Source organism: Coturnix japonica, chromosome 5 (assembly GCF_001577835.2).
Source record: "Coturnix japonica isolate 7356 chromosome 5, Coturnix japonica 2.1, whole genome shotgun sequence".
In the NCBI taxonomy this organism is placed as follows: Eukaryota; Metazoa; Chordata; class Aves; order Galliformes; family Phasianidae; genus Coturnix; species Coturnix japonica.
The window spans coordinates 4,407,171-4,477,798 of NC_029520.1; the positions used below are offsets into that span (position 1 = coordinate 4,407,171).

Sequence of the window (70,628 nt, forward strand, 5' to 3'; positions counted from 1 at the left end):
TCTAAGGCAAGCTGAACACACGAGCTCCCTCTCTCTCCTTTCTTCCTGCACCTCTTCCCACAAGCTTCATCTCCAACTGTCTATCACATGCAGCAGTGTTAGCACATAACAGAGGGCCTGGCCATAAATCTTTGGCCTCAAACAAAAGAATACATTGGGAAGCTTCAGAGTAAAGAACTGGGAAAGTTCCCATTTTGATCAGAGCTACACTTTCACTGACTGTTGCTTCTAGCTGACTGGATGAGGAAAATAATGAGCTTATTTGCTTTTTGTGTACTGCTGCAATCCAGACATATCAGTACATTCAGTCCAGAGAGAGAGAAGAGAGGTGTGCCTTCATAGGACTGCAGTTAAGTGCAGGACGAGGTGTGCTCAGTTCCTAATGAAGCTGCAGGGCTGCACCTTGTCTCCTGGGCATCTGTAATCAAAGAGACTCTGCCTGCTTCCCCCCCTGCATGCAGCAAGGTGTTACGTCCTTATAGACTGAAATCCTCCAGCACTGATTTCAGTGGAACAGCTCTTGCCCTAAAGCACCCTTAGTCAGGTGCTTGTGTGCACGTATTCCTCTGAGTCCTGTGAAAAGTACTGAGATCTCAGCTCAAGTCAGAGCAACCTCCCCAAAACATCATTTGCTTCCCCTGAGGAGGGCTGGTGGAAGGAGTATCTTCATGCAGGGTTACTGCAAAAAGGGGCTTTGAAAGAACAAAGTGAGATATGGACTTTGTGCTGTTGCAGTGTGCTTGTTTCACAGTGATGCTGTAACGTGAAAGCAGGCACAGATAGTATTAAGAAAAACATGGTTGGTTCAGATCTGCTGGAGAAACCAGGACGGAGCAATTCTTGTTCTGTGCCCCTTCCATAACACCCTACAGGCAGCGAGACCTGAGGCTGCTGGTGCTATCAGCTGCCGCTGCTTACCCACTGGTGACCACAAAGACTGCAGTGTGGCAATGAGCACAGCAGGTTTACTCTGAATGTTTCCTATCACTTCTGAATCTATAAATGTTTCTTTTACATTTCAGGTGTGTATCTGTGTTCAAATGCAACATCCCAGGGAGCTCCAAGAATTCTTAGGATCTCTGTGTGTAACAGGTACCGTTTCTGATTTCCTTCTGTACTATTGCATTTAGAGTGAAATATACTTATGTAGTGAAATCTGCATTCTACAACAGGAAAAATGAATCCCTTAGATCGTGGTTTCCATGTATCCATTTTTATGATGTGCTGCGTTCTACAGTATATTCTTATTTTCTCCTCCAAAAATAATAATTTTAATTACTTCAGAACCACTGGGGATAATGTAAAGACCTGGGCATTTCTATCTATCTATATACCTAAGGGCTTTTTTTTCACCCAGTTTCTTTTCTAAGTACCAAAATCCTGTGAGAATTCTATTTCATAATTTTAGCCGCTCCATGAATATTTCCCCTTGTATAACTGAGACTTTCAATACGCCACATATACCGGATCCGAAAGTTGTGGCCGACTGCTGGCACAGCCTGAGCATCCCCAGCACCTCGGCCAGGGCAGGGAGCGCAAAGACACCCTGCGTTGCGCCGGCTCCCAGCATCACATCGGCAGTTCGGCACAGTTCGGCTCTTGTGCCCTTCGCGGGGGCTTTAGGCGCTACAGCGCAGCGTCCCGGGCTCCGATCGCAGCTCCGGGTGGCCGCGGGGTCCCGCAGGTGCGGGAGGCGGAGCGCGGAGCCCGTCCCGTCCCTCCCCGCTCCGCTCTCCGGGTTGAGCGCGGGGTCAGGGCCGTAGAGCCGGCGGGATGCCCGGGGCTCGGCTCATCAATTTCCCGTGCTTGGTGCCCGCGGTCCGGCGCGGCGCTAATGCGGAACAAATTGAAACACATCCCCTCCGTAATTAGTTCCAGCGTTCGGAAGATTTACGGTAGAAAAGCGGTTTGAGTCCCGGCTCCCGGCCGAGATCGGCACCGAGGCCTCGGGCCGAGCGGGAGCTGCCGCCCGCGGGGGGCGCTGCGAGGAGGAGCGGGCGGCCCGGGGGTCTCCCCCGCCCGAATCTGTTCCTGCGGGGAGAGCGAGGTCGGGCCGCGGTGTGAGCCCGCGGTGTGAGCAGAAATTCGGCCCCTCTTCGCCTCTCCGCGCTCCTGTAGAGCTGTTCGCAGCTCTGTTTCTGCTGCTCTTGGCGCTTAAGTAATCAAACTCTGATCGGCTCCCCGAGTGAAAGGACACAGATCCCCCTGCGTGCCGTGAGCGGCTCCGACAGCGCTGGGGATTTATCTCTGTTTAAGCCAGTCTCCCCCCGCTTCGAGCCGCGAGGGGATCGTTTATGGAGCTTAGTAAAGCGTGGTGAGGATGGCTGGGCCGTTAACTGGTTGGCCCAGCAGCGGAGAGCGGAACGCTGCCTGGGAGGTGCTTCACGGCTCGGGAGCAGCGCCCTGAGCCCATTTTTCCCAGGATCGAGCGGAGCTTTCTGTAGAACAACCCCTGTCCCAGAAATACTCGTTGGTTGGTCTCGTACCGTTAGCCCGTGAGCAGCATCGGACGTGGATGGTTTCCCGGGAATTATAGGTTAAAACTATTCACCCATCTTTCTGCCCGTCCGAGATTTGGCTCGGACCGACTTTGGAGGGCAGAGGGTGGGAAGGTCCCGGCCGTGTGGGTCGGTACCCGGCAGAGCAGCCGGCGGCTCTGCGCTCTGAGCCTCGCCGAGCCCGGGATGGGCTGCGGGGCGCGGCGTGATCCCGCCGGAGGGGCCCGGGCGCAGGTTCCGGGCACCCGGGAAGGATGCGAGCGGTGTCCCCTGTGCCCGCCGCACTGCTTCGAAGGGGACATGCGGCCCCGGAGCGCTTCCGACCCCGCAAAGGAGGAGGGAGCTTTTATCTCTCGCTTGTGCTGACTGTAAAGAAACGGCTGCGGGAGCTGACTCCGGCTGTTTCCCTAAAGACTCCAGCCCTCCCCTCTTCTCGGGTTGCCCCTGTCGGCTGAAGCCGTGTCCCGGCTCAGCTTTGAGGAGCGTCCTCCCGTTCCGTCCCGCACTGCCCGGTGTCCCTGCGGGCTGCCGTGTGTCGGGAGGCGCAGGTGCCAGGCGCGGTGCCTTCCGCAGGGTCTCTGCGGGCCGAGCCGGGGGCCGCCGGGAGGGAGATGAGCTGATGGCCGAGGGCGCTGTTTGCTTCAGCTCTCGGCTGTGTCTGCTGGGAATGCGAGGGCGAAGATTTGGAAGGGCTTCGGTATTCTTCCCGGGCGGAATAATGCAGAACTAAGCGATCGAGAAAACGTTGCTCCTTTTCCAGAATATTTCTCAAGTTAGGCTAATAAAAAAAAAGAAAGATAGATAGATAAAAGCATGCAAACTAAGGAACCGTTCCGCTGCGGGAAGGGCTTTCTGTTTGTACTAAGAGAAGTCTGGTTTTCACGGGGAATCAAATGCTCTGCTTAAGCTACACAAGGGTTTGTATTTAAGTACGTACGTTGTAGATTTTTGGAGCCTGCGGTTAACGGGACCGACTCCACATGTTGGTCCATCTCTGAAAGTCCAGGTCCAGCAGCAGCCCCGACCTTCTCGCACCGTTCCACGCCTCGGGACCCCTCGGGTGCGGGAGCGGCGGGTTGCGAGCACACAGCGGGGGCGGGCGGGGGCAGAGGGGAGCGGTCTCCTCTCTCCGCGGGAGCGGGCTGAACTCGCTCATCTCCCGAGACCAAATTCGTTTTGTGCGTCCTCACAGAGAGCAGCAGCTCCTTCAAAGTTACGCAGCCCTTAGTATTGGCTAAGAAACCTTTCGCACTTATCGTGCGCGCGGATTTGTGTAACAAACGCACTTATGTACACATCTAAGAGGGCGATTTAAAAGCGATTTGTCTGAAGACTGCGTGTGAAAATGAACGCCGTTTCACTAGTAGCAGAACCCTACGGGTGTTGTTAATCAATGTAAGGACAACATGAAATTACACTCGACTTCGCCAGTAACGGGCCGTTTCGATTTATTTTGTTGCAGCAATTTTAAAACATCGTTTGGAGGTCGGCGATGGAAGCAGCGCTAACCTTTAATGCCGCGGGGAACGTGAACGCCGCAGCGCGAGTTGCCACCGGAGGACATCGGGGCCCACCCTTCCAGCGGCAGGTAACCGCTTTTATCACTACAGCTTCGGGGGAGCGACTTCTGACCGGGGCGCGGGGGTGCGAGTGTTGCCGGCCGAGCTCGGGGCGCAACGGGAGCGCACCCACAAGCGGCCCGGCGGAGCTGTCATACGCGTGCCCCAGGGGCTCAGCCTTCCCCCCGCCGGGTCGATAGCGATGAGTACTTCGGGAGGAGGGGGGCAGGATCCCGCTCTTGGTACGCGTCTACGGGGGGAGGCGGCGGGCTCGTATCTGCGCCGGATGCCGTGGTGCGCCTGGCCGCGGCAGGCACGGCCGAGTCCCGGGGGCCTCGCCGTCCGCCCTGCCGGTAGGGGCGGGGAAAAGGTCGCGGCCCCCTGGCTGCCGGGGCTAGCCCCCAACCCGCCGAGCTGACCGGGAGGGCTGTCCGAGATAACGCGTGAAGTGCCGCCGGGTTCGTGCTGCGGAGCCGCCGTCCGGGCTGGGTAGGGAAGGGAGAGTGCGGGTCCTCCCCGGAGCTGCGCCGGGTGAGTCCCCGATGCGGGCGCTCGTTGTGCTGCGGTCCTTCCGCGGCAGCCCAGCCACCTCCTCCCCTCTAGGCACGGGCGGCTCGGGGGACGCGGACGTCTCCCGCACGGGGAGAGCACCTGGAAGGACACATTTTTCCCTCGCCGGGTCGGCTCGCCTGCAGGGGTGGCGGCTTCTCCGCTCGGTGCCCGGGGTCCCGCGGGACGTGCGCGGGGCTGCGGGAAGCGGTGCGGCACGTACTTACGGGGCCGCCCGCATCCCTCTGGCGGTCTCGCCAGGTCTCTCAAAAGCGAAGGGATGTTAGGGTGAGATTTAGTGGCGCTTGCACCGGAGGAAGGGTGGGAGGGATGCGTAAGGGAGATATATTCTCCCACAGTAACCTCTCCCCCTCCGTCCTCGCGTCCCCACCCCCCGACCCCCCGCGCTCCCCACCCCCGGCTGGCCCGGGTCGGTTCAGCAGAGCGGGCTGTGGGCAGCCCCTTGACGAAGGTTGTGTGAATGGAGGATCTTCGCGGCTGACTCCTCCTCCCCTGCGAGCGCCTCTATTTGAGCTTTGCAAAGTTGAGGGCGAGCAGGCAGCCGAGGTGCGGCGTGCGAGGCGGCTGTGCCATCCCCCCCCCCACGGCACGCGCGGACAGACACACAGACACGGCCGCGGCCGCACGGACACGCGCGCACCCCGCCCTGCGCTACGAGCGGGCGCGGCCCCGGAGGCGATCCTGGAGAACAACCTTTCCCTGTCGCTGCTGCCCGCTCCCGCAGGGCTGGACCCGGGGAGCTGCGTCGCGGAGCAAACCTCCCCCAAGGGGCTGAGCTCTCCGGCCTGGTGCCTGCAGCCGGAGCCGGCCTCCGGCCTGGCGGGCAGAGGCCAGGTGTCCTGGAATAAGTGCGGCCCGGGGGGAGACTGGCTGCCCGGCGGCAGGCAGAAGGTCTGCGAGCAGATGGGGTCCGACGTCCGGGACCTGAACGCGCTGCTGCCCTCCGTGCCCTCCCTACCGGGCAACAGCAACTGCGCCATGCCGGTGAGCAGCGCGGCGCAGTGGGCTCCCGTCCTGGACTTCCCCCCGGGGGCCTCCTACGGCTCGCTGGGGCCGCACTCCTTCATCAAGCAGGAACCCAGCTGGAACGGGTCGGACCCGCACGAGGAGCAGTACCTGAGCGCTTTCACCGTCCACTTCTCCGGGCAGTTCACGGGCACGGCCGGGGCCTGCCGCTACGGGCCCTTCGGCGCCCCGCCGCCCAGCCAGCCGCCCTCCGGCCAGGCCAGGATGTTCCCCAACGGGCCCTACCTGCCTAACTGCCTGGAGAGCCAGCAAGCCATTCGCAACCAGGGTAAGGGCGGCGCCGAGCACCCGGCCTCGGGCTCAGCCCCGCGGGCACAGCCGTGGGCTCTCCGACCCGCGTTTGCCGAACGTACGGAGCCCCTGCCGCGCCCCTCCGGGCAGCTCCGGGAGCCGCTCTCGGCTCTCCCAAGGGCGCAGCGGGCTACCCCGGCCTCGGCCCTGGCTACGGCAGCCTCCTCTCTTCTCGGGACTGTATTCGGGCTGAGGACGGTCCCGACGTGGAGATGGGGTGGCTGCCCTCAGACCATTCCCTCTGCAAGCCGTGCAGTGTAGGGGCGGGGGTAGAGTTGTTTACCTCCTCCTGAATATGCGGGCTGCTGTCCGCCCGGTGCTGTTCTCCGGGCGTTTGTCGGACCTACCTCGGGAGCGCTGGCTCCTCGGGCCGGGCCGCACGCACCGGGCGGCTTCTGGTTCCCTCTCGGCGGCTCCGCGGCAGGGACACGGCGGGCTGCAAGCGTCGTGGCCCCGCTGTTCGCGCTGCCCCCAGAAATTGGCGTGGGTGCGCGGTTAACGATCGGTCAGCCCCCGCCTACGGAACGGGGTTATCGCTTAATGGTTTTTCTTCCAGCGGCGGCAATGTAAACATCTGCTGGAGCTAACGCGAACAAGAAGGGAGAGAGAGCGGAGCTCTCGCTGGGGATCCCCGGGCTGCGCCTCCCGCCGCGTTCCGTCCCCGCTCTGCCCGGCCCGGGGGAAGGTGCCCACGCACGGCGAGGCGGCTGGAGGAGCGGGCCCGGAGCAGCGCTGTCGCAGCCGACCGGAGGGTCTCGGGGCAGGCTCTGCGCTGCCGGCGGGTGTTCCGCTCTTCCGCGGCCCAGCAGCCAGCCTCGGGCCGTAGATTGGGTGCTGCGGGTGGCCGGCCTCCAGCTCCCGGCTGTTGCGGGGTGCCTTTGCTCCCAGGCGGGCCGGGGTAAAGGAGAGGGGGCCCGGACCAGGCGTTTGCCGGTCTGCCGATATCGAAAAACTGGGAGCGGAGCGCAGGGCCCAGCTCGGTTGGGGAAGTTACGCGGCATCCCCAGAGGCGGCCGTCGCAGCACGGGGCCGCTGGTGTTGTTCGGACACCTGAAAGCATTTCAGATATCTGAGACGGTTTTAATGGCCGAGCAGAAGTAGTGACGAGAAGGACAAGGTGGTTAAGTGGGTGCCCTCTGATTTCTAAGCCCCCAAAGCGAAAGGGAGCCTTTAACGCTCAGAAACACAGCACCCGTCTTGGCTGCGGCCTTAAGCCGGGCAGGGTTCCGTGCGGGCGGCTCCGCAGCTCGCGGGCACACCGCTGTACCCCGAGACGGCGGCAGCTCCCGCACTTGGCAGCGAGTCGTGCAGGTGTGTGCGTGGCCGTGCCCTGCTGCGGGGGGCAGAGCTCGGGCAGCACGGCTGCGGCGCAGCCCCTCCCTCCCTCCCGCTCCGGCCCGTCCGGGTAGCGTTCCTTCCTTCGCCGAGGAGGAATTCGGCAAAGGGTGCTCGCTTTTCTATTGATTGATTTATTTATTCTCGGCAGCGGATAAAAAGTTCTTGTTTTCGCTCTCCTCAAGGTTGAACTCCCGGGCTTATAGCCTGTTCTTCCGACCGTGGGAAAGACGTTACCTTGGCTCTGCGATGACACTTCAGCCAAGTCTAGGCTGGGGCGTGGGGGTAGGGAGCGAGGCTTTGGAAGCTCTGCCCAGCTTTCCCCTTCTGGTCCGCCCGTCTCCTTCATCCAAGCTGGGCTCCTCCACAACTGGAGTCCTCCCGCGGGCCCCGTGCTGCAGCAGCTGTATAGCTTTCAATTATTTTCAGCACATTTTAATCAGGCCCGACTCTGATAAAGCCCTAATTAAAGAGACCTCGCTATCGGCAGCTCGGTTCAGAACTCGGCTTTCTTATCACATTCCTGAAGCTTTGGGTCAGGCAACACCGGAAAATGCGGCCAAAACATCGTTCTGCACCGAGCTGCGTTGTGAAGGTCGCCAAAAATCTGCGCCGGGCCAAATGTACCGTAGAAAGTGTCAATGTTTTCGGAACGTAAAAAAAGAAAGAAAGAAGAAAAGGGGGAAAGGGAGTTGAAGGCTGAGCCTCTGCCCTGAGGGCCAAGGGAGGAGATAAGGAGCGAGAGGCGCAGCTGTGGGCCGGCATCCCGCACGGTACCGCGCTGTCAGCGCCGCTCGCACCGCCGTGAGCGGCTCCGGGCGGGGGCAGGCGATGGGCCGGGGCGAGTGAGCCCCGCCGTGCCGGGTCGGCTCCAACCAGTCCCGAAGGTGAGGGCTATAAAGCCTTCGGGATTTTTCTGTTGGGGACATTTTTTCTGATGGGGACACCAGCAGGTTGGTCAACCCCCGTATCGCGGCTCGATCCACTTTATTGTCTGCAGAGACAATCAACTGCGGAAACGGCACCCGGATCCTTGCGTTACTCCCATCGTAACGCCTCGGAAAAGCGCCTGTGATTATCAGCCGGGCACCAGGGTCCGAAGGGGGCTGGCAGAGGAGTCCGGCGAGTGCCCGAGAAGAGGGAGCGGGCTGAGGGACGGGACGGTGTGAGAGCGGGCGCTCGGGGCCGGCCTCGTTTGTTTTCCCAGCCCTCTCCGGGCTTTCTGTTTTGTTTTGCTGGAAGAGTGACTTCGGAGGAGCTCGGTTCTGGGGGCAACTGCTGACGAGCCGAGAAGCCGCCGAGATAATATTACTTTGTAATTACTTTCTTAGCCGAAGTTGTTTAGCCAGCTCCAAGTCATTAATGAAAGTCGGTGTCCGAGCACCTGATTTACGGGCTCGCAGCGGCCCGGGGTCAGCAGAGGTGCTCGCGTTCCATCTGAATCTGCCCAGCGTAGGAAACCAAATCGGCTGTTTGTTATTTTGGAGAGCAATTTTCGCTGAAAGGAGGAGTTTTAGTTTTGCGTGAAACATTCTTTATTGCAGACTCTTCAGAAAGCTGCTCTTAAAAAAAAAAGAGAGAGAGATTAAAGGGTAACTTCTAAATTGGAAACGGCAGAGGAGTACACAGAGCAGATGGGAATCTTCCTCTTTAATATGAGCAACAATTAATGAAAACATCCTTTTTATTACCGAAGCCGATCTGTTCTCTTGAAACGTGAACGAGACTTCCGACTTTCCTCCCCAAGGAGCGGGCTGCCCGCCTCGGCCCTCCCGGGAGCTGCCCCCCTGTACCCCGCCAGCCCCACACCCCGGTACCCCCGCACCCCTCGGGGTCACACAGGCATTTCCCTGCGCCCCCAGCCCCCCAGGTGCCCGTGGGTGTGCTGGGGGAGCGGAGATGGGGGCGCCCCTGGCTGCGCCTCTCCCCGCTGTGCCCGCGGCGCTGGGTCTGCCCTGGGGGCTTCTCTCACTCGACGGCCGCGTGGAGCCGCCCTGCGGGGGGCAGGTGCGGGCCGGGCAGCCCCCTGACCCCACGGTGCTTTCTCCGGCAGGTTACGGCACCGTGGCCTTTGACGGGACTCCGAGCTACGGCCACACGCCGTCTCACCACGCCGCGCAGTTTACGAACCACTCTTTCAAACACGAGGACCCCATGAGCCAGCAGCCGTCTCTAGGTAATGGCTCCCGGGCGGCCCGGCCGGCACGGCGCGGGGCTGGACGGCGGCCGCGGCACGGGCTAACCCTGTCCCTTTCTCCGCAGGGGACCAGCAGTACTCGGTGCCCCCTCCGGTGTACGGCTGTCACACCCCCACGGACAGCTGCACGGGCAGCCAGGCCCTGCTCCTGCGGACCCCCTACAACAGGTACCTCCGCCTCGCCCCGTTCTCACTCCCCTCGTTTCGCTTCGGTTGCTGCTCGGGATGCTCTGCTGCCGGGCGTGTTGCGCCAACGGCTTTCTTTTGCAGCGGGAAAAGAAGGTCGGGTCTGCTTTCCTCTTGAAACAAACAAACTAAAGCAAAACAACGACAACAACAAAAAGGAAAATAGGATGCACGCGTTTAAGTAAAAACCTGGCGCTGGCCCCATAGCCCAGACCCGCCGCGCCTCGGGCTTTCCCCTGCCGAGCCGGGCACCCGGCAGGTGCCGTCCCCGTTCCCGGGCCGCAGGGCTCCGCCGGCCGAGCCCGGTCCAAGCGTGTCCCAGAACATCCCTCGCTGCCCGAGGCGGGGCCCGGTGCCCGCAGCCCCACGCGCGGCTGCCCCGCTCCGGCCCCACGGCGCAGCGACCCGGCTGGGCAGAGGAGGGCAGGGCAGGGCAGGGCCAGCGGTGCGCGACGAGAGTGTGCGGGGTCGGGCGGTTGTATGTCAGTTCCCTGTAAGGTTTGGGCTCCACTCCTTTGAGCGGAGGGGACCGGACCGCAGAGAGGTGATTTTTGGAGCACGGGGCGATACAGCCCTCAGATTTCCTTGCTGGGAAGAAAGTACTTGTGGAGTTTTGCTCCCGCAAACAGAAGGCCCGCTGCGATCGCGGCTTCTCTTCCTTTTTGGTGTGGCGTGGGGGCTGGGCGTGCCTCTCGCAGTTTTACAACGTGTTTAGTGAGAAGTTCCCCAAAATTTATTCTTCAACTTTTTGTGAACTTGGAGCCGGTCCCGTATCTCGGAGTTGCTAAGTAACTGCAGCACACAAAACAATGTCCCTGCGCGAAGGAAGCCGCGGCGGCTCCTCTCGTAGGCCGGGTCTATCGCCTCTGATTAATCAGAACTGGAAGTGGGACAACACAATTCTGTCACTTCCAGAAGCCGCTTCGCTAACGAACGTGAGTTGACGTCAAGGGAAGGAGGGAATGAGGTAATGAAGGAAGGAAAGAAGCCTATCCAGAGAGATTAGCGTGTGGAATAATTGGCGGGGAGAGCTCCTGGCCGAGTGGACCGAAGCGGCTCCCCTTGCGGGGCCGTCTATAATTAGGTTACGCTGGGAGCCTTACGAAGGCAGCGCACCCCGCGGGCTTTCTCTGCCCTCGGCGGGGCGGCTTCTTCGCCGCTCTGCTCTGCGCTTTGGCCACCGGCTCCGAGCTCAGTGAGGGCTGCAGCCCTTCCCTCGAGTGGAGACCCTCCTCGGTGCGAAACCAGCCCAACTCCTGCCGTTTCCCCGGCGAGCAGCGCCGGTTCTTCCGAAGGGTCTGCAAAGCGTGATCCGAGGGGTTCTTTTTCTCATGTTCCACTGAAGCAGCCAGAACAGGTGGCTGAGCTCGAGCACCCCTTGTCCTCAGCTCCACGGGCGCAGAGGCATGCGGAGAAAAACGACTTGCCCTGCACATAAGCGTTTTGTTAGGTGGTGCCGTCAAGGCAAGCGGGTGGCCAGGTACCGTGCAGAGATGAGCCTGTCTCGCTGTCCGCTTTTCCGGCGGCCTGGGAATCAACCGCCCTCTTTTTGTCCGAAGCTGATTTGACAGAGTCTGTATGACCATTTGTAAGCGTGTTTTCACCTCGTGCCTGTCTGCGCAGCTTCAGGTTCAGCCCCGTAGAGCTCCTTGCGGCCCGTGCCCATAGAGCGGGAGCTTCCGGCCACCTTTAGCAGTGGAACGGGGCGGTGTGGCCGGGAGCAGGAGCTCGGCATAGTGGGGCTTTGCCTTTTTCCTCAACTGGTGTCGGCGAGGTTTGTCCCGCACCGCCCGCCCTATTCGCACCCGTGGTGCACGGCACGAGGCGCCCTGCGGCGGGGCTGCCGAGCCTGCCACGGAGGGTTCATCGACCCCCGCCCCATCCGAGCTTTCGGCACTGCTCGGCCTTACACCCTCCCTCTGGGTCCCTTCGGGCTTCATCCGAGCAGGCGGGTGACCGCGGGGCGGCTTTTGCCCGGGACGCAGCCGGGCACGGGCGGCGGGCTGCCGTGGGGCGGTGACGTGGGGATGTGAACTTTTCTACCTCGCGCTGCTTGATGTAGTAAACATGCCCGATGTTGAAAATTTACTGTGAGTCACACTTACAAAGACTTTAAAAGTGGAGGAGTCTCGGTTCAGATTATAGCTCTCTCTGTGCAGAGGTCAAGAACTCGGTAATACCGTGGTGCAGGCCAAAACAAACTCTATATGATCTACTACTGGTTTCCTTTTAAGTTCCCTTTTTGCTCCGCGTGGACTTCCTTTTATTCCACTCCAACTTACATTAATCCCGTTGTGGAAACGTTCCCCCCTTCCTCTCCTTTCTCTTTAAAAGCATCTCCGTAATGAAAATAAGTTATTTTTAGCGTCTCCTTTGTGGCCGTTTGGAGGGCCAACGATTCCGATTGGAATCAATGCAGGCACGTCCCCAGGGACCCGCTTCCCTTCTCCTAACCCAAGCCTCATTCGAAGCAGAGATGTTGACTAGAGCTACTAATTCCACGAGCTCATCTCTCGGTCCCGTCATTGAGAAGCCGCGCAGACGCGTCACGCGTCGGATGCGACGCTCTCCATCCTTCGGTGATGTCCCCTGTGTCCCCCCGCAACCCAAGGCGTGCCCTAAGGCCAGCGCGGCCCCGGCCCCAACTCTCAGCCTGCCCAAGTTGGGCCGTCTATGTCCGGCACCGGCTACCGAGCGGGTCCTTGCCCCTCTCCTCCCGAAGCCCATCCCTCCGGTTAAGCGCTGCGCCGCCGGGCTGCCGTCGGGGCTGCGAGGAGAGGAGCGGAGCGCGGTCGGGAACCGGGTGGCAGGAGGGGGCTTGAGGGAGGCTGGAGGTGGAACGGCGGGCTGCGGCTTAGTCCGGGGCTCTCGGTTTGGACGCTGTCACCCGACGGCGGAGTGCGGTACGGTGGCTGCTGGCGAGTGACAAGATGAATAAGTGTATTACTTTATGAAAAAGCAAAGGAGGGGAAAAAGTGGATATCGTGGGGGAGGCTCTTATAAATGAACTGTCAAGGGAGAGAAAGTTAAAGGGAAATCTCCTGCTGTAAATGCATCGGGCGGGCACTTCTAATAAAAATCAGGGTCCTGGAGGAATTAATTACGGCAGCATTACAGGAAGAATTCGTGGAATTGCAAAACGTAGTTGGCACAGACCAGCACGAGCGTCTATTGCAAATGGGGAAACTGCAGGAGAGTTTAACAATCCCCGAGCTGATATGCGGGACATTGTAGTAGCATAATAGCGGTTCAGACACACTAATGAATAATAGCGTCCGGTGATACTGACAAATGGTACCGCGCATACTTCGAGATTGAAGTCACTTAATTTGTTTTTATATGCAAAAGCTTCCCACTGGAATCTGACTTTTTTAGGTCGCTTCTACCTGCCACGCACAAAAAGAAGAAGAAGAAGAAAGAAAAATGCCCTCTTTAGTAACAGGATGAGAGAAACTCACTGCCCGAGCGCGGTGAATCCCGGCGCAATTAATCAGCCCTGACGCGCCTTATTGCGAATGCCCGTTCCCCACCCGGCATCGATCGCGGCGCCCGGCGCAGGGGCCGCTCCCTCCCGCAGCCCTTCCCGGGAGCTTCGGGCCCGGCTCCGCCTCCCGTGGGCTCCGCTCAGCCCCGCTCCGCGCTGGGAGCCGAGCCGTGCCCGCTCCGAAGAAGCTGCGGATGCCGCCGTCGCTGCCGGTTCCCAGAGCGCCGCAGCGAGCGGGCAGACATCCCAGCGCGTTCCCGTCGCGAGCTTAGTTTATCGCTCAGCCACTCCATTTTTCTTCTGCCTGTCAAGCCTCTAGATGTAGTGCCATCCATCACGAGTCACGATAGCTGTTTCACTCCATTAACCACGTGATCTTTTACACTCCCGGTTAAAACAGTTAACAGATTTGCCTTTTTAAAACAAATAATCTGCTTTGTTAGCCCGCGGGTCCCTTTTCATTAATTTCAATGTGCCAATATCGGATGTGACTTTTCTGCAAGGGAAAAAGCTTCATGTCTCAGCTTGTAGGTTACAAGGGTGTCCCTTCCCTTCCCTTCCCTTCCCTTCCCTTCCCTTCCCTTCCCTTCCCGATGAACAAATGATTACATCGATAAGATGCATTGCATAAATAAATATGTTGCTGTTTTTAGATCTAAAGGCGATAACGAAATGTTGCTATTTAGACGAGTCGATGCTAAATGGGCGGCGGTGCGTTTGGTTCTAATTTTGGCTATTTCCACCACAGTGACAATTTATACCAAATGACGTCCCAGCTGGAATGCATGACATGGAACCAAATGAACTTGGGATCCACGCTGAAAGGGTAAGGCGCTGCACTCTTGTCTAACCTTTCTCCCAAAGTGATCACATTAGGCATCCAACGTCCCGTTTGATTTTACGGCCGGACTCCGATGCCCAGCACGATCAGCGGAGCCGTGCACTGCTGCAGAGCGGCTGCAAGTTGTCGGCACCCCTCGAACCGAGCTCCCTGGGGCCGCCCGCCCTCCCGAAGGGCCGCCCCGGCTGCCCCTTCCTACCGCCCCTCTTCCCTTTCCCTCCCTTCGCCGGGCCCTGCGTCCTGTGTCCCGGCCCGCCGCCTCCCGGCTTCCTTCCTCCCGTCCATTGTCGCCCTCCCACCTGCGGGGAAGAGGCTCCGGCCCGCCTCCCCCGCGGGGCTTCCTGCCGCCGGCCGCTCAGGAAGGCCCCGAGGCGCCGCGGGGCCCCGCCGGGGTGGCGGCCACCGCAGGGACTGCGCTCCCCGACTAGTGGCCCGGCCGGGGGCTGCACGGCGATCCTCCCCGGGAGGGTGCCGCGGGAGCGAAGGGGCACGGGGCGAGCCCGGCGGGGCGGAGCCGTACAGCAGCCCGTGCCCAGTGCCCCGACGGCGCTCCCGTGGGCTGGTTGTCCCACGAGGGAGCTTCAGGCGAGGGGAGGGCCGCTCAGCTGGTGCTCCTCTGTACGTTCACCTCACTTCAGACCAATGCTGCCGTGAGTGAAAGAGCCACCTTTAGATCCTACTCGAGGTAGAGCCAAAGACTGCCTGCCATGCCCTGAATAGATGGAAACTTCCCTCCCGAAGGTTGGTATCACCGACATGCTTTGAGACGTTGCCATTGCCTAAGCACACGCTGGCAGTCTCACTTGAGCAGCAAAAGAAATCTAGAAAATAGCACACACATCTGTGCTTTCACAGTTGTCCATGAGTGCGGAAGCCTTGGTTGATACTGGGTTTGTCCATACAATACAGTGCTGCAGCGTGAAGGAAGTAATATCCTGGATCTACTCCTGTCTCACTCCCAAAGGGTGCTGGAAGGCTGAGGGGACAGATAATAGTGTAGTAACCTGTGTATGTTGGAATGACCTGAACTAAGGAGATCTGCCAAGGACATCTCTTGTGTTTAAGAAGATCTCCAAATCCTACCATTGTGCACAGCTCAGTGCCTTTTTTGCTGCCGATTCTTTCCTTTTAAAGGTTATTTCATTTCCTACTCTTTACCCCCCCCATAACTGTTTGTGATTTCCTCCTTAATCTGTGCACTTTAAAGATCAGTCATCGCAATATTAGACACTGTTTTGTCTCTTCTGAAGAAAATATCCTGCAAAATGGAGTAACGCATCAACCTTGACTGAGGTCCAAGTTATTAAAGCGAGGAAGAGGTTATTCTTTGGGGAACTCAGCAAAGAGGAAAAAAAAAAAGAAAAGGCACAATAGAAATATTGAAGGAGAACTGAGCAAAATAAATGGCTTTTTGCTTGTCCAGGAGTTAGACTGCTAGCAGTGTAAAGTATGTGACCTAGAATGCATGAAAGAGGGGGGGGGGGAAAGGAGAAATCATGATGAATGATCTATGGTAAAACAAAGCTGAAAGTTTTGGTGTAGGCCAAGGTTGTAGAATCTGTGGAAAATCAGTGCTAGACATAGCCTCATCTCTGGTAATATGAGCCAAAATAGTTATCTGTCTTTTCTGGCCGAGAGTTACAATACACAGCACCTCCAAGCTCGGTTGCCACGAACATAAGGTATTCTTCCCAAGATTTACATCTTTAAAATATATGAACTGTTCATAAGTGATTCCCAGGCGTTTAGTATTTCAGATGCTTTTCTCAATCTTGTAATTTAAGGATTTTGGAATCGGTCTTTCTGTTGAAATACAGAGCTTCTAGATTCTGTTCAATGATGACAGTCCTTGTTTAGCTCCTTGCCTTGGGTTCTTCCCAGCACTTCTTCCTGGCTTAGCTAAGGCTTGTGTGCTTTGTAATCAGGAAGGAAACATGACCAGTACGTTCTGCAAGTAGTTAGACTTGCTATCATCTAAAACTTAGGTGCACTTGACAGTGGACCAGTTCAGCTGCTTGTTTTCTGGGTTCAGGATGAGTTTATTAATACCCTGAAATGAAGTGGTTACCATGTATTTTATGTAGAGATAGCAGCTTCTGTCCTTAACTTGTGAAGCAGTTTTGCTGCAAGCATTCTGGTTTTAGCTGGTTACATTGTTTTGCCAGCATCTGATCAATCAGCTGTAAAAGCTCACTTTGAATTCAAAGTTTGTTATTTGGCCATGAATACTGTCAGGTGGTCAAAGCTGTGTCCTTTTCACTCATCACCACAATCATTCCTGCTGAGCTGTGAGGACAAGAAGCTTCTTCAGCTCTATGGGTGCCTTCTGTGTTTAGTGCCTTTAGCAAGTGTGTTAAGGAATGGCAGAAGGCACGGCCTGCGTGTCAAGCTGAGGCCAGCATTAAAGGGGATGGAACAGAGTGCCTGTTCAGACACTGTAACTGGTGGAGAGAGAAACACAAGGTGAACAGAGGTGTTGTCTTCTGACTGCACAGCCATGTGAAAGACTGGCAAGTGAAAGGGAGAGATGTATGCAGGGAAATGGGTAGAAGTGTTGCAGTTAGACTACTCCAGAATACGGACTCAGTTCCTGAATGTTAAATTTTAAACATTTATGCCTGTTGGTAAGCCAAAAGGAAGACTGAGGGCCGTAAAGAAGCCTAAACAAGCAACCTGTTCAAGGAGCTGTCCTGGAGACTTCTCTGCTGTTCTTGAGCTTTAGGCAGAAGAGAGGGCTGTCTTCTTCTCTGCAGGAGTTGCCACATAAATGGGCAGTTTCAGGGATCTGAAGGGAGAGCTTCAAGGTTAATGTGGTGAATGTCACTGTTTGCTGATGGTATTTTGTGGTACTTGGTTGGGAGGGCGGGACCGGGTTTATACTGCTGCAAGAAAGCTGTGTGTCCTCAGATCTCAGATGTCTCAGATTGGGTGTCATAAATCTGTGGACACTTTTTCCCTCAGTTTCTGCCCTTGTATTACTTTTTTATTTGTACAATGCGGAAAATGCTATTGCCCTTCGTAGTACTATTGCAAAGGCTGTCCTCACAACTTAAAAATCCTCTGATATTGTGATGTATTCTGTGTAAAAGGGACATAGAAATAATATATGCCAAGCAGGAAAATATGGCATGATAGACAGCGGTAGCCACATACCCAGTGACAAGACTTTATAGAAATATTGCATGGTTTTATCTTCAGCTGCTTGAATGAGAGTTGTAAACCGTATTTCTGACATTAACCTTGAGTCATATGTAAAGCCAGATAAATGTAGTGGCTTTTTAAAAACCTTTTTACTTCTGCTTGTGTTTTAAATGGTCAGTGTGTCTGAAGGACATTTGTACATATTCTGCTCGCTCATGTCCACTGGAAGGAAAATTAGGTATGATCTTTATAGAATGCTGTGAGAACTGCATGTAAAACAAGACAGGGACAACTTATTTTGACTAGGAGTGAATTGTGAAGGTTTTTCTGTTTCCTACAATGGTATTATCAGTAAAATAGGGAGGTGTAAAACTTCCTACTTGGGGTCAATTCTGCAGTCAAGATGAATTTGAAACAGACAGTGACCCACTGCCTATTGTACTCCATTTTCCCTTTCCCACTGTTAGCTGAGGGCCTCGTTTCAAAGGGAAGTGTTGGGTGAAATCCCGATTCTAATGCAGTCAAAGGAAAAAAAACCCTTAGCTGTTGAAGTCAATGAGACCAGTCCCCTGCAGTCCAGTGCCTTCCTCTTGTCAGCCAGCTGGTTTTCTCATTGAAGATGGCAGAATGGCTGCAGTATGTGAAATAACATTTTTGTAATGTTCATTGCCTTGGAAAGTAGAGATAAAAATGCAGCTTTATAGTCCACACTCCGTAATGGTGTTAGACAAAAAACAGGCAGACACATGATCTTCTATGTAACTAATCAGAATCTTTTTGCTGTCTCCATACGTATTTTTCCCAGGGTGCGAGGATGGTAAATATTTTAGCAGAGGGAATTAGCTCTCCTTCTCTTCCTTTATGTTCTGTTATCAACAGGACTGGCCCACACCCTCACTTTGCCTCATTTTTGGCTCTGTTTCTAAACCCTAAGATTCCTGTTCTTGCATTGAAACACAATTAAATTGAGGCTTAATGCGGTGCCTGTTTTATGTAATCTTGCTTTCTGGCTTTTTTTATTCTTCCAAGCCTGAATCTCATGAATCAATTTGTATTCATGTTTTCATCTGAAATTTTCTAAGTCTTCTCAGTGTGCCCTAAAGCTTCCCCTTTTTGGTTCACAAAATAATAATAAAAGGCTTAACTCTACAGATTAAGCTGTAACTGGTTTATACATTAGACAGACAATTTCAGTTTAACAAAGTAAAAATGGTGTGAGAGAGAAATTGCAGCTTGATTATTTTTTTTAAAATATTCAGATTAGAATGTCATCTTTTATGAGTTTTTTTTTTATAACCACTTAGATTGATATAACTCTCTAAAGCTGCTCTGTTTTTCATCACACATTCTCATCAGTAAAACCTTCATTTTTATTAATCTTTGTACGATCTGTACAACTTTGAGATTAATCATTTAAAAGAGCTACTCTCCGGGTGTTCAGGATATGCTGGACCGGCGGTCAATGCAAGCCTTTCTAACTACTCTGCAACACTATTGCTTGCTTAGCATTTCGCCTTGCAAGTATCAGTCTTTGTTTCCCAGTTATCTAGAGTTACATTGTATGGGTATGTTTCCAAGTCTGTTTCTGGCTGCCTAGAACCAGAGAAGAAAATAATGAGAGTGGTGAGGTGCTGGAACAGCTGTGGATGCCCCATCCCTGGAGGTGTTCAAGGCCAGGCTGGATGGGGACCTGGGCAGCCTGGTCCAGTATTAAATGGGGAGGTTGGTGGCCCTGCCTGTGGCAAGGGACTTTGGAGCTTGGTGATCCTTGAGGTCCCTTCCAACCCAGGCCATGCTGTGGTTCTGTGAGTTGTAGTTTCACCAGCTAATGTGATGAATTGTAAGTATTTATAGTTCAGTTCTGCCCATGTCCTGTTCCCATTGAAGTTAAAGGGAATTGTATATTTACAAGCAAAGGCAGAAACAAACTGTGAAGCCAAGTCCTTCAGTCTTTACTCAAACAGAAATTCCTGCTAGATCCTGACAGACCAGTTTGGCTGCATCCAGCCTTGCTTGGCTTTTGAGTCCTTTTAGGACCTGTGGAGGGACTGGTGTAGCATCTCTCCCAAATACAGCTAAGCCTTACTAGGCTTTTTTTTTTCCCTCTCCCACTGCTCATGCCCTGGTTACCCCCCTGGCCATAGCTGAATTTCTCCTGGGGCTGTTCAGTCCCTGGAGCTTTAGCCATGCTACCAGCTGTGCCCGGGGGGCATGGGGGACATTGCCTGAGCAGTCCACCCTGTGGGAAAGGAACATGTAGTCCTTCTGGAGAATCCTCTCGCTCCTGAGGTGTCAGTGCTTACCTGGCCTGAACCATCACTGCTCATCTGGACAGCATGGTATCATCTCTAATGTGCCATCTTTTTGATTCACAATGCAGATGTTGTTAGAAGGATCTGGGATGTACGCTGCAGCCATCATAGTGCTTCGGTGGAGGTCTGGAATGTTACCTGTTCTGGAGAGTGTCCTGGGGCAACTTTTTGTTGTTATTTGTAAAGATCTTGTGACCTATGTGAGTGAGGTGTTTTCTGTTTGTCTGTTTAAACACAGACTGCCTGACAAGAAAAGCTGAAAGCTAAGGGATCTTTTACCCTCTGAAGATTCTCATTGATTTAATGTGCTGGAGCCATACACTTGCCAGTTACTTGCATCATTCACATGCAGTCATTATCTTTTGTAGGCAGTAAAGTAGACTTTTGAGTTTCAGCAGTGTAGGAGATTTATATTTGCAGTCAGAGCTTTTATTTTAGTATGTAAACTACAAGCATTATAAAGCAAGCCTGCTGTGTAAAGCATGGCATATGTTTTGTGGCATACATCATGGGGACACAGAGCAAAAAAAATCTTATTTCACATTAAAGTTACTACTGATGGAAGGTGAAGTTCAAGAGAGCAGTGATGGGGACTGGTTTTGAACCCTCCCTTCAGCGTTCACATTTCTCCACTCATCAGGAGGAGCAGTCACACGTTAATTTCTTTCTATCTTCTCAAAGAGCAGATTATTCCATAGTGAATAAATATCACCTTGAGCACAAAATCTCACTGTTTCGAAGTCATCATCGTTGTGACCATACAGACAACACTGATGAGACTGTTCGTTATGTGAGATGGGAACTATGATTCCTGCTTGCTAGAACGTTTCTCAAAGAGAGCTGTTTAAATAGGTGGCTCTTCACCTGTTAGTGTTCCATTGGTTGAGAAGCTCTGAAAAGTTTTCATCTTCTAAGCGTAGCAGTTTTGTGTAAAGCTATAATGAAGTATAATTAGAAATAATGGGAGGAAATACAAAAAAAGGCTGAATGTTGAGGAAGCCATCCCAAACATGCAATAAAAACTGAGGTGGAGAACATCCAGAGGATAACTCCCGCTCACGGAGTCACTCTTGAGGGCACAGACAGGCTCTTTGTTCTGTTTCTTATTCTTGGGAGGAGTTGCTTCAGAACCAATTGCTTTTAACAGAAGCATTCAACACTAGAAGAAGAAAAATGTGAGTTTGGAGGGGAAATTAGGTTGTGTTTGGTGCCATAACGTTTTACTGTACATTACTGTTCCTCCTTTAAAATCTCAGCCTTGCAAATTCTTCTTATCTGAGTTGGTGTTTCTTGTTACTAGCACAGGAATGGAGTGAGAGCACTCACAGCTACTCAGTATAACTGGTGCTGGAGTTCACATTTACCCTCTGTTGTTATGCTACGGATCAGTGATAGCTTCTACTGCAGGAATTCCTCCTTATAAATAGGCATTCTCATCTAATTTCTGTTCTAATTTGTGATTAACATGAGTACCCTAATGGACCTGGTACTTTTCAACTTTTCTTTTATCGACTATGGGCTTTGCTGTCTTTAAGTGGAGAGGAAAATTCAGTGCTGGTGGGAAATGTGAGTTGTGCAAATGGCAATTTGTTACTTGTATTACAGAACAAAAGGCCACATCTGGACCTTGAGCAGAGAGAAGAACCTGTTTAGTTAGAAATGGTATGTGTCTAGAGAAGTGTTAATACATCTAAATCAGCTAACAGTGTATTCCTTTCTCTTATTATTAAAGATAATATTTCAGATCAGAGATACTTCACTGCCAACACCCTAAGACTTATTTCATTATAACCACCTGGTTGGCACCTAAAACTGAAACAGTCAGAATGTGCTTTCCTAGAAAGTGTAGCCTTTGTTTTGAGCAGCCAGGTGGAGCCTGGGTTTGAATCGAGTATTTTAGGCAGCTCCTTGAACTGGAGGAACACATCTGCCAGGTGGCAGCCTGCAAGCCGCTAAGTGGAGGAATAACAAGGAATGTGACCCACGTGCTGGAGTAACAGCAGTTCACAAATAGGGCTCCCCTTCCTCTTTAGCGAAGTTCACAAACTGTTGAAACATCTCCCGCATTCCAGTTCCACTGGCTGTTCTGCAAATCACTTAAGAGGTTTAAAACTTCCTTGTAATTCTACTCTGCACATGAACTTTGAGTGAAGAGAAAGGAAGGCACAGTGAAACGAGAGCCTGGGCCTCAGGGACCCCTTAAAATTGCTATTGCAAGCATTTGGCAAAGACTGGGATAACATCCTATGTATCCATCTTTGTCCCTAGCTCTGTGCCCTTGGGCTTTGTTCCGGGCTTTCTAATTTCTAGTGCAGTGTGAAATATGAACATTTACTGTTGCCAGTGTACATTAATACATGTGGCAATGTCCACACTAATCTAACAAACTTATTTAAGGTATATTGATATTATTGTAACATTAAGAAAGTCACTAACAGGAAGAAAAGAAAAAAAACAACCCTCCAATATTCCTAATGTTCCAGACAGAAGAGTGTAAGATTTTGAAGATTAAACATTAATACATAAATATGTGGCTGATTCACCCTGAAAACAACATAAATCACACGTGTTTAAAGTTGTCATGGTGCTGCATAAGGAATCCCAATAATGTACACTTATTATTATTATTTTTATAAATAAAGGGTTAATTTGTAGTGCATCCTGCAAGCTGATACGTGGGATAAATAGTTTGGACACTGATTTGTAATCTCTGTTTATGAGTACATGACTGCTGTTCTTATAAATGTCATCACTTTCTTGGTAGTATCTGGCAATATCTGAGTCATGAAGTGCTGACAAAAATCCACTGCACTTAATGTGAAACTTGAAGCATTTTGCTCATTCCAAAAGATATTAGCAATAGCCAGCCCCACATTTAGCTGATAAATAACGTGTACATGTGCACATGACACAGTTATGCTGCTATGTGGATTTTTTCCCCTTACCTCGAATCTTTGTGGAAGTACATCAGAGTTCAAATCATGAGGTGTTTTTTTTCTTCTTTTCTTTCTCTCTTTCTTTCTTTCCTTCTTTCTTCCTTTCTTAATTTTTTCTGGACTGTCTTAAGGGATACCAGCAGTTGTGTGTATGGAGTCTGTGCATTGTGCTATAAAGGAGTGGGTTCATGCGAAGGTGGAGCAGGCTTCCTTTGGTGAATTCCACTTGATCTTGGATATCCTGCCTATGGAAACAAACTCTGCATATGTTATCATCAAGTTAAGAAATTAAACCTCTCACATGGAGCAAAGTACTGAAAAATATTTCATTTCTGCATTATTCCTTTCTTTATTTGCAGCCATACGACAGGATATGAAAATGAGAACCACAGTGCTCCCATGTTATACAGCTGTGGGGCCCAATACAGAATACACACCCATGGAGTTTTTAGAGGCATACAAGTAAGTACAGTGGGGCACTATTCACAGGGAAGTAACGCTGCTGCCTGCTTGTAATGCTCATTTACTACCTTACTGTTGTTTATAAATTCAACTTTGATTTGAGTTTCCCTGTGGCATTAAGAAATGGTTGACATAAGTGTCGTGACTTCACTGAAACCAATGAAGTATAATGTAAGATTTCTTTCTGGCGCAGTCATTTAGAACTGTTTATTTCTAAAAGATATCTGTGGGGCAGGATTTTTTACCAGCTGCTCCAGATGGTCCAAAATATAAGATTCAGCTTCCAACTTCTAGCTCCAGCCACTTTGGCCATGTGAAACTTTTGTTACAATGGACTAAGTCTGATAACTGTGTAAGAAAGTGCTAGATGACATTTTGCTTTTAAGGATTTCTGAAGCTTTACTAATTCAAACACGTTTCCTTAAAACAAAAATAAGAACGATTGTTTCCTGATGACAAAAAAAAGATTTGGAAGGAATTTTTCATTCATGGAAGTGGATTTCCTCTGTTTCTGAAGCAGTTTTATCATTGATGAATACCTCTGTAAAAGTTAAAGCTTCTTAAAAACAATGGAAAAGTAATCACATACCATTTGTTTCTTATGTGTTGCTCTTTTTATGTAATCAGCGTAGATGAATGCTTTTAGATGCCATTTTTTTCTCCTTTTTCCGTTCTGTATTAGTGTAACAAGTCACTATTCAGTAGCAAACTCTCAGAAACAGGTTTGTGAGAGAGCTTTTGGCTGAGTAAATAGAAGTAAACAGCTGACGTGTTTATGGATGCTCATTGTCTCAGGAGGAGAAGATGGTCTTTGGTGGAACCTTTGATAGACAGTGGCCAAAACTCTTTGAAGCCGAACTGTTCACCAGCTCCACCTGGACAGTTTTTCTTGGTTTATTTTTTAACAATGTTTATTAACCCAATACAATAAACCTGCACCTTAATTTCATATGAATATTTAATGTAATATAATGTCACTCTGGCTAATGTTCTTGTCTTTATGCCAGTATATACTTAAGACTATTCCTTATGCCAGTCAGTCTTACTTCCAGGATTGTGTGATTATATCTGAGGCCAGAATATTTAATCTTACGTATAAATATTAATGAGATAATTTTGAGTTCACTGTTTCCTCTTCATATCATTTTAATGCTCTGGAAATAACAGGTTGAGATATGCTAAGATTGAAATTCATTAAAACGTAAAATACGTTACCATTTGCAGTGTGGTGTATTTAACTATTTCTTGTCATGGAGAAGTGCCTCTGACTGTCTGCCTTTTGATTCTCTGAGCTTGTGAACATTCACGTTGCGTTAGCAAGTGTCTGCCATTGTAGGATGTGCGACGAGTGCCAGGAGTAGCTCCGACTATCGTTCGATCAGCAAGTGAGACAAATGAAAAACGTCCCTTCATGTGCGCATACCCCGGCTGTAACAAGAGATACTTCAAGCTGTCCCATTTACAGATGCACAGCAGAAAGCACACTGGTAAGTGCTGGCACTGAATGGCACGCATTGTGTTACAGTGGGCAGGGTGATTTTAAAACAGCAGACGGTGCAATAAATGATTTGCCAGGTCAGGGGCAGGGAGTCTCTATTAGTTGAGGGATGCATGTGCTCTGTCATCTGTGACGTCCCTCTTTTGGATGCAGAAGACTGGCTGTGAATCCAGTGAAGTAAAACGCAGAGCAGTACTGACAACAAGTAGATGACCTCCTTCCCTCTCTTACTGTTACAGGGTAGCATTCAGGGCTGTGATTTTAATTCTTTTTAATTTAGGAGCACCAAAGCTTGATCCAAAATATTACAGTTGTTAACTATTAAGAAGTTTCTTCTGCAAGAGCGAATGAGACATTTACCATGATCTTGTCCCCCTGTATAAACCTTGTCTGGTTGGGGTTGGACACGGAGATTGGCACACGAGTGTATTTGCTATGGGATCATCCCAGGAAGAATTGAGCTAGAAGCCAGTGATTTGTATGGTGAGACCTGAGTTCTCTCTGAATTCAGGCCATTCATTTTGCATCTGAAAATGCATAATAAAATGCCCTGCTGTACCCCGCAAAAGATTAAAAGGGACCATTTCCCCTATGTGAAGATTTATACTGTTGAAAATATATGATGGTTTCTTTAGATATGCTCCGTATGCATGTTTTTGTTGCCTATCATATTTCTACTTAGGCAGCTTTTCTGTGCTAATTCGAAACCTGTGAATAAAATCTGTAAATATACATGTTTGATTAACATATAACAGAAGGTCAAAAGGATGAAAGAACAGATGAGTGTTAAGACTTAGTAGGTTGTCAGATATTTCATACAAAAATTAATTGCATGCTTTTCCTTTTGGATACCATGTGCTGACATTTGTTACTTGCACAAAACAGGTAAGAAATGAACATTACAAAGCAGTTTTGATTTCTGAATATGCCAATCACAGAATATTCTGATAGAGATCTTCAGTTTTGCTAAAATTCTGGATAAAATATTTGCAATTGTTCTGTTCCTGTATTTTATTCCAGTTAGTTTCTTGGCTTTCACAGTATTATTTCTGGATGCACCACAGGGCCTTCTGCTTACATCTTTTTAAATTATTATTCTTAAACTGAAGGAGATATCCAGCATTATATAATCTTTATGTGTAGAGTCACAAAAGCCTCAGGCAAGATAGAGAATAGGACTATAACAACCTAGCATCCCTAGAGAGACTTCTTCCCTTGTATTTGAGGTCATAAAAAGCCCTTCTTTCTCCTTTGGCTTATGCTGCAGTGGAACAGAATAGAGAAAAAAGGCTTTTTTTCCCCTCAAACATCTCTTCTTTACAGATGTACCCAGATCCTTCTGCCATTACAGTGTGTTATGTTAACATTAAAACTTGTTTTTTCTCCAAGTGGTGAGTTTGACACCCAGAGTTTGTCTTTGCTGATAAAACTGTTGCAATAGAGAAGACCATGTGAACTTTCAAGGTTGCTTGGAGCTAAAGAGAGGAAGCAAGGGGAAATTGCACTGCTCCATTTGTGATTGTTGCTTGGGTAATTGGTTAAACTGTATGGCAGAAACATTCAGGTTTAGGATCAGAAAGGAGTTTGCCCCATTGTCAGACTGGCAGGGACAGTTAGGTTTTTGTCCTCCAGCTTGTTGCATGAGTACTAACCATTTCCTATAACTGTTATCTGGAAATTTTACTTACTAAATTCCCAGCTGCTTGTAGATACCTAAGACTTGCTGCCCTTCATTTCCTGTATCTTCCTGTAGTCTGTTATTCCTAGCTTTTATGAGTGCTTTGTGAACTATACAGTATGGGAGCATCTGGAATGGATAAACCTAACATTAATGTTTTCTTGGCTGTGTGGTACAGTGGGGGGTGTGGATTTGGTGCCCATGTGGTCCTTACCAGTCCCATGCTCTTCTGTACTCCTGGGTAGCTGAACTGACTATCTGTGGCATAGAGCCATTTCCAGCCTCCTAGGTCTCTTTCTTTATCTGACCCTAATCTATGGCTCCTTCCTGTGGAAAGCTTCATCGTCAAAAGAACATGTGGCAATGGCACAAAGCTGCACCAGGAGTGATTCAAACTGGACATGTTTCCTTATCGTGAGGGTGATCAGACAGACACTGGAACAGGCTTCCTAGCAAGGTGCTCGGTGCCCTGTGCCTGCCAGTGTTCAAGGGGTATTTGGATGACATGCACTGAAGGGATCAGGCAGTTGGACTTGGTGATAGTAGGAGGGCCCTTCCTACAGAGCTGTTGTCTCCAAGGGCAGATCAATCACTGCTACAAAGAATGTGTGTGTTTTGTTGGTAGCAGTTACGATTGCTACAGTTTACATTTAGCAACTTTCTGTTCTCCACCTGTTTGGTATTATGTGAGGGGATACCTTAAGGGACCAGCATGATTAAGATGAGGCTGCTGGTATATGTTGATAATTATGTACCTGTCTCTTAGGCTCTCATGTCACTTTTCTGCCTGCAACGCAATGAACTCCATTCCATACCACTGCTCTAGAATTCACTGCTGAGTATAGAAATTGGGTTTGTTGGAATCAGCATACTCACTTAGATGGAAGGAAACTGGTGAATGTAATACTTTATATATACTACATCCTTTCTTCTTCCATTCTGGTGTTTCAATGGGGAATTCTGACAAGACATTTTGAGGTTAGAGGACTGTCAGGTGCTTACTCAACTGGAGGACTGTTTGTTTGGGATACCTCTTTACAGCCAATATGAGATTTTACGCATCCTGCTGTTAGGTGATCCTGTATTCACTCATGGGTTTGAAGCCCTTCCCACCTTTCTTAATACAGTGGTAAGACAATTTTTTAATTATGGACACACAATTTGAAAACAAGCTGTAACATTTACCTGATATTAGAAAAAACAGATTAGATCATGATGAAATAATGTTCACTTTTGCTTATCTTTTCACTTTCTACCATAAATATTTGCAGAGAACTTGGCTCATCAGATCTTCCATTCACCAGTCTGTAATATTGCAAAATCAAACAGGGCCCTGGCACACAGAACTGGGTTCTGTAATCTGTTTTTACCACTAATGAAAACCAGTATTTTTGTGGAGAAAATACTCTCTGCCTTTTTGCTGGGGATATTTTTCAGCCTACATGTGCTCAGCTGCAGGTATCAGTTTCTACAACGAAGTATGACAACGTGTAATAAAGAAAGTAAATGCCTTCTGTGGCAGGGGGGAGCTATTGGAAGTGAATTTCTGAGGCTCTAGGCAGCACAGATAATGCAGATAAATAACCGATTTCTTGTTAATCATCTCAGAGTAATTTCTTCGCTTTGACTAACAAAGTATCTTTTCTTTATGGCATGTGCAACCATGCTGCTAAATGCCTTACAGTCATTAATGCAGTTCATCGTTACAGCGCCGGTAAATGACAGAGGTCTATCTTCTGTGTAAGCAGAAGGGAAGTGGGTGGTGTTGTGCTTGAGCTGGGAACTGCACAGACCCCTAAGGTATCCAGTGCAGTAACTTATAGGATAATAATCCCATTTCAGGTGCTCACTGAGACTCATTGTCTTCTGTTTCAAAATCAGCCTCCTCTCCTCATTTTCACTGGTTAGCAGCAAGCTTTTGCTCTCGCTGTGTGCTTTAATTAAATTAAATGATGATGAATATTTGTGCGACTGCTACAGCAGTAGGACTTTCTGTTTTCCCATGTGTTTGTGTAATTTGCACCAGAGATGTACACACTTCCTCTAGCTTGAGTCAACCTGCTTTGAGCAAAAAGGTTTATTTTATTAGATGTCTTTATTGCAAAGAATCTAAAGGCTGATTCAGACTTGTGCTGTGATTATTGAGCTTATTTTTTTCTAAATGTTTTTCTCAATATTATTGCATTACTGCAATTCCACCCATCCTCTCAGTATACACAAAGTTTAGCCTTTTTTTGTTGCTCTCTTTCAGTAATAAAATGTAAGTAATCGTGGAATTCTTTGAGTCACAGGTGAAAGGACTGGTGGAGCTTCACCTTCTCCTGTTTTGTTTTGAAATTGTATATGGTCACATAGGAAGCTGACAGTATTATGGGATACTTTTTGTACATTGAGAGGCTTGAGCCTTTTACAGGAGGGGCTCTAATAGGCTGAAGGAAACATGACACTGGTCTAACCCCTTTTTTTATGATTCTGTTTTTGTTGAACTTACAAAAATTAACTGGTATGTGGCAACTGGCCTCAGCAGGCTTTTTACTTGACACTGGTTGGCATGGAAGATGTAGAAGGAAACAGAAGTTAGGCTTGCTGGCCAAATGTTGTGTTGCCCCTTATTTACATTGTTTGTTTTCTACAGCATCAGTGTTATCTCTGTGTAAGCGTATTGGGTTGATTCCTTTAAAAAATGCGTTGCTGAAATTTGTCCTTAATTTAATAATTTATATTCCAAAGTATTGAAAGGAATACTTCAACGCACATGCTATCAGACCTGCTGTACTGTTTTATTCAAGTACCTCCTTAACTATCTTCTGCATTTACACTGCAATTAGCAGACAATCATCCTGTCACTGCATTCTGCACTGCTGACATTTCCCCTCTTAAATCTGCCAAAGGGCAGAATTCCTTGGAAGTAAGTGGTTTCTGAAAAGCAGGCACCCCCCTGGGAGCCCTTGTGGTCAAAGTGTGCAGAACTATTTCAAACACCTGTGGCAACTTTAATCCTTGATGCTAATAAATTAAGCACAGCAGACATGGAAGTTGTCCACACCTAGGTTTGAGAATCAGTAAACTCCTTTGGGTGACTGTCACAGGAAGTTAACTTGTTCTTGCAGATTTAGCTGCTTTTGTGAAATCTTGATCCTAACTACAGTGGTATGAATTTGGAATGCTCTTCTTAATTTGCTGCTTTAAACTAAAATAGTTGGTGCTGATATCTAAGACCATGGTCCTGAATATAGGATAGTTCTATTAATCATCTTTCAAATGATTCCATAATAGTTCTTAAATGACATCTAAGAAAAGGCCAGAAAAAAAAACCCAAAAAACATTTCTCCTTGCTAATTTCTTGCATCTTTTTGTGTTTAATGGGGCCTTGTGCTTTAAAAAAACTTTTGCTTTTAAAAACTCAGTTCATCTATGGCAAAGGCTTACCTGGGGATTTCAGAATATTAATTCATTCATTCATCCATTTTAAGTCAGAAGCTTTCTTTTGGTCCCAGGGAGAATGCACTCTGAAGGCCCCTGCTGAACTCTACAGGGTGGAGGAAGAGTTTGTGTTTACTTGAGCCTTTGTGATAATTCACAGCCTTTCCTGCAATGTGTGCAGCTACATATAGAATTCTATTTAGGACTGCTTTATGGAAGAAACATCATTTGAGTTTTGGGGAAGAACATATTGTTTTATGGTTGAATTTTGCTCACTTTCTTAGAATTCATTTAGGATATTGTATTCATTTAGTATGTTGAAAATTACCACATCATTTACTTACTTTTTTGCTTATTGTAGTGCATTTAATCTTCTGATTCTAGCTGACACACTTCCCAGTTTGGCTACATTTCACATAAACTGTACTTTGCAGGTGAAAAACCATATCAGTGTGATTTTAAGGACTGTGAACGAAGGTTTTCTCGTTCAGACCAACTCAAACGGCACCAAAGACGACACACAGGTATGCTGAAAGTGCATCTGTACTCTTTAAAAGAGTTCACATCTCTATTAAAATTGGAATCCGAAAAGTGTACTTCTAAACTTCTGATGTATCTGCTCATGCACAATGCCAGTAGTGACAAATTCTTAAAGTTAGCTTTAGGAGAGGGTTGTAACTGTGCTGGGTTTTTTAGTTGTTGGTGCTTAAGCACTACTTTGGTTGCATGTGTGACCTTTTCATCCGATCACCATCTTTTTGAAGTAGATTTCTAAACAAAACTGCTTGCTATATAGTATTCTCGATGTAATAAATATACTGTTTTTTAAAGCCAGAGAGTTCTGCAAGGAAGAGTTGCCAGTGAGTAACCAGATAAATGCTGCTGTAGATGTTTTGATGTTTGTGTGGCAATGCCAATATGTGAGTGCTGCACGTGTGCACCATTAAAGGCTGGTGGACTTAGAATGCACTTCCATGTGGAAAGCAGAAAAAAGGAAAAGCCATACTAAATAAAGTACCTGATTCAACAAGACACCTAATCTTAGATTTCAGCCTTTCTGGCAACTAAAGAAGGGTTCTAGGAGTAGCAAGGAGAGAAACATCAAAGATCTGGCTATTTGGGTTGAATGGAATTGGCTAAAAATAGGTAGGAAAGTGTATAGCAGCTGTTATCGTCCAATGGAGATGGCAGCAGCAGTCATGATCAGGACTGAGTCCTATGTAGATTCAGCAGTCCTTCTTGGTGAATCATTTACTAGGTTATCATTTCACCATTATTTCACCACAAAAAATCCACTCTTTTGAAGATTCGGAAATAGCTGATGTCATTCAGCCTCCCAAAAGCTGCTGGGTTATAAAAACAGATTTTTTTTTCCCCTCTCTCCAGGTGTGAAACCCTTCCAATGTAAAACCTGTCAGAGAAAGTTCTCCAGATCTGATCATCTGAAGACTCATACCAGGACTCATACAGGTAAAACAAGTGCGTAAACTTTTCTTCACATTTATATTTCATTATTTTTTAAGTTTAAAATAATATTGTTGTAGATTACGTGATTAGAAAGTTTCTTAACAAGTGTTAAATATTCTAAACATCAAAAAAAATATCAGAGTGTGCTGGCTTGCCAGTATGACTATATTCCCTAAATATCATGGTTACTTTTTACAGTGGGAGTTAAGTGGCTTTTAAAACCGTGCTTGCTTTTTGTCATGAAACTTCAGCTTGGTAAAAGATATTGTTAGCTATAGTGAAATGAACATCATGGCCTCAGCCCACAAATGTCAACTGCATCTATTGTGTTCGCTGGAAAAAACCTACGAGAAAGAAATTTTAATTCCAGCTGCAGCTGAAGGTCTGTAATCTAAAGTATTCATGCCTACCTGTGTTTCTCCTAAGTGTCACTTGAGCCTAATGCAATGTAGCATGGCAAAGATCTTGCTGCTGCTGCTTTATAATCTCTCCAGAAGATAAAAGGAGTGCCTTTTGCAAACTCATATGGACAGACGCTGAAGTAAAAGCTTACTCAGATATTCAAGGACCTTTGTGCAGAAACTATAATATTTCATAGCAATACGTGGAAAAAAAAAAATAGCAGGCATTTTAGTCTACTCTGCCCTCACGTAAATGTAAACACCATTTAGAAGCAACTGCAGCATCATTTGTATTTTAAGTTTTAGAGTTATTCTTGTGAACTGACACTTTCTGTTCCCTTCCACTGCATAGGCAGTATTTTTATGAAGTTGTTGTTTACGAAGCATTTTGTCATGTTATTAGACATCACAGTATTTTCCATACTGAGTTCAACCTTTTAGATTCAGTTTCTCTACTGATTGACCAGGACCTTGAAAATCCTTTTTCCTCTGCTAAGGATTCTTTCTTCTCTTCATGACCATAAAAAAACACATATTAAAGACTTGCAAAAATAAATAAGAAATTTTCATAAAGGAAACAATTGATCTAAGGATAACGGCATTTTCTGTGGCACCAGCTGGAAAAATGCATCAAGCAGTGGCAATATCAGCATTTGCAACTTGCAGATGATAAAGAGCATATCCGTATTTCTCAGTTCTCTGTGTGAACTGTGGGACCTGGGTTCAGTGCATGTGCATGAAGAAAGATATTTTCTTAATCAAGAGGTAACATTCTCATGGAGACAAAATGACAGTGGTTACCACATGTTAGGAAGTTAGGAGAAACTACATTCCCCTTCAGATTTTACCTCTAGCTGCTCTGCTAATTCATGGAAGGACTCTGTACTCTCCTGACTTCAGTAACTTTTTTACCCTAGGCCAGCTAAGTCAGTGAAGAATAACTCTCTCAAGTGAAACTGATCTCCCTTTTCTAGTTCTTCCTTGCTCCATGCAATCCAAGCCCATACTGCCTTTGTTGCTGAAAGCAGCCATTATTGAGCGCTGATAGCCCCATAGCCCTGCTAGCTCAGGTTCTGTACGAGCTCTGCAACCCAGTTGCTCCTGCTGTGATGATGGCAAGCTGGATGTTGTTCTCTTTTGACTGTAAAACATACCTAACCTGAGAGGAACCAAGCACAAATGATGGCTGGCGATTCTTCATGTCCATCTTGTGCTGTAGCTTCCTTCCTTTCTTTTACGTTCTCTAAGTCTTGCAACAAAATACTTAACTTGGTAACTTGTTTTGTGTCAAATTTTGATGAAGTGTAGTGCGAGTAACTTTTATCTGTTGTGGGATTAAATGTAAGTCAGTCAGTTTTTCAACTATTTGCTCTCTTGTCTCCACAAGCAAGTCTACTGTAAAATCAGTCTTTGCTGTAAAAAAGCAACAAAAGAATCCAAAAGAAAAACCCCACATCCAATCTACATTTATAGCAATCAAGAAGTGATTTCTGGTATCCGTACAGGGAAACTGCATAAGGTAGTTTGTGCCCTGCCCAGAATTCACAGGTCGTTGCCCCTGCTGTGAGTGGACAATCACGCTGCTTGTGAAACAGCAAACCTGCATTTGTGGTGGTAGTTGGGTGAACATTGGCCACAGCTCACATCGGCTCACAGGATGATTGCAAATGCTGCTGAGATGAGAGAAGTCCACTTGGTATATTCTGTGATTTTTATCAGTAGCTCTGACCACAGTGGCTTTGTCCTATGCTGTTTTATGCACCCATGTGAGATGGTTGATGCTTTTGCCAGCATATATGTCATGTGGATAAAATAGATTTTACATAGATTCTCCTGCTTTATGTGACCTGTTTATTGCATGGGATTTTGCAAACAGAAATACACAACATTGGTGCCACTCCCAGATTCATTTTTGCCTGAATTTGGATGTTTGTGAAATGTACAAAGGGTGAGGCAAAGAAGGGATGAAGATGGCTGGGGGAGCTCGTACTACCCTACCCTATTATGTCCTGAGATGGAGAGCACGAGGTGTGTAAGACGGCATGGAAGAGTCTTGTCCCAGAGCTGAACCTACTATAAAATACCACATCTATCTTGAGCTGGGGGGAAGAAAAGGCAAGTCTAAAAGGAACAGGAGTCACCAGGCACTGCTCTGAGCTAATGAAAGCATTCCAGCAGGATTCCTGCAGCATCAGACACAAGTCCTGAAATTCCACATAATGTTGTAGAGAATCGAGACAGCAGATTAAACTGTAAAAAGGTGATGGCATTTCTTGTCAAAATCGCAAGCACTTTGTTTGGGGTCATTTTTAGTGGCTATTATTTATACTCGTGGGAATGCAATAAAAATACTAAGTATTCTGGTCCTTTAAAATTTTGTGTAGAAAGGAATCTCTTTAGGCAGTAATGGGAAACTTTCAGTCTGGCTCAGCAAATTATTGCTTCACTCACCCTCACCACCCTCACCATCATAATTTCAAATAACTTTGGGCAAAACTTGTTGAACTTGCAGGAAAAATTCTTGACTAGAGGTCAAGCTCTAAATAATCACGATTCTCCTGGTCAAAGCCATGACCGAAGCTTCTGTAGGTGCCAGTTACTTTTAAGCTGATTCATCCAAGAACTGTGAGTAACGTGTATGCGGCACTAGGATGTCCAGTACGGGCCTGTCTTCAGGAATGATCCACTGCAGAATGCTGTGCCTCACCTGCAAAGGCTGTGGCTAAACACCAGCAGAGCAAGCTGTAAGAAAGCACCGGGTGCTGAGGTGAGCAGTAATTGAGGGCATGCTCACACCCTCTCATGGTGTCCCAGCACACCTTTCCTGACGGAGATCAGCCTTGCTTCTCCCAGTGCTGCAGAAAGAGAAGAAATAGCAATGTCCCAGGCAAGCTGTCTTCCCAGTTAATAACAGGGTGTTTTGTTAACAGGTGAAAAGCCTTTCAGTTGCCGATGGCCCAGCTGTCAAAAAAAATTTGCCAGGTCCGATGAATTAGTCCGTCATCACAACATGCACCAGAGGAACATGACTAAACTGCAGTTGGCCCTTTAGGCATTTCAAACAAGTGAATAAACCAGATGGGACATTATGAGCTACTGCAGACTTTATCAGCCATCTTCGATCACCTCTGTCAGAAAGCTGCAGCTGTCTTCGCATCCCATTTGACACAAGTTAACTAAACAGTAGGATTCTGCTCAGCTTCCATTTGGACTTAACAGAATTTCCTATCCAATAACTTCAAAAGATTTTTATTTTCTATTTTATTAAAAAATGAGCAAGATTACCGCAGTTTCAAGATTGCTCTAAGCTGTTCTTACATTTTGTAGGTGTTTCCAGTTTTCTGGTTTTATTTTTGCTTGAGCTGTTCTAGGCACATTATACTGTGCTCTTTTTAGTCCCGCCATGGGTAGGGTGATGAGTGCCCGCTGAAGGTAAGCTTCACTCTTACTGATTTGGTGCACACGCTGAGGTTTCCAAATGCTGTCCTAGCGGGATGAAACAGAAACATCACCTGGGATACTTGTTGTAAACTCCGTAGTCATACTGCCAAAAGGCAAACTTTTGAACATGGAAGCAATGCTTCTGAATTTTACAGATCAACTCTTTTTTAAAGGAACTTCTTATTTCTAGAGCAGCCAGTGCTAGATGGACAAGAACCTCTGTATAGAAAATAAGAATCTTACCATTAAGTTAACTTGTTTTTGAAACAATTGCATAATCGATTCCCCCCTGCCCCCCAAACTGTTTTATTCATCAAACAACCCTATTTCTCTCCCTCTGTTTCTGTTTCGATGTATTTGTTTTAAATTTATTCCATCACGAGATGCACAGATCTCCTTTACACAAAAGTGATTCCAATCATTGTAGACATTTGGGATTTGTTTACAATGTAAAGCCACACTGGTTATGTGGCTTAGCAAGCTGTATAAACTTAAAACTGAACTTTTAATGGGGCTGGTCCAGGATCTCCATTAACAGATTACTCTTAAGATAAGTAACTTAAAAAGACTCTTTGTCAAGTATATGTGAAAAAGGCATTATTAGTGTAAGGAAATATATTGTTTCAGGGTTTTGGGAGGAGGGGTTTATTATTTACTTTTAATTGCTTGAAATTGTGTGTATATATATATATATCTGATAATGTATTGCTCTTAGACATCTAAAATTAGAAACTGTATAAATATTAGATGCATCACTGTTCTGATGTTGTTGCTGTTACAAACTATTGATAACACTAAGAATGTAACCTGCATTTTTCACTGAGCTTTCAATTAAAGCCCATTCGAAGAGAAACAAATGGGAGTCCAACAGATGTCTTGTTTCATGTCTGGTATTAAATTTCAAATGCCCTGTCCAATAGAATCCTTTTTTTTTTTCCTTCTTTCTTTTTTTTTTTTTTTTTTTTTTTTTTTCTTTTTTCTTTTTTTTTTTTTTTTTGTATATAAAGGTACCACCAGCACTGATGACCACTAGTTAACCTGTCCAGGTCTTGACCACAATTTATCCATCTCACTTGGGAATCATACTGGCAGCAGAAAACAGTGTCAAGTTTCATATTGTGCTGTAAAACAGTTGCTTCAATCGTTTGTCTTTTTACAAAACTCTTCCTTTTCTTTAAAGCTCTAAGATTTGTATATGAACTTCAAGGGACAGTAAAATCCACTTTATAAAAGTATTGGCCTTCTGTAGAACTGTGCTGAAAACATAAGCGCAGATAACTTCTAAGATTAGGATGCTGTGCAGTGACTTTTACTTGAAAGTTAACTTAGAGTTAGGGCGGCTTAAATCAGTTCAGCAGGTTGAAAAAGACAGTCCTTCTTACATGATGAAGTGTGAAAATGGAGATAACAAAAAATGATTGTTTCTTTGTCATACTGCCTGCTTTTCTTTGGAAGTAAGTACAGCCTGCCTGAGAGCCCTTTGACCTTGCAAAATATTTGTATCTCTTTAGCAAAAATCTTTAATGTATCTTGCCAAGCTTTTTTCTCTAATGTACACAATGGAGTTCTATGATGGGTCGAGCTTTCTCTCTTAAAGTGCAGCTGCATCGTCAAGAAAACTCAACAGTTAATTCTTCAAGTCCTCTTTTTCGCTGGGGTATTGCATCACTGTTAATTACTGTTGGGGTACTGTGACTCATTTGTATCAGTCAACTTTATCTTTTGCTGCCAAAAGACAGCATCTCTCTGGAGAAACTCATAACAAGTGTGGCAAACATCAAATATTTGGAGTAAATGGTGTATATAAAACTGCACAGAATTAAAAAATAAAGCAACTCCTCCTTCTTTCTCGAGAGAGAAGTTCAGTCGTAATAACTATGTCCTCTGATTTACCCAGCAGTGTTCTGCAACTAGGAAACAATGTTCTTCAGCCTGCACCCAAAGTAGAGAGCTGCCAGAAGTGTTTATACTAAAAGCCAAAAAAAGAAAAATCAGCCTCCAGTTGTGCCTGCATTAGTCAAACATAAATAAAACTATCTTTGGTGAAATACAACCAAAGCTCCGCTGCAGCGTAGACCAGGCTTCCAGTGACCTGTAAATAACTACATCCATACTTGTTCTGCTTGGTGAACAGCATGCCAAATAATAACAATGGTAGACGGCGACAAAAAATGAAGTGTGGGGTGACAAGTGACAGAGTATGTCCCTTCGTTTCTGCTGTTGCCCCTTTTTCAATGAAAGCACTTGCTGCTGCTCACTTGCTCGATGCTCATTATGTCCTCCGATGCTACGACTACAGTGAAGACAGCAGTGATGTTTAGAAGGTCTTTTTTATTCTTATTCCTAGTCATTTTACAGCCTTTGTCATGAGGTGTCTCATGTCTCTCCCTCTCATTTTCCTGTTTCCATGATTCTGTCAGCAAGGTAAGCCACCTCTACTGAAGTGCTTTGCTACATGGATTTCTCAGAAGCAGCCCCCAGGTGCTGTCTCTTGCAGCATGCAATTCTTCATTTTGTGGCAAGCGAAACTGCTCAGAGGCCTGAGTTTCTGTGAGCTTGACCTCCAAGTGAAGGATGAGGGGACTGCACACTATTCTATCTTACAAGTATCCTTAGCTCTCTGGAAAAGTTTCAATCCCACATTTAACAGAGAAAGTCTTTTATGCCTCTGACCTGTGTCCGTAAACTGGAACTAGTCAGCAATGTTATTTTGGCTGATGGTCAAATGTCTGCTGTGACTGACGTACTTTTTGTATTCTGTAGCTTTCATCACCCGCCATAATTCAGAATGTTTGTGGCATAAGTAGCACCTGTGCTTCTTCTTGTCACTTCATGAGGGACAATACATGTTGGGTAGGAAAGGGAACATGATGTCAGTTCTTTCTCATGTTGTGAGCCAAGAATCAAGGATTCCTTTGCACCAATTTTTTCAAGGTAGATGAATCCAACCAAGTGTCCTCTCTGCTTGCTGAAAACTCAAGACCTAACACGCCTGGACTGTAACCACCTGATTGTACTCTTGGTGCGTTTCATATTATTTAAGAATACCAACTGCAGTGACCAAAAAGTACGTCCCAAGATGTGAATTTGCTGCTGTAAAGCAAACAACACAAAGGCAGTCCTATTGTCAATTAGAAACCAATCCAACTTGGCCTATCTGTTTCAGGATGTTAGTAGGATTCATTAAACTACTCCACCAACCAACACTACAACTACTGAGGATGAGTCCTGAAGACACAGGTGGGTGCTTTAAATGAATGTTTCTTCCTCCTTCTCCTCCTGCAGGCAGGCACTGAGAAAATTGTATCACATGCAGTGTTTTCCAGTCATCAGTATGATCTGTCAGTAAATCCAGTCCAAGGCTTTGGGGTGGACTGAGTGCCTCCAAGAAGATACCCGCAGCTCTACACCTCAGAGCTGCCTGCACATAGTGAGGTGGGTACACAAAGGCAGCCAGCTGGCAGAGGTACGTTGTCAGATGATGGTCAGACCTATGCTGCCCAGTCCTTTTCAAACCCTGTTTGTACATGGGGGCAAGAATGGGCAGGGGGAATTACTCAGTGTCAGGCTGGGAAACTCATCCACACTTTAGGAATCCGCTCCCTCCATGAGTTAACATAGATGTCATTAAAGGCAATGTATGCAGTTCAGAATGGCACTAATGGAGAAGAAGATCCAGCTGCAATATTTGTGAAGATCCAATAAAAGATTCGATAGGATCCTTTTAGTTACTGGAAGTTGAGATGACACAAAGGAGCCTACTGAAACTGAAGATCTGGTCATGAAAGTGGTGAGTTTAATAAAAAACCAACACACAACAAAACAAAGCCCAATCCCAGCCCCACTGACACCGTTCTAAAAATTAGACAATTAAGAGTAAAACCAGGAATGTAGCCAGAACTATTCCACCTCAAATAATAAACACAAGGATAAGTTGCCAAGTGAGGTCAAAGAAGCAAATGGTAAAGTGAGTTTAAGAGACAGCTAGACACTTTTATGGGGAGCGAGAGGATTGAAGGATACAGTGACAAAACCGGGGGCAGAGCTGAGATAACTCAGAGGACAGGCACGGTGGGCCAATAGCTTGGAGAGGGCTCTGAAGCCCAGCTTTGCAGGCAAGGAGCAGGACGGCTATGGGTGTTCTGGGGAGACAGATGTACCAGGGCTGTCTGCAGTGCACCACGAGGGGTGTTGGGAAGCTGGCAGAGCAGTCTGAGAGGGAGCTGAGCCTGGCAGGTAGCAACGGTTGTACTCTCAGGTGCATGGGCTGTAACTGCTTGTTTTGTAGTAAGTTATCAGCTCAGAGCTAATACAGAGACACTAAAAGGAAAAAAACAAAACAACCCCAAAACACAACTTTTGTTTTTAGTTTTCATGAGAGACTACTTATAATATAGGAAACAACAGGGCTGGCTGGAATATGATTCAAATGAGTCAAAGACAAAATATACAGAGATTATGTTCTTCTCTGCTTGTACTAAGCTGCATACTTTCACGTTGACGTTGCCAGCACAGCCTCTGTCAATTCCCATAAAATATCCTGGCAGAACTTCCGTGGCTTCAAATAGCAGCCTGATGAAGCTGGGTTTTAAGTGCTTGGTTTGGCCATCAGCTAGATAATCTTTAAGGTCCCTTCCAACTCAAACCATCTTTGCACCGATGGGCTGATGTGGCTCCACCAGCACAGAGAGGTTCTTAAATAATGGCAGTGAGGGAACCCAGATAAGCATGGCCGTTGGATATAAGCCAAAGCATCAATTAATTGAAGTACAGTTTTCCATAGAGTGTGAAATCCAATCAGAAATGCCAGCTTTGAATCCTGAAAGGGCTCTGAGTGTTGAGGGTGGTCTGAAAGGTGGTATTCTTGTGGAAGCCACACATAACACGGACAGGTTTTGGGCTGGGGACTGTAGGAGCTCAGGGAAATGCTGCCATAAAGAACTTGCAGACCATAGGTAAGGGGTTCAAATGCACAGGTTTAAAGGCACTGAACATACTGGATGATAAAAGTACAGACCCAGGCAAGGCTTCTTTAGTACTGATGAATAAGTGCATATCATGTAGGTGTAAATATTTAATAGCATCGCTGTTTGTTTTTTTGTTTGTTTGTTTTTAATGTGAAACAGGCTACTTATATCCTGGTTAACTCTTGCAGAGCTGAGATCTTAATCTGCAAAAATAAGCTGTACAGTAATGGGAAGATCTGCCCGATCATCCTGGCATGAATGGCTGGATGGATCTCGTACAAAACTAGGTGCCCTTCCCCAGCATGAAACGTACTCTCTTGGTGCCAGAGGATTAAAGAAACACACAGGGCATGGAAACTCCTTAGTATGGTGGTGCAAGAGGGAAATACAACTGTGTTTATTTTCAGGCAGTTTCTTTTTATGTCTCATTCCTCTCTGAGTCATGCTCCAGAACTCCCATTCATTTGAGTGAAACGTTGAAAAACACACAGCTTAATAAATAATTAAATAATTAACCCCATTGCCTGGAAAGAAATCCTGCCCCAGAGTTTATTGGGAAATCGCGTGTCCCTGTGAATGTGCTCTACTAGTACTTTTGTACTAGGAAACGCATCTGCTTAATGTTCCTTCCTGGAAGGGTCTCTGACACTTTTAGCTACATCATTGAGCTTTTTAGCTTAAGTTATGGGCCTCATGCCGCACCAAAGGTACACTGTAAATGCAAATAAAGAGGTTTTTATCTGCTGCTTGCTAAGAAATCCAGACCAACAAAGAACTTGGAAGCTTTTTCATTTTCAGACACTAGGTGGCTCAGCCGGGAAGGTTTCCTTGTTTATAGGACAGCTGCATTTCTGGGAACACCCGCTGCCCGATGGAATTTCCTAACTTGCAACAGTTACAGTGCTTGCAAAGCAGCAGTGGGAGCTGAAGAATATCACGTAACACAGCTCACAAAGTGTTTCAGTATCCTGAGAGTTGTGCTGTCACTGCTTTCGCAGCCTTTCTCCAAGTGGATCTGGGTGGCTTTTGAGCTTTTAAGATCTGGTTGCTAATTGTCTCTGGTATTGCCTGGGGCCTTCTTTGAAGGCCAAGATCCTGCTGTCCTTGAGGCTGCCTAGAATGCTGCTTCATGCTCTGAAGGGAAGTTCACCATAAATCACTCACTGCTCCTTTCCCTCACTTTCTTTCTATTACTGGCAGGAAGAATGAGTGGTATCAAAGAAAGGCAAGAGCCACATGGCAGCAGGATTTGAATTACCTGCAATGAGTGTTGTCCACTGGGCTGCTAGAAACAGGATCTCAGATTAGTGCTCATACTGCTGCGGGATGGATGAAACTTTCTAGTGACGGAGCTGCTTTCTCCCTCTGCCCTGAGCTTCAGGCTGTCAGCATGGCATGCTGCATGCTTCCCCTTTATGAAGGCAGTCCAGCAAGAGTGAACTGTGGCGTGCAATACTGAAGGTCAGCACACAGGACAAACAACCTAACAACAGTCTAATATTTCTAAGCTGGGTAAATTCCTAGTGTCTGCTTCAGGCTGAATCCAAACGCTTGTGTCAATTCTGTACCATGCCCCAGACTGCCAAAACCCATTAATATAAGCATATTTATCTGGGCTGCAGTGTGTTACAAGAATTCATTAGGACAATATGTGATATGGTGCTGAAACAGAAGGCTGGGTTTCTCTGGCCAGAGATGAGGAAGTCTAGTCCCTGCTGAACTTTTACTACTGATAAAGACAATGTCTGCTGGCAGCATTCATTTTTTACTAGGCCATCTGCATCTAGTCAAGGATAACTTGACTTTCTGAAATAGCCATTCATCAGTATCAACCCCGTACAACTTTCTCTTGATGAGTAAAGCAACACAAAGAAAGACCAAGATGGTTAATAAACTTCTCTGGGAGCAAAAGGTCAATGCTGGTGTAAACAAAGCAGTGTCATAGTACTACACAGAAGCATTGAAGTTTCCTATCTGTTTATATGGTTGATGCCCCATTTCTATTTTATCAGTGTTTGTTTTCATTTATTTTGCTCTGCTTTAGCTGATCTATAAATCTTTATAACGGTGTTCTTTATTTTCTTAATTTTGTCATCTCTCTTATCAGCTTTTATCACCTGTTTGTGTCCAGCATCTTTGCTACCCTCTCTGCCTGATGGCTGCCCACAATTGCTTTGTTAACCCCTGAGCCCTCATCCAGCTCACTCAGGCCTAATGGTTCTGGCTTTCAGAGGCTCCCTTCTTTGTAACACCAAGTCAAACACTGAAGACGTTCCCATTGCACCTTTAATAAAAGGTGAGATACTAAAGAAAAAAACTAACAACCAGTGCAGGGGTGAGGAAGTTTTCCCGGCTCCAAAAGATAGAGTCTTGTTTTTAATTGCACAGCACACAGAGCAGGCAGTAGCTGTGTATATTTTCACATCAGGCCTGATGATTCTGAACTTCAAATCCAAACTGGATTATCTTGGCCTTGCCCTTTGTTACCCCGCCCTCCCACTCTCTGGCTCTCACTCTTAGTGGATGAGCATGTGCGGAAGCTGGGTACTGGGTGATGAGCATGGGTGAAATTAAAGTCAGTCAGCTAAAAGGAGGCTGTTTCATGGCCACAGTGACAAATGTGAAGCGCCTGATACCTGGGTGATTTTTCTTCTGACTGAAGACCCTCTGTAGTTCACCTTGTTTCCTCTGATGTGTTGTTTCAAGTAATCAGATGACAAAGTGCTTTGCTCAGGCTAAGTATCTCAAATTATACTTAACAAATTGGACCGACCCAACCTAATTTTCAGGGGACAGCCTCTGCAGAAAATACACTATTCTTTTTAAGGTTTTACATCTTGAAATGTTTTGTTTAATAGAGACTTGTGCAATGTAATTTCTAATGGCACCAGAGTATTTATTGGAACTGGGTACTGTGGGGAAACCAAACCCACGACAGATTGGATTTCCCAATTAACTATGAATGTTGAGAGTAGCCAGTTAAAACATTAATCTCCTTTGTTAGTACACATAGTATAATGCAATACTCCAGTATCAACCTCTGCTGAATCCTCAGTCTTAAATCCTGCAAGGGAAACACTTGATCACAGCCTGAACCTCTGATTAACCATCTGAGGCAAGTGACGAGTCAGCTGTGGGAGCACAGGTGAAGGTAATTCAGCTGTGCTCCTGGAAGGGTGGAGCTTGACTTCACCTCCCCTAGATCCCATTTAAGGGCTGACCACCACTAAGGTAGTTTCTTTTTCTGGAGGTTGCTTCTGTGTGGAGTTTTTGTGGTGAGCCTCAACTGGAAGCCTCAGTGCTGGTGAGTCCTCTCATAGATACCCTTTTGCTATCCATTTACTTTGTAATTGCAACTATACACATCCCTACTTAGAAAAGAGGGGAAGGTCCCATGTTCCCAAAGTTGATAGGGATAGAGCTTTGACCTGAAGTTGCCAGATTAGGTTCAGAAAGCACAAGCTGCTCCCAGTTGAGCATGCTGGTTATCCCAAACGAATGTGCAGTTTGACTGTGGAAAGCACACTGTGGGATTATCTTCTGCACAGCATCATAGCTCTGCTGTGTTCTACTGTGCCTCACTTGCGATTCTGTGTTTATCACTACAGGATTTGGATGTTACTTAAACAGAACTTAATTTTATGCAACAGAGAAACCTAGGGCAGTATTTTTTATTTAAATAAAACAAACTTCTCCTCTCTGTCTGGAATTAATATTTAATGTGTAGAGAGAGGGCTGAGCTGATCACGAGGCTTGGCTGAAATACTAGCCCAGAATGTGGACTCATTTTAGGAGCAATGTAGTAAATAGCCATGAAACATATTACATTTTTTTCAGCCAGGGGAAATGCTGTCACTGTGTGCTGTTTAAGTTGTCCATTTTCTGGAAATAGCTGAGTACATTCCTGGCTCTTCTTACAGGGATCCATTCTTTAGAAGGCAGAATTGTCGTACACTTAAAGTGTTTTTATTTGGACACATAATACACTTGGATATATATGACTCTTAAGCAACCTAGCTGGATTCTTCAGGTGTGCTTTTAAAAGTAAGATGAATGGGTTTGAAGTTCAAGGCTTTTTTTCTTTCTCTCAGATATTGATACAGTTCAAATTCTGACCTTTTCTGAAGATGTAAGTAACTGGTAACAACAGTTTTGCCTTCTAGTGGAGCCTCTGAATATCTGTGCCCTGTGCAGATTGCTCGAGTTGACTGGCATGAGATTTAATTTGCATTAATCAGCCCAAGGCAAGGGCAAAATGAAATGACTGCGACACATGAGAGTAGATTTTGAGAGTTATTTACAAAATTAAGCTTCTGAGCAGCACAGAGCAACACAGGCTGATGTAGGGTATGTTCTGTCTGATTCATTAAGTGAATCGCCCTAATCCAACCTGGCTGTCAGAAGAATTTGGGCTGCGTTCCTTGAGCAAGAGGCCCTTCAGCTGTGATTTGACAAAGAACATAGGGTGTGATGGGGGGAGAATTTGCCACAGTGGATGCAAATTAAAGCATTCCAATGTGGGCAGGTGGATGTGCCTCAGCCCCATCACCCACCTAATCAGCCACCTGTGCTAATGCTGCACTGGGTAAAGCCCCAGTGAGGGGCCAGCCTGGGCTTAACCACCTCTGTGTAATGTTGGCTACAGTGGGGTAAGGTGTTTTAAAGACATGGAACTTAATTAGACACTGCTAAAATTATACATACCTTTATTTCCAGCTGAGCTTTGTGAACATTTAATAACAGTATGCTGGTTGTTTTTTGCATGTGATGTTGTGTTTGGTGCTGCTTAGTGTAACTGTGTGAGGAAAAATATTACTGCCATCTTATTACAGGAGGTATTCATTTCTTCCTTCATGTTAATTGCTCTCAGTTTCTTGTGTGGAGTCAGTGCTTTCACATTGCATTAATGTGACTTTAAACATTGTAACGTTGTTATATAAATTATGTTGCAAAGTTAATTAAGAATTTGGTTGATTACCTGCTGCTTACATGGGTGGGGATGTAGCTCAGTGGTAGAGCGCATGCTTTGCATGTATGAGGTCCCGGGTTCAATCCCCGGCATCTCCATCTTTTCCATTCATGTTTTATGGAAGAAGCTTCAGCCAAAACCAGAGAATGTTGGCTGGCAGGGAATTTGAAGAGGTTTAGGGAAGCTCTGGGAAGTGCAGGGTCCTGCGGTGTCTCAGTGTTTCACCCTTGAGCACCTGTGGGATCCCAAGAAACCAAGCAAATATTAAAGGCAGGGATGGTGAGGCTTAGGTAGATCTGAGGTGTGGCTTATTTAGGGCTTGGCTTGTGCTTATTGAGCTCTATGTAATTCTTTTCTGGAGAGAGAGTGAGAGAGTTTCTGAGCTGAGGCTTAAGCCAAAGGGGGTAGTCTCCAAGTCAAACCTGATCAGTCACAGGAGGCAACAATATTGATGTCCCTGTGGAGGGACAGAAGTGGAAAGCTGCTGTGTGGAGCCCCACATGATGAGTTGCAGAGGCCATTGAAATAAAAGGACTGAGCTGGTTTGTGCAAGTTAAGGCTGTCCAGCTGGCCTTGGATATTGCTGAACAGGGGAGGTGGCCAGTGCTTTGTTTTTATACTGGCTCATGGATGGTGGCAAATGGCTTATGGGGTGATTATAGCAGTGGGAAAAGAGCAACTAGCAAAGAAATATAAACCTATTTGGGCTGCTGAACTGTGGGACATTGCTGCCCAAATAAGATATATGGTTGTAAAGGTGTGCCAGGTAGGTGCTCAACATGGTGGAGGCAACCACTGGGTGACTTGAAACTTATGCAGTATCCCATGCTACTGCCTGAAACACCATATTGGGTCTTGAGGAACAACCTATGGTGACACGGCACCCCAGAAAGAACTGAGTCAGATAAATGGGACACACTTCAAAAATTCTCTTGTAAATACTTGGGCCAAGGATCATGGAACTGAGTGCATTTATCATGTCCCCTACCATGCGCCAGCTTCTAGTAAAATCAAACAGTACAGGGGTTTGTTGAAAACTATGTTGAAAGCAATGCACATAGTATCTCTTTCTGGAGATGTGTGGAGATGCTCCTGTGTGGAGTTTTTGTGGCGAGCATCCATCTCAACTGAAAGCCTCAGCATTGGTGAGTCTTTTCTTAAATATTCTCTGGATATTTACTCTGTAATTACAACTATACACCTGTATTATTTTGACTCTACAGGGTGGAATGTCTTGGTTTTATGATTTTTATTCTCAGTATTCCACATCACGTAAAGAACTGTGAGTTAAAGAGCTAATGCTCCACTTCCATGGACTGCCTGTTATCCAAGTAGCTGGCTCTCAGAAGGTAACTACATACCCCAGAGGACTTTGTGTTGAGATGGAAGGTAAGACCCACTAGTCATGGGACTCTCTCTCACTGCCTGGCAGTGTGTGGGTGTGCTCCCAGCCCTTTTGCTTCCAAATCAGAGTAGGGCTTTTGGTTTCAGGCACTCTGTCCCTCATTTTATTTGATTTATTAGCCTCGATTACAATTATTATTATATTATGTGGCCTTGCATTCTGATGCCATATTTTTACCTTTGATCCTTTTATACCTTTTTTTTTTTTTCAAATTAGGGCTCAGATGTGTGTATGTGTCAGTTCTCTTGGGAAACTTATTCTTCTTGATACATATGAACACTTTAATAGAGGCATAACAAGGTAATCTGAAAGGGTCTTCTTTATTGACTCCAAAATAATATGGAAGCAAGCAATTGTCACAGATGACGCCTCCATCTGCACTGTGCTCTGGTATTTGAAATAGGGAGGACTGTGAACCTTTACAAAAGATTCTGTTTAAATAGTCAATTGAGCTGAATGAGGCACTAGCGGGATAGCTAGCCATGTGTCACAATATACCAGATAAAGGATTATACTCCACTTAAGAATTAATAACATCTTAAACCTCTACATAAACTTTTTTTTTATCAATAAACATGTCTCTGACAGAGGGCCAGATGCACTCACAGGTCTTAATTGTTCAATCCAGTGACTAATCCCCACTTGATCAAGATTTTACTGACTTTACAGCTGTCTAAAGAGTGACAAATTTATGATTCAATTGCAATTTCATCTTAAACTTGAAACTCCATGATCATTTGTGGGAATTAGCTACCTGATAAGATAACAAGGGTGGAAGGAGTGCATCTAACTCTGTGCAGCAGAATCGGAGTGTTACAGAACTCCTTAGGATGCACTGGAAAGACACAAATGGCCATTAAGGGATTAGCCCATCATTGATTGAGTAGTTGAACAGAGTTGAGGTTTACTAAATCACTGGAGTGGTAGGTCATTATCCTTGGATACAGGAGACAGTTGGATCCGTGTCCAAGTGCACAAGCAGTAAATTGGAGTGAATGGAGTGTGCCAAGAATGAAAAATAAAAGAACGCTGAACCCTTGTTCTTCAAGTGTTCAAATTTCCAGGTCATACCCCAAGACTTTTTTTCTTTCTTGGCATAAAAAATAGTTTTTCAGTGCCTTCAGGATCAGCATATTCCTGACTCTGTAATCTGCTCTGAGTGTATTGCTTCCCCTCAATGCTCTCAAATTTGTGCTTAGTTAACAAATGCTGAGACTTAGATAATGTTTTAGAAACTGATTAGAAAAGCAATGTTAGGATTTTACTTCTCCAGTTTTGATGGCTTGTGACCAGTTGCTATTAAATATGCACTTAAAATAGATGAGTCCTTCTCGTTTGGGATTTTGCAATTATGGGAATTTGGTAAATCATCTTTTTTGGTTGTTTTATGTTCTATTGAAGTGAGCTGGAAGTTTTCTGCAATAGAGTTATTTACTTTTGAAGAGTTTGAGAAAGCAACAACTTCATTAAAGATATGTACAAAACCAGTCATTTTATTTGAATTTTTTTTTTTTCCTTAAAAGAGAAATGAAAGAAATGCAGCAGGAATAACACAACCTCTGCCTTCCTTGAATGTGTGTCGATGCAGCTGATGAGTGAAACTCACTGCTGAGCAATTCCACTTCAAGGGCCTGTGACAGTGTGTCTAAAGGATATCTGGCGAATCAAATAGCTTCGATACGTCACATGTAGGAATTAGCTGTGCTGGCTATGGCCTTTGCTTAGCCTGAGTGAGCTGAGGATCCCTTGGGGCTATTTCTCCATGAGCTGAACTTAATGATCACTTTTCCCAAAGTATTGATGCATCTGACGTTGTTCAATTTATCTCAGTCTAGGGGGGACACATAACTTTGAAGGTCTCCTATCCTGGAACAGGTTAATTTTTGTGATGTGATGAGCAGTTTTCCAGGAACAAGAATAAACAAGGGCTAGCATAAGATTGGGGAAAATTAAATATGAAGATATTAAATTAGCTGAAAATCTTTATCGTAAAGGTTGAAATCCTTGATCTTCTTTCAAAAGTTCAAGTGATGATCAAAAGGTTTGGGGAAAATAGATGTTGAATAGGACAGGGAGAACAATCAAGGAAGAGTGAAAGTACAAGAAGAAAATCAATCTGCCAAATTAGACAGAGCAAAGGAACAGGAAGAAAAACAGGAAATAACCTAATAAAATATAGTAGAAAATAAATAACTTCCAGTGGCCCAACAATTTCCTCTCACAGAAAGCACTGACAGTATAAAGTAAATTACAGGCATGTTTCTGTCTGGCTGTGGAAATCAAGTTGTTTGGGGATGAGGTATGGTATTCTCCTCCCTGTCACCCCCAGTAAAGTGCAGAATGGGAAGGTCTCACAGGTGCAGATGAGAATATGAATATGGCCCAACCAAGGCCAGATGAAATGAGAATGGGATGGCTAATGAAGGTGAACTTCTGAGGGGCAGTCATGATATTTTTTAACCATTTTTGATTAGTTTTGCCTTAGGGCTGGTTTCACTGGGAATTCAGGAGACCTGAAGCAATGGGGGTAACACTGCTGTGCTGTAGGATAGTTTGTATCTAGAAATCTTCTGGGCAGCCAGACACAAGGGGTTTTTAGGACTGGAGCAGAGAAGGGGATGCTTCAGCTAGTTTTATAGTCAGCAGTACTGACCCTGTTAGGTTGCAAGGAGGCCAAAGAGACTCTTGTTCCCTCTCCCCCAGTGCTATCAAAGAGAGCATTTGTTTAGGAATGATGCCACTCTACCAGCTGGTCAGTACCACCAAGGTATTGCAGTGTCTTCCCCCAGCAGCTACCTACATAGATGCCTCACTGAGTAGCAAATTCTTTTCTGCTTGCAGGAAATTAGGCAAATAAGTAATGAAAGTGTTTTCAAGCTGAACTGTCATTCTGCAGTCTTCACAGTTTTTTGTGCTCTAAGGAGTGTGATTTTGAAGAGGCTCAGGGCTTGCTTCAGCTTATTAAACTAGAGTAAATATTGTGGCATTAGTTATTTGCCAAAACCAACAGGAATATAATTAACTGGAGTGACTCCATACTAAGCAACCACGTGCATGATTTACTAATTTCACTGTGTTTGTACTGATCTTCCATGGAAGCAAAAAGCATATTCAGTCCAGCTCAGTCCCATGAAACTTAAATGTGTATTTTACATGAACCAGTTGTTCGTATAAAGCATTCCACAGGTGAATGAAAATACAGCTTTAATAGAGTAATTTATTTACCTAAATTTCGCCTTGTGTAAGGGTGCTGTGGGTTATAGGAGAAAATGAATCACAATTAATGTGAGTCCAAACTACCGAATGACTGCTGCTATAGAATCAGAATGCTTAAAAATGCACATGCACTTGCATTTGCAGCTTCAAATTCATCATTCGCTGGAATAATATGAGTGCCCTTCACAAAAAGAGCTGCTTTTCTGTTTACATCGTTTCTAGTTTTAAAATGACAAAATGAACCAGGGTGTACCATGCTACGATTTCACCCGCTGACACAAATGAAAAGGATTGAACAGACATAATACATCTGGTTTACGACTTTTAATTGCCTTTGTGACCCAGTTCATACCAAATCCTCTCAGAGCAAAGTCTCTTTCTTTGTATCCATCGTGGGGCTACTTCTCTATCTGAGATATGTTGCTTAAAAAAACACCACCATGTTAAAAAGTAACAATATTTCTTGCTCACATAAATCTTTCGTACTTGCAGGTGACCTGAGAAAGCGAGAAGTGGAGAGTTCAGTTGTCTGGTAAGTGAGTATGTTAAACTTTCCAAATTAAAGCTGCTCCTAAAGCACCAGATTCTTTTAGTAATTAATCACTATACTGTTGTTTATTAAGAAGACACGCCTGGAATTTTTTAGTAACTCAGGTAACCTTTCATGGTTTGATGGATACAAAAGATAACGGTGTCTGCTGTGATTTAACGAGGGTCTCGGATGTAATATAGTAATCTGTGACTTCTGAGTGTCTCTGTTCTGGGAATAGGGAAGGGATACTGGAGGAAAGCATGTATATAGAACCACACTGCTGTAAGGACAACCTATTGCTAATCAGTTATTAGAGCTACTTTTTGTGTCACGTAGCAGGCCAAAATGAACTGCTGGGATGCTAAGTCTGGGCTTCACGGGCAGATTGGAAATCCTGTGGTGATGTGAGGTATAGAATCATAGAACTGTAGAGTGGCCTGGGTTGAAAAGGGCCACAATGATCATCTAGTTTCAACCCTCCTGCTGTGTGCAGGGTGGCCAACCAGCAGACCAGGCAGAGTAGTTTTGACTAAGGTAGATTTTTATCAAATTAAGTAAGAGTTTAAAACTGTGGGTTGGTGTAACATCCCTTGGACGTACGGTGTTTTGACTTCTCTGAAGTCAGAATGTTGTCATAGTGAGAAGTATGGATTCTTTGCTGTATCCAGTGTGTAAATCACTGTGTTATGCTGTGGAGCTGACAGCAGATGACAGCAATGGTTATTTTTGTAGAAGTATGCTGGTTTCTGAAATGCAGACAATCGTATCTCCCTCACATGCAGCACAGATGGGGTTCAACTGTGCACTGCACCAGCAGTACCAGGTTCCCAACAGCAATGCCACACATCAGGCTATTAGAATGTCAGGTGTAATTTAACAAACACTCTCTACTTGTGGTAGGAATAGGTTAAAACTGGTTCTCAGCTCCCAGTTTCCAGCCTGCATTCAGGTAACTGCTGTTTTTTGTTCATACATTCAAGAGTGGTCTGACTTTGAAATATGGGAATGTAAAAATGCTCCTTAAAGCAACCTGTTCCTACAGCTGTATACAGCAAACTTACTTATAAGCAGTGCATTTCCTATTGTTTTTAATTCCTGGGACAGTTAACCCTGAAAAGTTGAAATATAATTCTCATGCTGCATGAAAATAAGTATTGAATAGGTTCCAACTCTGTGATCTGTAAAAAAACATTCCCATTCAGAAAACAGCTGAGTATCTGTGTAGTCTACACACTGCTAGAGAGTGATGGATTTGCTCTAGTGCATTCCTGAATTATAACCTGAGAGACTGAAATGAAGGTGGTGAGCTCTCACAGATGTACCTGAGCAGTTATTGCCTGCTCTGATGTGAAATGTGTGCAGAGTTTCTCTTGTAAATATTAAGATCCAAATGAGCTTTAAAAGGTGGCAGGAGAAAAGATGAGAATTTCTTGACATGGAGCAAAGTGGCCAGCTTAAGAATCCAGTGGTGGTTTGTTTTTATTTTATGCCCAAATTATCTGCAATAACTAGAAATTCTGACTACCATTTTTAAGTAGCCAAGCTGGAGCATCTTGAAAATATATTGTTTTCTGAAATGGAATGTAATGTTTTCTTTAAGTACTCATTTCTCCCCTGAAAAATGACAACCTTCTCCAAGTATTTCATATTGCAGAACCAGAATCACTGCTTCTGAAATTCACAGCACTGATGAATGAGGGAAATGGGACGAGCATCCAAGTATTGGTGTTTTAGAGGTGGCAGAAGCAATAAATTCGCTGGGATTTTGGATTTCTGCAGGTTCCTTCACTTCTCAGCCATTGCGAAACATCTGTCCCCATTTGCAAGGGCACAATCTGCCAATGCTTTTCCAGCTTTGTCATGTTAATGTCCCTGAAGACAAGAATACCGGTTCAAGATCTCTGCAGGTTAAGAATGAGTCTAAGAAACTNAAAAATATTCTAGCCTGAAAGCAAGAGTGACCAATTTGCTGCTTCACAAACCAAGACAGAGAATAAAATCATAACTGCAGTATAATGTGAGTTACATCCTACTGAATGCATGTCAGGAAAACAGCTGATGACATTTTTTGGGAGATAAAGGATAGTTTGGAATTAAGGATTTGCAAAATCTGCCACAATTCCTGGTATGATTTTTTTTGATGCTCTAATTAATATTATTAAAAAATGCACAAATTACCACTATATATTTTTACTTTTCTCATCTAGATATTTAATAGAGATTTTTGGTGTTAGGTTAATACTTTGATATCAAACAAGTGTGAGTTTATACTTCAGGACTCTGGATGCAATCCCTTTCCATTTGTAAGTTCCCAGAAATACTTGGAACCTCTCAAGTTTTGTTTCTAACACGCAGGAATGGTCTTGGCATGCAAGAAGACTGTCTCAGAATCTGCTGTTTTGAATAAGCAGCAATACATACTGAAGTTGCAGAAGAACATCTAAGAAGTGGTTGTTCCTTTGCAGTTGTCCCGTACTGGGACTTATTCTGAAATCTTTACTCACACATTTAAGTGGGTCCCAGAAGGTCCCACTGAGCATGCATCCATGCCTGTGCTGATGTTAGGCCTGTGGGTGGTAATATGCAAGAGAGGGTTCTGCGCACTGCAGGTGGTGAGAATGACAGCCAGCCATCACTACATTTGTACAAGGTAAGCATGCTAATTTCTCCTTTACAGAGGAAAGCTGACCCAAACTAACAGTCTGAGCAAGTGGAACTCCTGTCTTTCCGTGGGATCTATGCAGTTGTTACAGTAGTTGGGAACTTGGCAACCATTTGTATTCAGGTCACCTTCCATGTCTTCTTTAACGTACTGCTGTGTGACAAAATGGTTTATATCTTAATTCGTTACATTTATTTTTTACTGTAAAACAAATGATAATGAGTAGCTCTTTAAACTAATGTTTCATTTCCAGAGAGTCAAAGTTTTGGCATAAGTTTAATGGAAAAAACATTAATCTTCACAATCAAAAAAGAGAGTTGTTGACTAAATATGACCTGACAAAATTCTTTTTCAAAACTCTTCACAGATCTTTCTCGTCAAATTTTAAGCAATGCATTTCTTGTTGCTGACTGCTGAGGGCTAACAATTATGTTTTCCATTAAGCTTCAGATACTGAGTTGTTTGAGAGATTTATGTTTAGAAGAAAGGTATATTTTAGTATCTACTAAGATGCTCGTATATGTATAAAGAACTGTCATGTGCAATAGGAACAAACATTTTTTAGTTATATTTAACCTTTGGTTATCTAATAATGATGTGAGCTGTAGTTCAGAGGAGGAAGAAATGTTTGTTCCCAGCTGTGTAATACAGACAAGCCTTCAGGGCTGTTGTGAAGCTCTTTGAATTATTTTTTTTCTCCTCTTTCCTGCTGGGAAATGTACAGAAATTGATACAAGACCGTGCTATCATTCATGTGGCAGCAGACTAGGAATGACTGCTAGAATATCCGGGACATGCTTTATGTTTAGCGCTGACAATCTAAGCAAGACAAATATGATTTATGGGACAATAGTTCAGATGGGGAATGAATGGAGATGTCGTGGTGAAAATATCAGCATAAGTAGGTTATGTGAAGGAAGTAGGTTTTAAGGAGGGATCTAAAGGAGATTTGGCACGCGGCAGATGGGAAGTTATTCGAAGTAGAAGCAAAATGGAAAAAGAAGTGAAGTTGAGAGTGGGAGAAAAATATGAAAGAAACAGTAGGACAAGCGGGACTTTAGAACGCTCTGCCATTCCTTTCCATGCATAGCTAACCAAAAACATTGTCATAGCCTGAAAGCGTCGAATTCTGGCTTATCCCCACAGACAGTAATTATTAATGTTAACAAACTCTTTCAACCTAGTTACTCTTCCTGAATAAATCACGAGTTTACAGTCTGAAAAACTCAGAAGTCGTTATTTTTACTACTTTAGCAGTTTTATGCGAGAGGCCGCCCTTGTTCTGAGGTGTTTATTGCCTGACCGGACAGAGAATGGGCAAAGGGAAATATCAACAGGTTCCTACTGAGGAACAAGAAAGAGACCTGCCAAGATCAAGTCATTTGCCCCTGGATGTGGGGAAAGCCAAAACCAAGCTGAAACTGAGTGTCAGTATGTGAATCTCCAGTGTTTCTGTCAAATGATGATTACAGGACCAGTAAAAGATCCCCCATACTCATTCCTATTTTGAATAATGGACTCTATGTGCTCACACTGTCCATTTTGTGAGAGTCCTAAATCACATTTGGAGGCTAAATGTTTACTTGCAGACAGCTTCCGTGCCAGCTCTGAAATAAACAATGTTTTCCCCCAAAACTTTACAAGTTACTTCAGTAACTTTCTTTCCTTAGCTTAAATATCATGCATAGCTTTGCTTGTTCCTTCATTACTGATATTGTTCCTAGTCCTTTTTCCCTGCCGTGCTTTGCTGAGGACACAAGCTTTGTGAAGTTATTTTTTGCTGTTTCTCCAGTTAATATTGCAGGCTCTGCTGTGCTAATCAGAAGCAGGATAAACCCTTCCTTCAACCAACCTCTGTTTTCCAGCCCCTCTCCTTCTCTTGGTTTGCCTTCTCCAGCTTACCAACCAGTGCTCATCTTCTGCCAAGAGGTACAGGGATGGAATTTATATGTATTTAATAGGAAAAGGAAAGAATGTTAACCACGTTTGTATGTGAAGGATTAGCTACATGGTTACCACCTTTTTCGTGGTTATTTGGTTTTCTTGGGGGAGAGCTAAAAACTGAACGTCAGAGGTAAAGAACACAAAAGAATAGGTTAATAGAGTGTCCACATAGATAAGATCAGAGATGGAAACAATAAAAAATACAAAAGCTGAATTCTCCCCAAACTCCAGAAGAATAAAGGCTGACAGAATCCCAGAAGTGTAAGTGTGCCAGGATTTACAGCCCACAGCAGCACACTTTACCAACAGCAAGCAGTTCAGTTTACCCTATTACTTAAATAACTCAGTAAGGAATCTTCTGGTTCGGGGCTAGTGTAGCAATAAAATCTTTCTCTGCACTATTCTGAGACTGAACTTTAATCCATTTCTTATCTCCTGCTTGAAAATGAACATCCTTTCTATTCTTATCATGTTTCTGTTTTTTTTTAATTTTTTTTTTGAATTTTTGAGCATTGGCCATATTCCTCTTGGCAGATACACGAAGTTGTTCCTGCTCGGCTGTTTGTTGTGCTGAGTTACCTTTGAAATCCTTCCCTCTTTTTATGACTATACTCCAGAGGCCCTTTTAATAACTGGCCCAGGGCTAATGCTTCCATGAAAGACAAGTTTACTCTGATACCCAACCTGGTTTCTCCTCAGCTTCTACAAATCTTTCACTGGGATGCACAGAGTGCATGATTATCTAACAATTTCTTCTATTTAAACAATGGATCTGCCTCATGCTGTCAGCTAAACTGGCCTTGGATCTGGTGACAGCAGAGAGACTATCTACCTCCTTACATCTATTGGAGATAAAACGAGTGTTGTTTTTCTGTGTAGGCACGTCTGGGATGTCAGCGCTGCTTTATGATCTGGTTTCATCAAGCCATCTTTGTTGCAGATTGATGTACCGTGTACTAAAGTGCATCTTGAAACACCCCTGGTTTGGAACGTGCTCATTTCTATGTACGTATCAGCCCACTGTCTATTTAGAACAAACTATCTGTTAAAATAAAAGGGCTCTCCTTCTGATTATAGCATTTTCCTGAGGTAGCGAGGTCAAATACAAGGCTGTTTTCCTTAAAATGCACCTTTGAAGGATAAGAACGTTGGTGTGACTGTTGGCAGGCGGGCAGCACGGGGCCGTGGGGATGGAAATGGCCTCACTGTCATGTTTTTGGAGTGATTCCACTAAAAATATTCTTTTTAATTAAACTGGATGGCTGATTTATTGTCCCCGTGCTTCAGACTTTGCTGTGCTGGGGAGCTTTCCTTCCATTTCTTTAATGATGATCACAGTATTCTCTGCTGGGCAGAGTAACTCCAGCAGATCCAAGGAGTTACAAGTGCTTGGGGGTGAAGTAATAGTTTTATTTGTCTATGATTGTCCTTTCACTTGATGAAAAAAGACTTAAGGCTGAAAATAAGGAGAAATAAGACAGGGTTTTAGACTGGATATAAGGAAGAAGGTTTTTACAACAAGGGTGGTGAGGCACTGGCACACGTTGCCTGGAGAGGTGGATGCCACATCCCTGGAGACACCTAAGGCCACCTGAATGGGCTCAGAGCACCTGATAGAGCTGCATATGTCCCTGCTCATTGCGGGGATATTGGATTAGGTGACTTTTAAGGGTCTCTTCCAACTCAAACCATTCTGTGGTTCTATGGAAAAAAAAGGAAGTGTTTATTTTCTTATTAGTTTGGTGGGTTTTTCACTGTTGATAGTTTGTTTTCTTTTTTCATCACATCTAACCTGAGTATGATTTTGTAGCATTTTGGTGGCTTTCAAAATAGCAATAAATGGGTTGCTGGATGGTGGTCTGCTCTGTGGTGAGCAGTAACATGTACTCCATCAGGCTCTCACTGGATTCACGTTGGCTTCTGTGGAATCTGGGTGGGGTTTGGAGCATGGGGATTTCTTTTAGAATGTTGTTTTTAAAATGGAGTAAGCACTTGTAAGAATATTTGCTGCCTGGTGTTTTATCGTTTGCTTTCTAAGAGAAGCAAGACTTCTTGGATGCTCTAGTGGTGCAAATTTGTTTGTCTATACATACAAAGCAAGTATTGATTGTAAATCTGAATTACAAATGAGGTCTGCTTCGTTCCTTCAAGTCTGTACATCTGCTTGTTTTTGGTTTTTATATCAAGTCACATTTGACACTAAAATGTGAAAATTTGCCTCTTTTATCATTATAATTCTGAAGTTTATATTTGAAATAGAGTTTAACGGCAGCAACAGTGATTCCTGCTCACAGACAGAAGGTGGATGTTCTCAGCAGTGTTCTGAAGGAGCCTACAGGCCTGCCTGTTTGGGAAGGTGCTTTCCAGACAGCAGGATGCCTGCAGTAACACAGGAAGTGCTGCAGCTGTATTCATCTGGAAGAACATCAAAGTAACTCCTGACAGTGAACTTGGGTTGGAGATCTCTCTCCAAGTTTCTTGGTAAGGATCAATTTTGTCAGCTAAACAACAAAGTTTAGGAGGGTTGATGACTTACAAATGCATTTCAGTATATTTCAGTGTGTATTGCACCTTACTAGTTCCTTTAGAATGGAGGATCAGTTCAGATCTGGTGGGTTTTGTTTTTTGGCTTTATCTTATTTTTCTATAATACTTGAATTGAAATTCAGAACTGCATAAAGACTCAGATGATACCCTGATGCCTTGTAATTTACCTAATTTGCAGTGTTGCTGTATTACCAAAAATAAATCATTGTATAGAAGTTCCCTCCTTCCCACAAACAGTTGGTTATTGTGACTTGAGGGAACAACAACCAGATTGTCAGCATAATTTCTCTTCTTGCTTTTTAGAAAACAGCTGCAAACATTGGACAGGACAGCACCATGAAGTCGCCAAGGCTGTATTTTGGAGTGTGCACATAGAGGGGCTTTTGATGAAGCAGGCTTTTGTTACTCAGATTGCTGGTGAGTTTGTTTGCTTCTGGAACACGCTGTCTGTGCAGTTGGCTGGGGCAGCCTGCAAGCACTTCTGTAAGCTTCTATCTGAAACCTTAGGTAGGGTCCCAAGCTTTGTTAATGTTACCCAAGTGCTCCCCCTTGTGCTAGAAACTGAGGGCTCTGTTCTTACACCTTAACGTTGACGGGCTTTGTCTAGAAATATATTCTTTTGCACTTCTTTTGAAGCTTTTATCGAGGATTCGTGCCGTATAGAGAAGCTGTTCACTTTAAGCCTTGTCGCCTTCAGTAATTTCACATGGAGGGAATCATGACCATCAAGTTTTTGATGACTGTGTTATGTCTTTACATGCTTTAATAGGATAAATGCGTATTACACTGAAACCCATGCTCTCAATCCTTAAGTGGCTTTATGAAAACAAACAGTTTTTAATTTAGAACAGCAGCATTTTATCTGTATAAACAGCCTGAAAACATAAACATTTACCAACATAAGTTTTTATGAGGTTTGGTTGTGTTGCTGCAGTTCTGTCAACAATGCATATATTTTTGTTGGTAGGATGATGTTCACAAAATTAGTAATTTATGATTAAAAGCAATAACGTTTGCTGCTGGTTTTGTTGTTGTTCAGCAATAATGTTTTTGGGGAACACCTAAATTCCCGAAGTCAGATGATTTTACAGGAAGTACAGATAAGGAGAGATATAAACCTAAATAACAAAGCTTGCAATGCCACGGAAGAAAGGAAAATGGTTCTGGAAATGTAGTTTTTAAGATTATATGTTTTATCAAATAATAATTAGTTAAAACTGAGCATAAATGGTGGATGAAATCAGCTTTATATTCTCTGAATGTTCTTTAGTTAAGAGTGCCAACTACAGCAGCAATTGCACCTTTTAGGCAGCAGTGGTGAACAGGCAGCAGCGCAGACTCATGCGGGTGTAGGGGGGCCTTGGTGTGGGATCCCTCCGCAACCCAAAGCAGGTTTTCGTTGCTACAGTGCAGTCTGCCATCTGATGGTGTGCTGTTAACATTTGGGGCATGGTTGCTCACAGCAAAGGTAATCTAGCAAATGTCAAGTTGAATGCTGAAATGCTTTTAATGGATTAATTCATTGAATTTTTTTTTTTTGAGTTTTTATTATTTAAGAAAAAGGGGATCTTGCATCCATTTGGTGTCTTTACCACTGGAAAAATAATGATGTGCAAAAGTTTTGTGTGTTACCTTGGAAAAAGATCCTCTGGAAGTCAAACACTATTAACTTTAATGAAGTAGCTTTGATGGCAGGGAAGAGACAGCTGATACTACACTTCCCTAACAATAAACCACGCTGACAGATAAAAACAAACACGTGTGCAATAACAGATAGCGTTTCAGAGAATGGAACAAAATCCCATGTAGAGCCATGCATGATCTTCTCAGTCTTTTAGAGCCTCTTACTACTGCTGAAATGGTTATTTATGAAAACAAGGGAAAAAAGAATTCTGCTGATATGACAGGTTTCAATCGCCTTCCCAAAGAAGGTAAAAGCGAGTGGTTATATTTCCCTCTTATTCTGTTTGTAATCCTTAAAAAGCAGTTTTGATCTTGTAAGATGATTTTACTTAATATCATAGGCTGCTTGTGGTAACTTAGGAGGGAAATATGTTTTGTTTTAATGCTGTTTAGTCCTTTCTCTCTATATCATGCTGGATTTCTACGAACTTATTCTCTTCTTACACTTCACTCTGGACATGCTAGAATATTTTTTTCCCCTTTATTTTGAAGAACTGTTTTATATTTCATTTCTTTTCCATTTTTATGGAGTTCTGGACTTTTATAAAAAGAAAAACCAAGCCCTTTATAGCAAAGGCTGGCTCTGTGTTGATAGACAGTGACCAGGGACACTCAAAGCACACCCTGCAGGGATGCTTTCTTTCATTCATGCTGCATGTAAAAGGATTTGTTTTCTTTTCACCCTTGAGTTCAAGGTAGATGCTCTTCTTTTATCCTGCTATAAAACAAGAGCAGGTAAAAGATGGACATAAGCCAGGAGCCATTGTTTTGGTGATCAGAGCCTGTGTGTGTTTGGTGGCTGGGTGACCCAGGAGCTGCCTACCCTACTGTGCAGGCTGTTGTTTAGAGTGTTCTGTGGGAGGTGAAAGGTGTTTTGAACTCCTTCCACTGATCTGGTTGTACTCAGGGTTCTTGCTATTTTGGGCATTTAGGTGACTGTTAGAGCATCCACTGCTTTTCACTGTACTTACTTTCAAAGAAAAGTGAGCAGGCCATCTATATCCCACAGGATACAGACATCTGGAGGGCAGGGCAGGGTTTTGAGGTGTGATGATGAAGGTGGAGTTTCAAACATGCCTAAGCACCTTCAGCCAAACATCTTGATGCTGAATACCATTGTGTTTATGCCCTGCCGTGACCTGAACCATGCTGCCAGACGTAGCACTGATGGTGGTGACCTGACAGGAATGTCTTTCCAGTCTAATTACTGCTTTTTAAGTTTATGAAGAAAACCAAAGTATTTATTTTTGGAAAAGCAGATTGTAAAGATCAGTGATTAAAGTCTTGTAGCCAAAGCTGTTTTTAGGATTTGATGTATCCCTAAAACCTACCGAATGTGTACAGAATCACAGAATCACAGAATGAACCGGGTTGGAAGGGACCTCAAGGATCATGTAGTTCCAACCCCCTGCCTGGCAGGGCCACCAAACATACGCCTTTACTAGATCAGGTAGCCCAGGTTGAATCTATGTTCTAACCACACCTGTGTACTGTAGTCAACTTTAGAATAGATTTCATGTGAAGAGTTGGTGTCAGCCCCTATTTTCATTCCTATGTATCTTGTGAGCAGCTGTTCAGGTTCAATCTTTCTCATCCAGACCTCTCAGCAGATTTCTGTAGGCTTCACTTTTGTCGTGAAGTCAGGTGGTGTTAAACCAAAAAGACAATGATTTGATTATATGAAATGCTAGTATGGTCAAAAAGCAGAATTTGTTTGCTTTTCCTGCTGGCGTTACTGTATGTTGCAAAAGCACCATTCTTGGGCAGGCAAATTCATGGACTTTGTTGCTCTGAAGGCAGGTGTGAGACTTTATATATTGCACTGGTGATATAGAAATGTCATAGGCTGCCTGCTGAGAGTATTGCTGTTCTGCTTTTCTGAACAAGGTGTTTTTTCTGTTTCATGGACTTAATACAGTGAAGAACGCTGCATTTTTGTCTCCTCTACTTACCTGGTTTATCCTTTTCCTGAATTGTTCCACGTGTTCTTTTCCAGGATGCTTTATATTCAGGATCTTCATGGGTTAATCAGTTCAGGCTCTGATTTCCTGAAATAGAGATTTTAACATGCGTGATGTGATTATTTTCAAGACTCAGATTTATCCTTGCCACACGTTAATCTTGTGTACAAGCAGTATTTCAGTTTTAATAGAGTAGGTGAAGTTGAGTGCACTTTAAGATTTCTGATCTGTTGCTTTGCCTTATTTTGACATGCAGGCTTTCTGCAGGGGAATGGTTTGCAAGTAGGACAAATAAAATCTGAGACGGCACGAGTTGTGCCCTCTTGTGTTCACTTAGAAGAGCAACCAAAGAGTAAGAAAATAAAGCAAGCTTCCAGAAATAAAGTTGGCAGGGAATGAGATCACACATCCTTTGCCTGATCCATACAAAAGATCTCAAACTACAGAAGTACTTGCATGGATTTTGTTTTATTTTTGCCACCAATTTTATAATATTAAATAGATTAGCCTGCAGTGCACCCCTTCCTGTAGCTTTTAGGGTTACCCTGAAGAGAACTGCAATGTGTCTAAATCACGTCTTCAGTTTCTTCTTTCACATGGAGAATGTTTGATTTATGTGAAGTAGAATCAGTTTTAAAACAGCTTGGTCATATTTTGCAGATATTAATCTTTTTTAATTCTATGTCATCGTTTTTAATTATGTTTTTCAGTGAGTATTATAATTGCAGTGGCTTTTTGGTGTTTCTTGCAGAACTGCTGGACAGCTATGTATCAGTGCCACGTTACATGTAATACCTATAACATCTCAGTAAGGACTTACTTAATGTAGATCAGCTGGTTAGTGGTACTATGTGAGGGAATTGGTCTGGAAAAGAAGCAGATTTGCTTCCTTGGGATTATGATATGTAAAACTGGAGTGGCTCAAACGTGATTTTGGTGTCATTAGAAATCAGAAACAGCCAATTTGGCTGAGTCTATGTGAGCATTTTGCCAAGTCTAATCTGAGTTTCTTGTCAGCCTGACTCACTTCAGAGGTTTTCTTCTGCAGGAAATTGTATGGTGTACTCGCCTTTTAGGACTTCAACCCAGATAGAGAATGTGTGTATGAAATGAGATCATTTACTGGCTTGGAGTGAACATCATTTAATGGCTTCGGTTGGTACTCTGGTTTAAAGTGAAACAAAACAAACACAAATACTCCTGAGATGTAGGTTATGTAAAGGACAGATAAATCTTGGTGGTTGTGAGAACTGAAGCTTGTGAAGGACTTACACATTTTTCTAAGAAGTTCAAATTATAAACCTGCCTTAGAGATTCAGAAATCACGTTGAGATTGATAGTGTATCTGCTTGAGCAGCAGTTATGTGAAAACATTCTCTTGTTTGGAGTGCAGCTGATGGATCAAGCTGTAAAAAAAATCTTTGTCAGGAATTAAGTATAGAAAACCAGATGGTATAAATCTGATAATTCACTTGACTAAAGATAACTGAGATAAAGGGAATTGCTGGAGCAAGAAAATATGTTTACCCTTTCCCCTCACCTTGACTGGTGCTGCATGCAAAGTCAGGTCAAAACAAAGTTGACTCTTTGCTTCTTGTTTATTTTCTTTAATTGTGGGACAGCTTTGCTGTATCTCACTAACTGTGAGTCTGGCTCTGGGAAAATCTGTGTCTAGCAGAATATTGTGCAGACCAAGTTCTTTCCAGTGTTGCTTATAGATCACACGTGCTGTAGCAGAAAAACCCCTAAGCAAACAAAACCAAATGAAGAGGTAATTGGTGGAAACATTCACTGTGTTGAGATATTCACAGCGCTTGAGATATGCTCAGGATAAAACATTTGCAATGTTTTCTCTTTTAGCTGAAAGCAAAAGGTAGTTTGAGACATTTGTTTCCTAAAAGAACCTGGCAACAATGAGGTTTTGGCCACAGGTTAAACAGAAAGTGTTTTTGGTTTTTTTTTCAGCTTTATATGTAATCACTGAAGTTAAATTAAACACTGATCTGAGCTATGTGTTTAGATAGGTTTACATTATTGTTTTGTGGTGTATTTCCTCATAGACTTGCATGTTTGGAGAACCTAGTGTACAATTGCACTTATGTATAACCTGTCTCACACTGTGGGAAGATGCACACCTCCTGCACTCATGTGGGACAAGATTTCCAGGGGAGGAAGCGTGGTTCACATAGAGCTGAATGTCTGTCTACCCCTTCCACTACTTATTATTTCTGTGAATCCCACCACTATTTCTGTGAATCGTGGCTTCCCTGCAAGGCAAAGTTATGAGTGCTGTTGGAGCAGTTAGAGAGAAACTGTAATTTTCTGTGTCAATCCGCATTTTGCTTCTTTTGCTGTTTCAAGGCACGTTAGCTTGTTATTTCTCCTCAGATATTCCACACAACCTCTTTCAGTTACACACACATAGTTAAACAGATCATATAACCCTTTGCTGTGATCCTCTTATCCGATAAGCTGAGGCTCTTGGCACTGTTCTGTGGTTTGATGAGCATCTAAAACTTCTCACTTTAATGCACCAAAGAACAAAATGTTGCTGCTCAGTCTCCAGACTGGTGTTTGGTTCCTGTGCTTCTGATGAAGGGCTGTTGGGCTGCTAAGTGAAAACCCACAGTCTCAGTGCTAAGTTAATGTTGTCAGAGCTATGCTGTGTGACTTGAAATTTGTCAGAGCTGTAAGAGCTTGAGCAAGGATAAATACAGTGAGGTTGGAAGTTGGGGCAGTCTGTTGGTTAGTGCAGATTTTCACTTGTAAAGTTTTTGTCAAGTTCAGGACTAATTGAAACCAGCTCTTCATGGAAAAAAACCAAACACATTAAAAATAGTTTTCAGTCAGCTGTGGTTTGTATTAGTTAATACTAGTCAGTTAATTAGAGTGTAAAGGATTACCTCTAAATTACAGTGAATATTATCAAAGATATGGGAAAGCACTTTGATGGTTGATAATGGACTAGAAAATTTGGGAGTCTATATGATCCTTAAGCAACGTGTATGCTTTGTGTACATAGATCAGTTTAGAACTGAAACTCAATGTTGTCAATGTAGTTTCAATAGAGTTTAGAGTCCACATAAGCATAAATGTGGCAAGGAGTTGCACCAAAGGTTATTCTACTGCTGTCTCTTTTGAATCAGCATCACAGCAAGCCAAACATGACTACCTTGAGTAGACAGAAAAACACACACATAAATAACATCAGATGGTATCGGTTACATCTCCTTATTGCCCATCACAAATGAGACGCATGTCCAGGCTGCCTACTCCATTTGGTTTTGTAGCTCTGCAGGTATTAGAATTGCATACTTCTGCATGCTCCATACTGTTCCCACGTTTATTAGTGTGAGGTGTGTTTAGGGCTATCTGGATCCAAGAGTATTTGGTGGCCATGAAAGTGAGACAGCCAACTTCAGTTTTCTGTACAAGCTCGTAGTGGTATGGGGTTCTAGAACTGGGTTTTAGGTCCAGGAGGTTGCAAGGCCAGTGCTTTAGAATGTAGTTTTTAGCCTATCTTCTATGGGATGTATGTAATTCTGATCCCACTGTGCTACTAGTTTCTATTCATTTTTATTTTTTTAGAAATAAAAACGTGTACGTTGCTGTTAGCAGCAGCTTTCTTTTCGCCTGCATACCCTGATTTGATTTATAATCTAGATGTTGTCAGCATCTGACTCTAATTAACTGGATAAATGAAGTTGAGAAGATCTTGACTGAATTAGCAGTTGAAGAATGCATCTTACCAGAAGCAGATGGAGAGAGAAAACAGTGTGTTTAGTTTATGGCCATTCCCCTGGTTTATGGCCATTTCCTATTTTAAGGGGAAAAGTTCTGCCAAATCAATTCTTGTCAAATGATAATTAAATTACAGTGATGATTAATTCTGATCTAAATACATTATTTCAATGTTTAGGGGACTTATAAATAGTTAGAAGACTTGAGAGCAGTTGTGACTACATACTTAATCTGGAGTGCATTTGGGAGAGCGAAAATGCCAATTAGATAATTCACTGACAGCTTATATCATTTAATTTATCCTTTGTAAATAATGTTTGTTGTTATTAGCCTTTGTTGTAGACAGAACTCAGCTAAATCTTTTTGTTGATGAAAAATTCCTTGTAGTGACATTTGTTCTGTTTTTTTGTTTGGTTGTTTTTAACGTCCTGTTTGTTTGTTTTTTAAGACCCAATTTTCCTTTTACAACAGAGCCTTCAAGTAATGAGGATCTTAGCATATTATATTGAAAATAAATAAAACCCACAACATTTGTAGGCTGTGGAAAAAGAAGTGGTGTAGCAGGAAGGTACACCTAAGGGTCACCAGACAGGCTCAGAATAAAATCAGAGTCTGCTAACTAGCTCCAAATGCTGGGGGAAGAGTGTCCTCTCATGGAATTGTCTGCTAAGTAACACTGAATATGCCAGGAAGGTGTATAGGCTGATTCTTACTTGTGATTACTGTGTGTGTGTGGGAAAAAAGTGTGAAAATACTGCTTCATTAATTAAAACAAATCCTATACCTTGCTTACAGAACTTCTTCTCTGCTGTGGGGGAAGGTGAGCCCCTTACTGAAAGAAGCAACATGTCTTGGTGAAGAGCTGTTAACGTTGTTACTGCACTGCAGTCTTTTTTTCCGGCCAGCTGCTCTGGTCACCAGTCAGTGCTCCTCAGGAATGCGTTTGGAGGCAACCTTTAGGGAAAGCTCCATTCGGGTTCCAGATTGATGAGGTAAAGCAACAGACCTTAGCGTTTCCTTAGTCCATCACAATGGCGCCTGCAACACCTCAGTTCACCACTGTGCTGGCAGATGGATAAAACAAAGTTTGAGGTTAATTTATTGATAGCGGAGAGAAGAGATCTCTGCTCCTTCATCTGCAGCATTCTGTGGATTATATGCTTATCTAAGGTGAAATGCTGACATTTCTATTCACGATTTATTACGCATTTATAGCTAATAGATAAGAGGCTTGCAAGTGTTTCAGTGGTACACACTGTTGGTGCAAGTTGGAAATAAATATATTTTGGCTTTAGTTGGGAGGTTTGAATTTATCTGAAATTGAAATGTAAGGTAATTTTAGAAATTATCAGCATCTGTAGCCTTAAAAACAAAACAGCAAAAAAAAACCCCACGACCCAATATTTTTGTCAGAATATGTCGTTTAATTAACATGAGAAGTATAGTTGCTTTTAATAAGGAAACAAAACAAAGTAACCCACCTTGTGGTAGATGATTGCATCTGCCATAGAATAGAGACAAATAGTCTGTGTGTGAAAGTGACGGCTAGTGAAAAGAACATAACAGTATCCTGTTACACATTTGCATCAATTATACAGGGCAAAACACCGTGTCACTGAGGGAGCATTCTGTGGTGGCCACCAGTGTTTTCCTAGGTGAAAGGGTAATTATTTTGCTGTTAGTTCTTAATTTATTAATAGTCAGCACCAAATGTTAGGGTAAAGGATTATTCCAAACACAGTGACAGATCAGCTGTGTGGAAGATGTAGTGATTTTACTGCTGATAAGAGAAGCTATTAGTGTAAAGATAAAGGTCAGTTAGGAATCTGAATGCCACTGACTGGTATTTAAGAGAAAATGAAGAGCGGATGAAACTCTGTTATGGCATAACCCGGTACAAGTATATGGAGGTAAGTGAAACTACCAGCCGTACCACTTTGCCTCTTTAGTTGTATTATAGAAGAAACAGCCAAGAGCCCAATTCAACTTATATTTCAATAAGACTGAGTTTTGCTTGACAACCCTATGCATATGCACTCAGATTAATGCATGTTACTTACTAAGTTACAATGTTATATACAGATTAAATGTAAGTTTCCTCAGAGGCTTTTCTTGTTTTATAACTGTTACATTTTGAATGTGAAATGCTTTAAAAGCCCAGAGCTTCTGTGATTTGAATTCCTTGCCTCAACACCAATTTCCTTAACTCGTTGTAGATGTATATTCTGTAACACTCACGTATTTTTGTTAGATTTTCAAATTACAAACTAATCAGTGGAGATTTTGTCGAGATGGAAAGGCTTAAAATACAAGTTTGTTTTTGATTATCTCAGATGAGCTGCTTTCTTCAGGTTGTATGCCTAAGAATGTTGCCGGGAAACCAAAAGCTTTTAATCTTCTGCTAAACTTAAATGTGTCTGTGTAAAGCACCTCTGTGTAAGACTGTGCTGAATTGTCCAGGAAAAATACAGAGTCATTGTGTTCTTGCAGTGGTGATATTTAAAAGGTAAGATGGTCCTTAAGAGTGCTTAGCATTAACCTGTTCTGATTTGATCCAGGAGAACTCCAGTAATGCAGCTTTTTCTACTGGAGAAAAATATGAACTGGTTTTGACTTTACAGATAAAGAAAACCTGCAAAATTTGTTTCACATTTGGCCAAGGTTCTGCAGTATTAGATGTGGATGACGTGTATGCTGGATAGCTGAACGTGATACAGTATTCACACCTCTTATGTACAGAGCATAGCTCCTTAAACACTTTAGTTCATGTAGGAACAACAAGGGGTAAGAGGGCTTTTATTCTCCATTTTGTATCTCCATTTCTAGTTGTTGTTTGCTTTTGTATTCTAGTATTAGTGTCCATAAACCAAAAGCTGGCATAAAAGAATTTCTTTGCCATGCTGTGTACAACTCACAAAAGCAAACTTCTGTTCAGTTTTTCTTGAATGTTTGCCACCATTGTGTGGGGTGAGTTCAGGCATCTCTCATTCATATACCATGTTTTTTTGTTTAGTGATAGATTTATATTCAAGGTGAGAGGGTATTAGGGAGATGGAGGGAGAGGAAGTGAAAGATGTATAGAAATACATGATTTGATTTTAAAAACTGTGGAATACTTCCTTGCATAATGTAACAAAAATTAAGAAGCTGGTGGAAGAGAGGCAAGGGGTTTTGCCTTCTTGTAAACACTTGGAGATGATGGCCAGGGCAGCAAGGTCGTTCCGCACAGGCACCGCTGAATAATGGGGCAGGTCAGAGGGAATGGGATTAGCTGTCTGGGAGGAGGGCAGCACAGGAATGGGAATCCTGTAGCCTACTACCAAGTTTAAACACAGTTCAGTAGTTGCAACTGAAGCAGGCTCAGAGTCATTTCTGTAATTTCACAGATTCAGTAGCTTTATTGTTCACATTAGCTGTGAGTAATAGGCCACCTCAGCTAGCCATCGCTTATAGAAATTATACATTTCTTAATTTGGATGAGCTTTAAATGCTCAGATCCTGTGTAGTGGGATAGGAACACATTATTTTCCAGTGAAGTGGCATTCTGCGTAAGTTGAATTGAGTGGAAAAAGGTGAGTTGTTGGTGAGGTGCCACCTTTAGTAATGCAGATTGATCTTTCCCTCAGAATCTTCCTTTGCATAAAACTGCTGCAGTGTTTTGTTGTTTGTGCTTCGTATTTTATTGTTATTTTTTTTTATTTCAAGATGTCTAATAAGTGCTCAGCATGTCTCCGTGCTCCAGGTTTGATCATGCTTAGCCATTTGCTAGCTCTGCCAATGAAAAAACCACAGGGGGTTGGCAAAGCTATTGACAATGCCTTTTGCAGTGTCTGAATGCGGTAATAATAAACTGGGCATTGCCCTTCATTCTGTCTGGTTGGAAGAATCACCTGTGAATTTACATGAAACAACAAACCAGCTGCTGTGGAATTTGAGTCCAACCTATGACCTTGCTTACCTGAACTGCTTCTGATGTTCCTAAAACAGCTGGATAAACACAGTGTAGGTGACAGCTTGAGAGTGTAAAGAAAAAAGGATACAGTGCATATGATGAGACAATCACATAACTTTATCTTGCAGTTACTAAAACTGATTACACGGGGAAAAAAAGAGTATTTAATTTGTGTTTTGCTTCATTTAATGCAGTTAAGAGAGAATAATGGCAGTTTAATACCATGCAGCCAGCAAGTCCAGGTCACCTTGATAGCTGCTAGGATAAACAATTCAAGGCAAAAACAAAACTGAGCATTGGATAAATTGGGAATTTTACAATCAGGTGTTTTAAGTGATGGAAAAAAAAAAAATGATTTATTACATGAGTCTTATGCACATTGATGCAGCTCAGGAATTCTGCAGAAGTGATAGTGCCTTCCAAACAACCACTACTGTGAGTAACAGTATATTTTGTGATAACAACTTGGCCTTCACTGATGTTTCACTTCAGTGCTGTTGATGGCACCTCAAGGACCCTTGCTGAAATGTGGCTGAGCAATAAGTCTCCTTGTAGCAGGTGGTTTTTCAGTTTCTGGCATTATGGAACTGCACAAACAATTAATGGCTGGAAGCAAGTGCATGAAGCAGCCACAAAGACTTCTCTCACAAAATGGAGCCCCACTAAGAGTTTTTATTTTGAATGTAACAATTGCAGTTTCTCCAAAGACCATTGTTGGAATGTGCTGCCAATTCATCATTGGAACACCATTCCTATGAAACAAAACAGAGCATGTTCCCACTGAACTGGTTATAATGCTTGGGAAAATACCCCTTGCAGGTAAGTAGAAATGGTTCAGATGGTTTCAGGTAAGTGAAAGGAATGACAGAAGCTTGTTTGAACACTAGACATGCACAGCCATTATTCCAAATTCTCAGCCTTATGCTTTTGGACTTTGTAATTTGAGTACATTGATGAGCTTAAATAAGCCACATTTTTACTTCACTTATCAGCCTAGTGGAATGTATCAGAGGTGCTATATTGCTCATGGTTACAAAGGTATGTTTAAATAGTGAGGAACTCAATGCTTAATTCGGGTGCTGTCACAGAGGCCTGGATTTTTAAATACCAGTGGGACCTTTCTGTTCAAATGATTTGACCTGTGTTACCTTAAGTGAGCATTTTTGGCTAATAAATCATCAAGGAGCTTGGAATTCCTGCTTGAACTGTAACACTTGATTTGGGAAAAAGTCTGAAAGAGAAATTTCAGCTGATGAAGAATGCTGGGTATATTGTTCCAATAATTAATCACCATCACTGTTAAAGTAATCTTCTCCTTCAGTGTGAGCTTTTCTAGTTTTGGCTTCTAGCAGCTGCACCTCGTGAGTTGTCTTTGTTTGTTTGTTTGTTTCCTGGATTAAAGATCCATTGCTTATGAGAAGCCTCTTTGCCCCACAAGTGATGGTGGGCTCTTATGCTTTCTCAGTGTCTCAGGACAGCACTGTGTGTTGTAGTTTTGGTGCTTTGCATGGGTTCATTCCTATCACCTCATCTCCTCAGTATTTTTGCTATGTGCGTAAAATCACATTTTGCTCTACTGTTGCATCTGTTGCAGGCCGTATTTTTTTTACCAGCCAGCTTTAAAAAAGACAAGCACATTTGTCAAGCTCTACTTTCCATGTAACTGTTGGTTACTGTCAATTATGCTGCTTAGACCTGTTTGCATACATTGTTTAAAATATTATCATTTTGCCAAGCGTCATAACTATTCTATTTTTTGTTTTATTTTTAATGCTAAGTAGCAAAATCTTAGATAATTCAATGCATCCTTATGTAGGTCTTATTATTCTATAGAATATTTAAAGAGTTTGCAGTGCTTGTTGAGCAGCTGTTTTAAATGAAGTCAGAGTGTCTGAATGTGTGATTGTAAGAGTGGGAGCTGGGGAAGGAAAATACAGAAACAGGAGCTACAGAATTGAGATAGCCAAAGTTATGTTTGAGTTAGCAAATATGGTGGTGTGGTAGAAATGTCTCTATATGTTAGAGAAATAAATCAGTGCTGAGGACTTGACATCTATCTTGTGTGTGTTTTTAGCTGCTTTCAGATAGCTCTTGTCTGGCACTGCAAATGGAATGCCTGTATTTGGAAAGCAGGTTCTGGTTCAGTTTCACCACAAAGAAACTCCATTTATATGCTCCAGGACTGCTTGCAGTTACAAACACAAGCATGGTAGGTGAGAGCAGCAGCTAAGATTAATTTTGAAAGCCCATCAGTGATCTGAAATAAATGTTAATATGAACATCCTCCAAGTTAATGCTGTTTG

General features: G+C 44.2%; 2 protein-coding genes, 1 long non-coding RNA gene and 1 other non-coding gene across 11 annotated transcripts; 3 read left to right on the plus strand and 1 right to left on the minus strand.

The window, feature by feature from the left end:
* Positions 1-3,929: 3,929 nt before the first annotated feature.
* Positions 3,930-5,200, minus strand: LOC107314335. Its single transcript, XM_015863464.2, has 4 exons — positions 5,147-5,200; positions 4,834-5,068; positions 4,464-4,708; positions 3,930-4,307 (listed from the first exon to the last, which is right to left on the minus strand). Exons 1-4 carry the CDS (start codon positions 5,198-5,200, stop codon positions 3,966-3,968), a joined length of 876 nt encoding a protein of 291 aa, XP_015718950.1. The 3' UTR covers positions 3,930-3,965.
* Positions 3,973-36,599, plus strand: WT1 (WT1 transcription factor). Of its 8 annotated transcripts, none has more exons than XM_032444725.1 (9): positions 3,973-4,086; positions 9,333-9,455; positions 9,542-9,644; positions 13,895-13,972; positions 22,736-22,838; positions 24,175-24,325; positions 29,872-29,961; positions 30,824-30,916; positions 34,236-35,603. In XM_032444725.1, exons 2-9 carry the CDS (start codon positions 9,434-9,436, stop codon positions 34,355-34,357), a joined length of 762 nt encoding a protein of 253 aa, XP_032300616.1. In that variant the 5' UTR covers positions 3,973-4,086; positions 9,333-9,433; the 3' UTR covers positions 34,358-35,603. The 8 variants fall into 8 exon arrangements, with proteins under 8 accessions (XP_032300616.1, XP_015718986.1, XP_015718987.1 ...); XM_015863500.2 differs by lacking the exon at positions 3,973-4,086 and adding an exon at positions 5,121-5,921; XM_015863501.2 differs by lacking the exon at positions 3,973-4,086 and adding an exon at positions 5,121-5,921 and having other exon boundaries at positions 30,824-30,907.
* An 8,109-nt stretch (positions 36,600-44,708) lies between these two features.
* TRNAA-UGC lies at positions 44,709-44,780 on the plus strand. Its single transcript has one exon. It is a non-coding gene; the product is annotated as a tRNA-Ala (tRNA).
* Positions 44,781-51,786: 7,006 nt separating this feature from the next.
* Positions 51,787-58,200, plus strand: LOC107314363. The gene is made up of 4 exons (XR_004307633.1): positions 51,787-54,426; positions 55,321-55,446; positions 56,701-56,922; positions 57,292-58,200. It is a non-coding gene; the product is annotated as an uncharacterized LOC107314363 (long non-coding RNA).
* Positions 58,201-70,628: the final 12,428 nt, after the last annotated feature.

Bases quoted from the DNA above. Each gene is read 5' to 3' on its own strand.
- LOC107314335 (XM_015863464.2), bottom strand. From the start codon at position 5,200: ATGGCACAGCCGCCTCGCACGCCGCACCTCGGCTGCCTGCTCGCCCTC. The intron at 5,069-5,146 runs GCAAAGCTCAAA...ACCTTCGTCAAG, and splicing joins GCCTGCTCGCCCTCAACTTT to GGGCTGCCCACAGCCCGCTC. The intron at 4,709-4,833 runs GTAAGTACGTGC...GTGTCCTTCCAG, and splicing joins AGAGGGATGCGGGCGGCCCC to GTGCTCTCCCCGTGCGGGAG.
- WT1 (XM_015863500.2), top strand. From the start codon at position 5,531: ATGGGGTCCGACGTCCGGGACCTGAACGCGCTGCTGCCCTCCGTGCCC. The intron at 24,326-29,871 runs GTAAGTGCTGGC...TGTACTTTGCAG, and splicing joins GCACAGCAGAAAGCACACTG to GTGAAAAACCATATCAGTGT. The intron at 29,962-30,823 runs GTATGCTGAAAG...CCCTCTCTCCAG, and splicing joins GCACCAAAGACGACACACAG to GTGTGAAACCCTTCCAATGT.